This window comes from Salmo salar, chromosome ssa20 (assembly GCF_905237065.1).
Source record: "Salmo salar chromosome ssa20, Ssal_v3.1, whole genome shotgun sequence".
Classification (NCBI taxonomy): Eukaryota; Metazoa; Chordata; class Actinopteri; order Salmoniformes; family Salmonidae; genus Salmo; species Salmo salar.
Genome location: NC_059461.1, coordinates 75502423 through 75574511, shown reverse-complemented (window position 1 = coordinate 75574511; position 72089 = coordinate 75502423). Strand labels below are relative to the sequence as shown.

At 43.7% G+C, this 72089-nt stretch overlaps 2 protein-coding genes across 2 annotated transcripts; both read right to left on the bottom strand.

Annotated features, from left to right (window-relative positions):
* Positions 1-27070: 27070 nt before the first annotated feature.
* LOC106592201 (coatomer subunit beta') lies at positions 27071-45669 on the bottom strand. The gene is made up of 22 exons (XM_045703939.1): positions 45445-45669; positions 44449-44586; positions 44204-44290; positions 43957-44083; positions 43613-43761; positions 43227-43373; positions 41065-41164; positions 40687-40829; positions 40168-40367; positions 37803-37913; positions 37609-37697; positions 37377-37483; positions 36391-36534; positions 36124-36254; positions 33485-33692; positions 33243-33353; positions 32742-32956; positions 32390-32482; positions 31787-31967; positions 29993-30064; positions 28430-29839; positions 27071-28224 (listed from the first exon to the last, which is right to left on the bottom strand). Exons 1-22 carry the CDS (start codon positions 45445-45447, stop codon positions 28138-28140), a joined length of 4053 nt encoding a protein of 1350 aa, XP_045559895.1. The 5' UTR covers positions 45448-45669; the 3' UTR covers positions 27071-28137.
* A 3349-nt stretch (positions 45670-49018) lies between these two features.
* Positions 49019-57934, bottom strand: ret2 (Retinol-binding protein II, cellular). Its single transcript, NM_001146482.1, has 4 exons — positions 57813-57934; positions 51085-51263; positions 50196-50297; positions 49019-49508 (listed from the first exon to the last, which is right to left on the bottom strand). The coding sequence occupies exons 1-4, from the start codon at positions 57883-57885 to the stop codon at positions 49455-49457; spliced, it is 408 nt and encodes a 135-aa protein (NP_001139954.1). The 5' UTR covers positions 57886-57934; the 3' UTR covers positions 49019-49454.
* Positions 57935-72089: the final 14155 nt, after the last annotated feature.

The window sequence follows — 72089 nt, the reverse complement described above, 5'->3', positions numbered from 1 at the left end:
GTTGTGTGTGTGGTGGGGGGAGGAATAGGGGAGTAGGGGAACAGGTTGTGTGTGTGGTGGGGGGAGGAATAGGGGAGTAGGGGAACAGGTTGTGTGTGTGGTGGGGGGAGGAATAGGGGAGTAGGGGAACAGGTTGTGTGTGTGGTGGGGGAGGAATAGGGGAGTAGGGGAACAGGTTGTGTGTGTGGTGGGGGGAGGAATAAGGGAGTAGGGGAACAGGTTGTGTGTGGTGGGGGAATAGGGGAGTAGGGGAACAGGTTGTGTGTGGTGGGGGAATAGGGGAGTAGGGGAACAGGTTGTGTGTGTGGGGAGTAGGATAACAGGTTGTGTGTGGGGGGAATAGGGGAGTAGGGGAACAGGTTGTGTGTGTGGGGGAGTAGGATAACAGGTTGTGTGTGGGGGAATAGGGGAGTAGGGGAACAGGTTGTGTGTGGGGGAATAGGGGAGTAGGGGAACAGGTTGTGTGTGGTGGGGGAATAGGGGAGTAGGGGAACAGGTTGTGTGTGTGGGGGGAATAGGGAAGTAGGGGAACAGGTTGTGTGTGTGGGGGAGTAGGATAACAGGTTGTGTGTGGGGGGAATAGGGGAGTAGGGGAACAGGTTGTGTGTGGGGGAATAGGGGAGTAGGGGAACAGGTTGTGTGTGTGGGGGGAATAGGGGAGTAGGGGAACAGGTTGTGTGTGGGGGGAGTAGGATAACAGGTTGTGTGTGTGGGGGAATAGGGGAGTAGGGGAACAGGTTGTGTGTGGTGGGGGAATAGGGGAGTACAGGAACAGGTTGTGTGTGTGGGGAATAGGGGAGTAGGGGAACAGGTTGTGTGTGGTGGGGGAATAGGGGAGTAGGGGAACAAGTTGTGTGTGTGGGGGGAATAGGGAAGTAGGGGAACAGGTTGTGTGTGTGGGGAGTAGGATAACAGGTTGTGTGTGGGGGAATAGGGGAGTAGGGGGAACAGGTTGTGTGTGGGAGGAATAGGGGAGTAGGGGAACAGGTTGTGTGTGTGGGGGAATAGGGGAGTAGGGGAACAGGTTATGTGTGTGGGGAATAGGATAACAGGTTGTGTGTGGGGGGAATAGGGGAGTAGGGGAACAGGTTGTGTGTGGGAGGAATAGGGGAGTAGGGGAACCGGTTGTGTGTGGGGGAATAGGGGAGTAGGGGAACAGGTTGTGTGTGTGGGGGAATAGGGAAGTAGGGGAACAGGTTGTGTGTGGGGGAATAGGGAAGTAGGGGAACAGGTTGTGTGTGTGGGGGAGTAGGATAACAGGTTGTGTGTGTGGGGGGTATAGGGGAGTAGGGGAACAGGTTGTGTGTGGGAGGAATAGGGGAGTAGGGGAACCGGGTGTGTGTGGGGGAATAGGGGAGTAGGGGAACAGGTTGTGTGTGTGGGGGAATAGGGAAGTAGGGGAACAGGTTGTGTGTGGGGGAATAGGGAAGTAGGGGAACAGGTTGTGTGTGTGGGGGAGTAGGATAACAGGTTGTGTGTGTGGGGGTATAGGGGAGTAGGGGAACAGGTTGTGTGTGGGGGGAATAGGGGAGTAGGGGAACAGATTGTGTGTGGGGGGAATAGGGGAGTACAGGAACAGGTTGTGTGTGTGGGGGAATAGGGGAGTAGGGGAAAGGTTGTGTGTGGGGGGAATAGGGGAGTAGGGGAACAGGTTGTGTGTGGGGGGAGTAGGATAACAGGTTGTGTGTGTGGGGGAATAGGGGAGTAGGGGAACAGGTTGTGTGTGGTGGGGGAATAGGGGAGTACAGGAACAGGCTGTGTGTGTGGGGAATAGGGGAGTAGGGGAACAGGTTGTGTGTGGGGGAATAGGGGAGTAGGGGAACAGGTTGTGTGTGGGGGAATAGGGGAGTAGGGGAACAGGTTGTGTGTGGGGGGAATAGGGGAGTAGGGGAACAGGTTGTGTGTGTGGGGGAGTAGGATAACAGGTTGTGTGTGGTGGGGGGAATAGGGGAGTAGGGGAACAGATTGTGTGTGTGGGGAATAGGGGAGTAGGGGAACAGGTTGTGTGTGTGGGGGGGAATAGGGAAGTAGGGGAACAGGTTGTGTATGTGGGGGAGTAGGATAACAGGTTGTGTGTGTGTGGGGGAATAGGGGAGTAGGGGAACAGGTTATGTGTGTGGGGGAATAGGATAACAGGTTGTGTGTGGGGGGAATAGGGGAGTAGGGGAGCAGGTTGTGTGTGTGGGAGGATTAGGGGAGTAGGGGAACAGGTTGTGTGTGTGTGGAATAGGGTAGTAGGGGAACAGGTTGTGTGTGGGGGACAGGGTGTAGTGGAGGCTTCTGAGTGCTGGAGCAGATCAGTAGCTGGATCCCGTGGGACTTCCTGTTCCTGTGGGACACTGGCTCTGATTACTGTCACTGACCAGAGAGTGCGTTCCCTCCCATCTTTTGTTCGCTTTCTTCTAGTCCCTCAAAAGTCGAGGTTGATGTGGTACGCAATGAGGCCCGGGCCCAGTGTAGCTCCCTACTCAGAAGCACCTTTCATACCTCTTTTTACTCAACCCCTACTGAGAAGCACCTTTCATACCTCTTTTTACTCAACCCCTACTGAGAAGCACCTTTCATACCTATTTTTACTCAACCCCTACTGAGAAGCACCCCCCCCCACACACAGTTTCCCCAGCTTGACCTCTGACCTCCTCAGAGCCTGGTTATTAGCTTCTTTATCAGTGCCACACTCCCCCCCCCCCCTTCTCACAGGCCTTCTCGTGTTGCATGTAAACCAAGACAGGCTTTAGTTGGAAACAAATGCAGTCGAAATGCCTTTCGAACAGTGGAGGTGCAGCAGTGTGTGGTGGCTAGTTGGTTCTAGTTTCATTTGGAGGGGGAGTTTGGGGGTAGTCTGTGTGATTGGTGTGATGATGAGTGTGTACGTGTGTGAGTGTGTGAGTGTGTGTGTGTGTGTGTGTGTGTGTGTGTGTGTGTGTGTGTGTGTGTGTGTGTGTGTGTGTGTGTGTGTGTGTGTGTGTGTGTGTGTGTGTGTGTGAGAGAGAGAAGGGAGACAGTAAGGGGTGAAGTTGGGGTGAAAAGCATAAGAAAGGTTGGGAGGCATATAGCTTAGTGCATGGCATGGGGCTAGTCTGGGCTTGACTAGAAACCAGTGAGCATGAACAGATGTAGGCAGGTCAAGGGAGGTCAGAGGGTGCAGGTGAACTATCCCTCTAGGAATGATCTCTTTCTCTCTCTCTCTCTCTCTCTCTGATTCCATGATGGTTGGAGGCACTAGCTTCACTCGGTAATAATCATACAAAGCTGCAGGTTGTACTTGTGGAGGAACCCATCGCTATGTCACTGTGCCCTTCTCTCTTCCTCCCTCTCCTCAATCTCTCCCTCACTCCTATCTGTCTTCTCTGTCCTCCTATCTCCTTCTCTCCCATTCTCACTCCTCTTCGTTCAAAGACGAGGAGGAGAGGAGGAGCTGCTGTCCTTGAGACTGAAGCCACAGAGATGCCCCTGTTTTTCAGCTGACACATACACACACACACACAAACATTTTACATGTATCTAACCCTTAATTTTTGGCATTAAACAGTCTCCATATATACTTCCGTAGATTTTTTAAATTGGTACCGTGGCCTTCAGACGAGTCTTGTGAGGCCTGTAGGCGTCCTAGACCAAATCAACTGACATGTACAGTACGTGTTCGTTAGAGTCTCACCTTTCCACAGAGGGGTGTAGCCCAAACTGTTCAGACACTACAGATAGAAGTTGACAGATTGGCTGTACTGACTTCAGACGAGTCACAAGACATTTGTTGGGGTTGTAGAGCAAAACAAAGAACACCGTAGTGTTCGTGAGAGTCTCATCTTTCATAACAGTTTGTCGGCTAAACCAATTGGACACTACAGACTATTTTGTGAGAAGACCATTTACCGCAGATGCAGAAGTGCGACATAGGGGCACGGACATGGACCTTAGGGGGTTTAGAACACTTATTTCAGAAGCATTTGAGAGTTTTCTTCTTTCTACGTCAGGGTCAATAAATGCTGTTCTACTAAAAGTCATTGACATTACAATTCACTCTGAATTAAACATTATTTTAACTATACAGCATTGGTAGTATTTATTTTCTCACATTTTGGTCATATAGTTTTTCAAGAAGGACCGTCCTCCTTCATAGTAACAAACCTTTCGGTTTCACCTCTGAATCCGTTCTCCTCTGTAAAGCCTCCTCTGAACCCGTTCTCCTCTGTCCACCCTCCTCTGAACCCGTTCTCCTCTGTAAAGCCTCCTCTGAACCCGTTCTCCTCTGTAAAGCCTCCTCTGAACCCGTTCTCCTCTGTAAAGCCTCCTCTGAACCTGTTCTCCTCTGTCCACCCTCCTCTGAATCCGTTCTCCTCTGTCCACCCTCCTCTGAACCCGTTCTCCTCTGTAAAGCCTCCTCTGAACCTGTTCTCCTCTGTCCACCCTCCTCTGAACCCGTTCTCCTCTGTCCACCCTCCTCTGAACCCGTTCTCCTCTGTCCACCCTCCTCTGAACCCGTTCTCCTCTGTCCACCCTCCTCTGAACCCGTTCTCCTCTGTCCACCCTCCTCTGAACCCGTTCTCCTCTGTCCACCCTCCTCTGAACCCGTTCTCCTCTGTCCACCCTCTGAACCCGTTCTCCTCTGTCCACCCTCCTCTGAACCCATTCTCCTCTGTCCACCGTGCAGAAAGTCAAATAAACATAGACTGACTCGCTCCCTGAGTGCCCCCCTCACCGCCCGCCATAGCAGCCCCTCTATCAGAGAGCCCCTCCACTCAGGTTTCACTTCTCTGAGCTTCCTGCTGCGCCCAGTCACGCTGACACACACCCTTACACTCAACCAGTCCAATATTGAATGCGTGGGTGTGAGAAAATATGTAGGCCTACATGTGTGTCTAGGTATTTCAGGTTTGTGGTCAATCCCATGTCAATTTAGGTAGTGAATTGGAATTCAAGAGCTGAAAAACACCCTAACTGCACTTTCCATTTCTTGAATAGAAATGTTTATGAACCTCCTGCTGGATTACCTGCATCTAAATGTAATTGACCCTAACCCAGATGTAAATATAAAACATAGACACTTGCATTAGGAAACGTAATGTAACAAAATGTAGAAAAAGTCAAGGGGTCTGATTACTTTCCGAATGCACTGTATGTGTGTGTGTTGAGCTTGATCCTGACTCATCATGGTTGTCACCAAGCTTCCTGTTTGTATTAAACAATCTCTGTCCAGAGAGATAAAGGAGGGGGAGGGTCAACAGATATGTAGAAAGAGAGACAGATTTCTTCTCCCTACTCTCCCTCTATCTTACAGAAAAATAAAGACAACATAGAGGACAATTAGAAATCCCTCTCAGAGCACTCCCTCTCAGAGCACTCCCTCTCAGAGCACTCCCTCTCAGAGCACTCCCTCTCAGAGCACTCAGATGTGGGTAGCAGGATTAGGGCTGTCAGCAGCGCGACAGCTGCGTACATCTGGAGCTGTTGGCCCCTTACAGCTCAATCCTCACATCGTTACATACAGCTAGCTACAGCTACCCCACTGTCTGCCCTGCTTTACTCTGCTGTGCTACACATCACGTCATTACTGACAAACACACACCTTTACCCTGCTCTATCTTACATCCCCATCTCTTGTCTAGCCCTTCCCTGGGGGAAGGATTTATGTGTGACACATGCTGTTTTTCATGATGACGTACAGGTAGGTATCTCTGGTTACGTGACTGTATAATATGCTGGTGGCTTGTGAGTGTGTGTGTGTGCCGTGGGCTCACTGTGAGAGATAGCCACCTGGTCTTTCATAATCCCTCTCTAGAAGATTTAAGCAGTGATCACTCCTACATGTTACCTGGGACGACCAGAGAATGTCTGCCAAAGCCAGGCAATTTTTTCTCAATGAATAGATATTCAACAGTCCAAAAACAGTCTCCTTGGTTTCGCTCTCCTTTTATTGTGGAATACACTATAGTGCACAATGACAATTCAATTGCCTACCATTTTAGAACTTTCCAATCAGTTGCTGACTTATGGGTCAGAATGAATAATTATCTAACAAAATGTTTGTGACTTCCTTAAAGTTTTCATACAAAAATATTGCCCTAGAATCTATCCCACGACCATTTATTATTAAGAATGTTTCAAAAATACTTGGAGACATTTTTTACAGACCAAATCATAAGGTGTTTGACAGTAAATATGTGCTAAAGTGCAACGTTACGTGTCTATGTTTTTGTAGATGTCTACATTTTGTTTTGTATGGCTGCATGAGAAAGTGTGTGTGTGTGTGTTCCCTATCATCCAGACAGATTTCATAGCTATCTATCAGACAGTGCAGGAACACATTGTAACGATGGTGTAGGAATGTCTAGTACTCTGACTCAAAGCTTTGCCTCAAGGATAGGCAGACATCACATAGCAGTGCAGAAAAACAACCAAATGGCCAAATATAGGAATAGCTGAATTCTTACATCAGACACAGTTATACCATGCAGAAAGAAGGAAAGATAATTGCTGTTTTTTAAGCATGGGTGCCCAAAGAGCATGGCACTCCAACATGTTGACACCCATGGCATCTAAATTTAATCTATTTATTTATTTTTGTAATGAGAAAAGACTGTCTGTATTGGTAAGACAAACATAATACATGTGTATGGTACTTACAATTTGAGGACAATACTAAATTCCTAATTCCAATCTAGGACTACATGTCACAGTTTCATGAGCATCACCACTGTAACCATGAACGACTTGCAAGTGGACACAGAACAAATGATCAATTAGCGCCATCTTGCGAACATCCTTTATAAAACACTCACACAATCGAAAGACACCATCTCCCATGATTCCCCCATTTCTACGTCGTATGTAAAGGTCACGTCAGTGTGCGCGATAAGGTAACTACAAACATGGCAGCGCTTTTTGCAATAAGATGCTTATGTAGAAGCAATTCTCGGGTCAGAAATGTCGATGAAAACGCACGAGTACTTGTCAGATGTAGCAGAAGGATGCTGTGCAGTGCACCGTCTTACAGCAGTAAGTCGTTTATTTTGTCGCCACACAGAGAAATGGGAGTTCTACCGCTGACCTTGTAGCATGTGCAGCTATTGTTGTCTAACGTTAGTTGCCTATGCTAGCTAGCGTTCAATTTTCAGTATTTTAACGGTACTAGTAGCTATACTCGAAGCGATTTACACAAATGTAGACAACGTACATTTTTGCCGCGTTCAAAACTGGCAACTCAAATCTCCGATTTCAGTGCGTTCAAGACAACTTAGAATTCGGAAAAAACGAGCTCCGACTGGAAAAATCGAACCGTCATCCAACTAGGATTTCTTAGTCGGAAACTCCGGCCTCTTTCTAGAGCTCCGACCTGAAGAGAGATCACTGGCATCGTGATTTGACCTTGTTTTTTCCCAGTTCTCAGTAGACTTGAAGGCACCATTAGCATTTCTTTCAGCATAAACTACTGGTGGTTTCAAGACAACTGGGAACTCAGGGAAAAAAAAGAAACGTCAGTGATATTCTGCTCGGAAAGTCGGAGCTCTTGGAAGTTCCCAGAGTTCTCGACATTTCCCGATTTGGATGAAGATTTAAAAGATTTTTCCCAGTCGGAGTTTTTTTTTTTTTATCCCAGTTGTATTGAACAATCGGAAGTCGGAGATTTCCCGAGGTCTGAGTTCCCATTTGTTTTGAACGTGACAGCAGTCAGACTTAGCGCATCACATGCATATTATCTGGCTACCATTGAGCTAATTTAAAGGGAAAATCCACCCCAAATAACTCATTCCTTTAATTTACAGTGTTAAGTAACTATGTGAGAACAATATTTTATGTGAATAAATAAGGCTGGTAGCAACGTGGAAATCTGTTGCAGCTGAAGTCTACTACAAAACCGACAATGCAATGCTCTCTCCATGGGCTGGCTAGGTAGCTAGATAAAAAGCAAACGTAGTTAAACACATTATAGCTAACTATCAATTTAGGAGTCCACAATCTCGCCATGTTCAACCTGCAGAGTGGAGTCTGACATTCGCAACGGCACTATGCAATGCACCCTGGACTGAAGAGGCAGACATATGAGAATTGTGGAGGACCCTCTTGTTAAATTACACATTACTCAAGGTAGGAATATTGCAAAAATATGAAAAATGGCTCATTTGAGAGAAGACAACGTCCTGCGTTATGACTTCGGCCCTTATTGAAATCTGACGTATGATAGACGTTTTTGCGATCTAAAAGTCATATTCCTATTAACTTCCAGTGTAGTGAGTGGCTTTATTACAATGCTACGTCATAATGGCCAAATTTCTGCCTGCTTGAACGGCAATAGCGCAGATACACATGAACAGGGGGGCAACTTTAGTTTTAGAAGTGGGTGGGGGGGGACATAACCTGGCGGTGATTCTGGGGGTCCTCCCTCAGAATTGTTTTAGGCATCTAAAGCTATTTTCCTGCATTTCTACTGGGGCTGTCCCTGACACACAAATAAACAAATTGTTGGTCGACCAAGAGTCTTTTTTTTCTTTTTTTTTTTTTCTTCAACCAATCGATTGGTCAAAAATGTGAAACGGGAAGAGTGCGCTTGTTTCATATGGAAAAGCGTTGCGGTAGCTTTGATAAAGAACATTGAGATGAAGCAGCTGCTTTATAAGTGGGATGCACTGAGTGCTACATCCTGAGGGGTTCGTGCTGATTGTACGGAGATTGTGACAGATGGTTAAATGGCAACCCTTGAGAAGGCATGAACAAGATGTATGTCAGGAGAACTGCAGTATTATCATAAGGAGAAGTGTACTTGGAATACGGAGTAGGAATGGAGGAAAAAAGAGAGGCAGAGGAGCTCTGAGGGTGCGCTTTAGTCGGTTAAAAATGGTGGAAAAAAGGGAGCTGGTTTGTTAAAGAAGAATGGTAGAAAGTGTAAGCAGGGTGAGCTGAAGACAGGAGGCGAAATGGAAGTGAATGAAGGTGAAGTATCAGCGGTGGTAGGTGTGGTGATGTTCTCGTAGCCCGAGACATGCACCGAGGTTCAGGATAAAGATGAGTCTTTAGTTTTTGGGAAAAGTGGGCCGTTGGCTTTTGGCTGATCCATTTGTGGTTTCAGGGTGGGTGAAAACAAATTATTGAAAGGAGGGATTACTGGGGTAGTGGTAAAACATGACATTGTTGGCTGATACCGAAATCAAATATTTTCCTTGTCAAAAAACCCAATACTGACATTTAAAGTTTTAGTCCTTTTAAGCATTCTAGTACAGTAAAATATTTGAAACAAACACTGACCAAAAAGTTATTTTGTCGACATTTACATATGTCCCCATTACCAGTGAAACATAATCAAAACCTATTTCTTTCGCTTACTTGCAGTGCTGTTTCCTTGTTCATTCGTTTCATTCTCAACCAGGATTTCAAGCAGTGAAGTTTCAGCTCTGTCTGTCCGTGGCCTCTCTTCCTCGGTGCGCACTGCCACTGTGTCCGTTTCCATCTTGTCCAGCTGTGTCTGTAACATTTCAAGCGTTCAATTAGCGGTCCTTGTACCTAGCATCGTGCATGGCGGCGATACAGTAAAGAGGCTCACAGAGAATGCCACCGAATCACTTGCTCACACCCTCTTTTAAAGTACTTTTGCAAGTTTTAACCCCACTGTCTGTGTCGGCAGTTATGTTGAGCAGGCGTTTCAATGCCATGACAGAGGGTATCACGTCTGCTGCAGACGCAGTTGATGAGCTTATTTCTCAAGTCAGTTGTTCAAATGGAGCTAGGAGTATGTTCATGTTTTAAAATGCCATGGAAATGGCAGCAGCGGTATGAGAACCAGCATATTATTGAGCATGCAATACGGCTTTCCTCAGTACGAAATCCCCGTCTACCCATGTTCATGGGGCTGACATCGCTGGTCCAAATGTCAGTCGTGAAGCTAATAGCAAGTAGCTCATGGATGTGCGTTTCAACAATACTGTGTAACACCGTTAGAGCAAGATCTGAAAAAGAACGCCTACTTGGTAGTGTGTACCGGGGCTCGTCCAGTCGGCGAAAGCCAACATCATCCACGACAGAGAACAGTTGATTGTCAAGGGCAATGAATACCATTATCTTGGCGTTTAATGGATTTGGCATTAGTTGTCTCGCTGAAATGTTCTTACTCTTTCAAATGACTGCTCCGCTTGTTGACTGCTCGATCCACACAGCAGACATTGTGGGCTAGGTTAGGAATGCTGTGTTGCACGTGTAGCGCTATATTTTTGAGGCGTCATTACGTCATCTACCTAGGCTATATGGGTATGGGCCGATGTTGGCATTTTTAGGTAATATCGGCCGCTTACCGATATATCGTGCATCCCTAGTTATGAACTGTACTGCAGGGATGGAATGTAAGTCGCAGAAAATGGACATTGTGGTGGCAGCTGCAGAGAAGTATTTGGCTGTGAGTAACTTGACGTCAGTTACAGGGTTTGTTAAGTGGTGTCGTCCCATCCTTTCAAGCTGTTGGCATGAGGTAGAACTAAATAGATTTAAATAGTGGAGTATGGTGGTGTTTACTGATAAAAAAAATGATGTATTGTTAGATGGTAGGGTATGTTAATTATTCTATATTTTTTTCAAACAAAGTATAAGGGAGTTTTTCTCTAGTCTAGTAGGTGGTGGTAATGCAACATTTATTGGATGCCAACCGCCGTTAAACCTCATGGAAGAAGGAGAGAGCCTAACCTGGGAAAAAAACTGACAAAACCTGTTCCTGAACCCCCCTGCTGCTGGCCTTGGCAGATTCTCACATAATGCCCCAGAAGTTTCTGGTAATAGGCTACACCAGCGGTCGGAAACCTTTTCCATTTGGAGTGCCAAGTTATCCTACCATTTCTACCAATCTGAGTTCCAGTTATTATTTTCATATGCACATTTTCGTGGAACAGTTTAATTTCATGTTTAATAGTCTAAAAATCATTATCTGGTTAATTGCAAGGGTTAAGAAGTAATCAGGTATTTTATGACGTTGCCACTGGATCAGAGCATTATATTTTCCCTTTCATGTAGAGTGGTTATTGAAAGGACAGAGCTGGAAATATTGTTCAATAGTCTAAAAATAGATTTCATTTAGTTGCTGTTTGAGGTGAAGAAAGATTACTTTGAAGATCCACAGGTCATTAGTGGTGGTCAGTTAAGACAATCAGAAATACTATCAGACATCCCCAAATGGGCAGATTTGTAGGCCTACAAGTCCTACTTCTGTATGAATAATCAGGTGCGCGTCATTGCTCAACATTGACAGGAGCGTTTCAAACGAAAGACAATTAATAAATTAACAAGACTCATAAATGGAATGAAATAAACTTGTTTCTCACAAGTGTAGCATAGGTTGAGTTTTGCATGACACATGTCCACTCCGAGAATGAGAAATGTAAATGACTGATAGTAATAATACAGGGCCTACAATCAACACCTGCCAAATGTGGGTAGATTTTGGCGTTGGCGGGTAAGATGTCCATTTCACCAGCGACATTGTCAGGTGGTCAGGGCTCCACATTGCAAGCATTTCACTCCCATTTGGGAATGAAAATAGACAAGTATGATCATGTTGTAGTAATTGTTTTCAAAAGTATTTCTGCCGTTTTGTTTCATAGTTGGTAAATTAATCACACAAAGTCTAAAAATTACAAATCCTATGGCCTATCCCACCTCGAGGTGCAACACTGCCTGGCTAGGGGCTGTGTGCACGCAACACTGCCTGGCTAGGGGCTGTGTGCACGCAACACTGCCTGGCTAGGGGCTGTGTGCACGCAACACTGCCTGGCTAGGGGCTGTGTGCACGCAACACTGCCTGGCTAGGGGCTGTGTGCACGCAACACTGCCTGGCTAGGGGCTGTGTGCACGCAACACTGCCTGGCTAGGGGCTGTGTGCACGCAACACTGCCTGGCTAGGGGCTGTGTGCACGCAACACTGCCTGGCTAGGGGCTGTGTGCACGCAACACTGCCTGGCTAGGGGCTGTGTGCACGCAACACTGCCTGGCTAGGGGCTGTGTGCACGCAACACTGCCTGGCTAGGGGCTGTGTGCACGCAACACTGCCTGGCTAGGGGCTGTGTGCACGCAACACTGCCTGGCTAGGGGCTGTGTGCACGCAACACTGCCTGGCTAGGGGCTGTGTGCACGCAACACTGCCTGGCTAGGGGCTGTGTGCACGCAACACTGCCTGGCTAGGGGCTGTGTGCACGCAACACTGCCTGGCTAGGGGCTGTGTGCACGCAACACTGCCTGGCTAGGGGCTGTGTGCACGTGAAGAGTTGAGTGAAAGATTTGTTTTTAGATTTGCTGTGCACAGGCATAAGTTTATCTGAAAGGAATGTCTACTGAAGTGAGACTGCCCTTTTGTTCCTTGGCTATTTACGTTTTGTTTACAAGCTAGGTTGTTTTTCAATAGTTAAGTTTCAACTGCTAGGGAAGAGAAGATAACACAGCTATTAGTCATACACAGTCTCACAGGCACATCAATCTCGAGTCACGTTACCATGGTAACCTCCCACCCTTAAAGGTGGTCGGTGAATTTCTTTTCTTCTCTTTTGTGATATTTAGGTTAAAAGGTTCAGGTCACCAAAAATCTGAAATTAAACAATATACCACAATACGTCTTACCAGTAATACATGTCGTTTTAGAAACAAGTCCCATGTGTCTCAGTTGGTAGAGCATGGTGCTTGCAACAACAGGGTTGTGGGTTCGATTCCCACGGAGGACCAGTACATAAGTGTGAATGTATGCACTCACTACTGTAAGTCGCTCTGGATAAGAATGTCTGCAAAATGACAAATGTAACAATGTAACATTTTAAATGTAAACATTACAAAGCATGTTCATTTTGTTTTTGTTTTGTGATGTAATTTTTGCCGGGAAAAATTTATTTTGTCTGTTAAAAAGTCTGAGTGACTGGTACATTTTTTATTTTTTGTCTACTTGACACGGTGGCTGCTGAACCAACAACTACATTTTAGGCCAGGGGTGGGCAAACTTTTTGGTTGAGGACCACATCGGGATTTAGAATTTCAACGGAGGGCTGCATTTTTTGGGGGGACCAATTGTTTGTTAAATTCAATTTGTGGGGGCGTCCCGAGTGGCGCAGCGGTCTAAGGCACTGCATCGCACTACAGACCCAGGTTCGATCCTAGGCTCTGTCACAGCTGGCCGTGACTGGGAGACCCATGAGGCAGAGCACAATTGGCCCAGCGTCGACCGGGTTTTTTATTTTTTCACCTTTATTTAACCAGGTAGGCTAGTTCAGAACAAGTTCTCATTTACAACTGCGACCTGGCCAAAATAAAGCAAAGCAGTGCGACACAAACAACAACACAGAGTTACACATGGAATAAACAAACATACAGTCAATTATACAATAGAAAAAGTCTATATACAGTGTGTGCAAATTAGGTAGTAGAAAGGCCATAGTGGTGAAATAATTACAATATAGCAATTAAACACTGGAGTGATGTGCAGGAAATGAATGTGCAAGTAGAGATACTGGGGAGCAAAATAAATAACAATATGGGGATGAGGTAGTTGGATGGGCTATTTACAGATGGACTATGTACAGATGCAGTAATCTGTGAGCGGCTCCGACAGCTGGTGTTTAAAGTTAGTGAGGGAATTATGAGTCTCCAGCTTCAGAGAATTTTTTTAAAATTTTTTTAATTTTATATATATATTTTTTTATTTGTTGTTTTTTTTTGTTGGTTTTTTTGCAGTTCGTTCCAGTCATTGGCAGTAGAGAATTGGAAGGAAAGGAGGCCAAAGGACGAATTAGCTTTGGGGGTGACCAGTGAAATATACCTGCTGGATCGCGTGCTACGGGTGGGTGCTGCTATGGTGATCAGTGAGCTGAGATAAGGCGGGTCTTCACCGAGCAAAGACTTATAGATGACCTGGAGCCAGTGGGTTTGGTGACGAATATGAAGCAAGGGCCAGCCAGCAAGAGCATACAAGTCTCAGTGGTGGGTAGTATATGGGACTTTGGTGACAAAACGGATGGCACTGTGATAGACTGCATCCAATTTGCTGAGTAGAGTGTTGGAGGCTATTTTGTAAATGACATCGCCAAAGTCAAGGATTGGTAAGATACCATCGTAAAACTATGTTTGGCAGCATGAGTGAAGGATGCTTTGTTGCAAAATAGGAAGCCGATTCTAGATGTAATTTTGGATTGGAGATGCTTAATGTGAGTCTGGAAGGAGAGTTTACAGTCTAACCAGACACCGAGGTATTTGTAGTTGTCCACACATTCTAAGTCCGAACCGTCCAGAGTAGTGATGCTGGACGGGCGGCAGGTGTGGGCAGCGATCGGTTGAAGAGCATGCATTTAGTTTTACTTGCATTTAAGAGCAGTTGGAGGCCACAGAAGGAGAGTTGTATGGCATTGAAGCTCGTCTGGAGGTTAGTTAACACAGTGTCCAAAGAAGGGCCAGAAGTATACAGAATGGTGTCGTCTGCGTAGAGGTGGATCAGAGAATCACCAGCAGCAAGAGCGACATCGTTGATATACAGAGAAGAGTGCCGGCCCAAGAATTGAACCCTGTGGCACCCCCATAGAGACTGCCAGAGGTCCGGACAACAGGCCCTCCGATTTGACACACTGAACTCTATCTGACAAGTAGTTGGTGAACCAGGCGAGGCAGTCATTTGCGAAACCAAGGCTGTTGAGTCTGCTGATAAGAATGTGGTGATTGACAGAGTTGAAAGCCTTGGCCAGGTTGATGAATACAGCTGCACAGCATTGTCTCTTATCGATGGCGGTTATATCGTTTAGGACCTTGAGCGTGGCTGAGGTGCACCCACGACCAGCTCGGAAACCAGATTGCATAGAGGAGAAGGTACGGTGGGATTCGAAATAGTCAGTGATCTGTTTGTTAACTTGGCTTTCGAAGACATAGGTCTGTAGCAGTTTGGGTCTAGAGTGTCTCCCCCGTTTGAAGAGGGGGATGACCGCTGGCAGCTTTCCTATCTTTGGGGATCTCAGACGATACGAAAGAGGTTGAACAGGCTAGTAATAGGGGTTGCAACAATTTAGCCGGATAATTTTTGAGAGGGTCCAGATTGTCACGCCTGGCTGATTTGTAAGGGTCCACATTTTGCAGCTCTTTCAGAACATCAGCTATCTGGATTTGGGTGAAGGAAAAATGGGGGAGGCTTGGGCAAGTTGCTGTGGGGGGTGCAGGGCTGTTGACCAGGGTAGGGGTAGCCAGGTGGAAAGCATGGCCAGCCGTAGAAAAATGCTTATTGAAGTTCTCAATTTCCATGGATTTATCGGTGGTGACAGTGTTTCCTAGCCTCAGTGCAGTGGGCAGCTGGGAAGAGGTGTTCTTATTCTCCATGGACTTTACAGTGTCCCAGAACTTTGGGGATTTTGTGCTACAGGATGCACATTTCTGTTTGAAAAAGCTAGCCTTTGCTTTCCTAACTGCCTGTGTATATTGGTTCCTAACTTCCCTGAAAAGTTTCATATCGCGGGGGCTATTTGATGCTAATGCAGTACGCCACAGGATGTTTTTGTGCTGGTCAAGGGCAGTCATGTCTGGAGTGAACCAAGGGCTGTTTCTGTTCCTGGTTCTACATTTTTTTTGAATGGGACATACTTGTTTAAGATGGTGAGGAAAGCACTTTTAAAGAATAACCAGGCATCCTCTACTGACGGAATGAGGTCAATATCCTTCCAGGATACTCGGGCCAGGTCGATTAGAAAGGCTTGCTCGCTGATGTGTTTTTAGGGAGCGTTTGACAGTGATGAGGGGTGGTCATTTGACCGCAGACCCATTACAGATGCAGGCAATGATCGCTGAGATTCTGATTGAAGACAGCAGAGGTGTATTTGGAGGGCAGGTTGGTTAGGATGATATCTGTGAGGGTGCCCGTGTTTACGGATTTGGGGTACATGGTAGGTTCATTGATAATTTGTGGGAGATTGAGGCCATCAAGCTTAGATTGTAGGATGGCCGGGGTGTTAAGCATGTCCCAGTTTAGGTTACCAAACAGCACGAGCTCTGAAGATAGATGGGGGGGCAATCAATTCACATATGGTGTCCAGGGCACAGCTAGGGGCAGAAGGTGGTCTATAGCAAGCGGCAACAGTGAGAGACTTGTTTCTGAAAATGTGCATTTTTAAAAGTAGAAGCTCAAATAGTTTGGGCACAGACCTGGATAGTAAGACATAACTCTGCAGGCTATCTCTGCAGTAGATTGCAACTCCGCCCCCTTTGGCAGTTCTGGGTTGTCGGAAAATGTTATAGTTAGGGATGGAAATTTCAGGGTTTTTGGTGGTCTTCCTAAGCCAGGATTCAGACATGGCTTGGACATCCGGGTTGGCAGAGTGTGCTAAAGCAGTGAATGAAACAAACTTGGGGAGGAGGCTTCTAATGTTAACATGCATGAAACCAAGGCTTTTACGGTTACAGAAGTCAACAAATGAGAGTGCCTGTGGAATGGGAGTGGAGCTAGGCACTGCAGGGCCTGGATTAACTATCACCAGAGGAACAGAGGAGGAGTAGGCTAAGGGTAGGGCTAAAGGCTATAAGAACTGGTCGTCTAGTACGTTTGGAACAGAGAAAGGAGCAGGTTTCTGGGTACGGTAGAATAGATTCAAGGCATAATGTACAGACAAAGGTATGGTAGGATGTGAGTACAATGGAGGTAAACCTATGTATTGAGTGACGAGAGAGATATTGTCTCTAGAAACATCATTTAACTTCTATGGGCTAGGTGGGACGCTACCTGATATTTCACTGACGCAGCCAGTGAAATATCAGGGCGGCAAATTCAAAAACAACAAAATGTCATAATTCAACTTTCTCAAACATACAACTATTTTACACCATTTTAAAGATACACTTCTCCTTGTTGTAACCACATTGTCCGATTTCAAAAAGGCTTACAGTGAAAGCAAAACATTAGATTATGTTAGGAGAGTACATAGACAAAAAATAATCACAGCCATTTTCCAAGCAAGGACATGTGTCAATAAAACCCAAAACACAGCCAAATGAAGCACTAACCTTTGACGATCTTCATAAGATGACACTCCTCGGACACTGTTACGCAATACATGTATGTTTTGTTTGATAAAGTTCATATTTATATCCAAAAACAGCATTTTACATTGGCGCGTGATGTTCAGAAAATGTATTCCCACCAAAACGTCCGGTGAATGTGCACATCAATTTACAAAAATACTCATCATAAACGTTGACAAAATATATAACAATTATTTAAAGAATTATAGATATACTACCCCGCTGTGTCAGATTTTAAAATAGCTTTACGGAGAAAGCACATTTTTCAATATTCTGAGTACATAGCTCAGCCATCACGGTGAGCTATACAGACACCTGCCAAGTTCGGGGCAACCTAAACTCAGAATTAGTATTAGAAATATTCTCTTACCTTAGCTGATCTTCGTCAGAATGCACTTCCAGGACTGCTACTTCCACAAGAAATTTTGTTTTTGTTCCAAATAATCCATATTTATTTCCAAATACCTCCGTTTTGTTCGTGCGTAGAGATCACTTATCCAAAGGCATAACGTGCGAGCGCGGAACCAGAGACGAAAAGTAAAAATGTTCCATTACCGTACTTAGAAGCATGTCAAACGCTGTTCAAAATCAATCTTTAAGGTATTTTTTACGTAAAATTACTATAATATTCCAACCGGACAATGGCATATTCATTCAAGGAGAAAAAGAAGGAACTGCGTGCTCGCGTGACCGCGCATATCCAATCCCTTTGTTGCCAGGCAGACCACTCAGAAACTGAGCTCCTATACTCTGCCCGGTGACAGGAGAATGCTCAAACCACTTTCTGAAGGCTTTAGACAGCCAATGGAAGCCTTAGGAAGTGCAACGTAACCCCACGGATACTGTAGTTTCGAAAGGGACTAGAAAGAAGAAATACAATTCTCAGATCCTCCACTTCCTGGTTGACTTTCTCAGGTTTTTGCCTGCCATATGAGTTCTGTTATACTCACAGACACCATTCAAACAGTTTTAGAAACTTTATGGTGTTTTCTATCCAAATCTACCAATAATATGCATATTGTAGTTTCTGGGCCAGAGTAGTAACCTGTTTTAAATTGGGTACGTTTTTTCATCCGGCTGTGAAAATACTGCCCCCTAGCCCAGACAGGTTAAACCAGGTGAGGTCACTGCATTATTGGGAGGTGTAACTAAAGGATTAGCTAAGGCTTATTGAGCAGGGCTAGAGGTTCTACAGTGAAATAAGGCAATAATCACCAACCAAAACAGCAATGGACAAGGCATATTGACATTAGGGAGAGGCATGCGTAGCCAAGTGATCATAGGGGGTCCAGTGAGTAGCTAGGCGGGCTGGAGACGAGGCGATTGACAGCTAGCGGGCCGGGGCTAGCAAGCTAGCAGAAGGGTCTTAGAGAGACGTCGCGACGGAAGAAGTATGTTGAAGCCCCTCGTGCGGTTACGTCGGTAGACCAGTCGCGATGGACAGAGCAGGGCTCTGTATAGTAAAAGGGTCCAGGCCAATTGGCAAAATAGGTATAGTGGCCCAAGAAATTGGCCGATGGGCCTCTTCAGCTAACAGTCCGATATGCTCTAGACAGCTAGCGGGCCGCGGCTAGCAGATGGGCATTCGGAGGATGTCGCGACGGAGGAGCCAGTTGATAAACCCCCTCGGGCAGATTACGTCGGTAGTCCAGTCGTGATGGAACGGCGGGGCTCCGTATCGGCAGTAAAAGGGGTCAAGGGCAATTGGCAAAATAGGTATTGTAGCCCAAGGAGTGGCTGATGGACCTCTTCAGCTAGCCGGGAGATGGGCCTAGCATAGGCTAGCTCCAGGCTAATTGGTGCTTGCTTCGGGACAGAGACGTTAGCCAGGAGTGGCCATTTGGATAGCAGCTAGCTAGCTGCAATGATCAAGAATGAAAAGGTTCAGAGCTTGCGGTAGGAATCTGGAGATATGGAGAAAAATAAGTCCGATATGCTCTGGTTTGAATCGCGCTGTGCAGACTGGCAAGAGTTGTCCGGGCTAAAGGTTAGCTGATGACCGCTAGCAGTGGCTAGCTGACTACTAGCTAGTAGCTAGTTAGCTGGCTAGCTTATGTTGGGAGTTCCGGTTCTAGAGTAAAGAAAATAGCAGATCTATACCACATTGGGTGAGGTGAATTGCAGGAGAGTATGTTGAGGTTAAGAAAAAATGTAAAAAATCTAAAATATATGCGAAGAAAAAGATGTATACACGACAAGATGAAGACGTCGGACTGCCACGCCATCTTGGATTAGGAGAGGGTTTAGGTTAGGCGAGGGTTTGGCAGGCCTAGATTTCCTTGTCCCGTCGTGCTCTAGCGACTCGTGTGGCAGGCCGGGCGCATGCACGCTGACACGGTTGCCAGGTGTATGGTGTTTCCTTCTGACACATTTGTCCGGCTGACTTCCGGGTTAAGCGGGCATTGTGTCAAGAAGCAGTGCGGTTTGCCTGGGTCGTGTTTCGGAGGACGCACGGCTCTTGATCTTCAACAGCCAGTGTAATCCCGTGGCGCGTTATTCAAATTCCTCAAATGCTAAAACTTCAATTTTTCAAACATATGACTATTTTACACCATTTTAAAGATAAGACTCTCGTTAATCTAACCACACTGTCCGATTTCAAAAAGGCTTTACAACGAAAGCAAAACATTAGATTATGTCAGCAGAGTACCCAGCCAGAAATAATCAGACACCCATTTTTCAAGCTAGCATATAATGTCACATAAACCCAAACCACAGCTAAATGTGGCACTAACCTTTGATCTTCATCAGATGACAACCCTGGGACATTATGTTATACAATACATGCATGTTTTGTTCAATCAAGTTCATATTTATACCAAAACCCGCTTTTTACATTAGCATGTGACTAGCATGTGACTAGCATTCCCACCGAACACTGCCGGTGAATTTACTAAATTACTCACGATAAACGTTCACAAAAAGCATAACAATTATTTTAAGAATTATAGATACAGAACTCCTCTATACACTCGATATGTCCGATTTTAAAATAGCTTTTCGGTGAAAGCACATTTTGCAATATTCTCAGTAGATAGCCCGGCATCACAGGGCTAGCTATTTAGACACCCAGCAAGTTTAGCACTCATCAAAGTCAGATTTACTATAAGAAAAATGTTATTACCTTTGCTGTCTTCGTCAGAATGCACTCCCAGGACTTCTACTTCAATAACAAATGTTGGTTTGGTTCAAAATAATCCATAGTTATATCCAAACAGCGGCGTTTTGTTCGTGCGTTCAAGACACTATCCGAAAGGGTAAATAAGGGTGACGAGCATGGCGCAATTCGTGAGAAAAAAATTCTAAATATTCCATTACCGTACTTCGAAGCATGTCAACCGCTGTTTAAAATAAATTTTTATGCCATTTTTCTCATAAAGCGATAATATTCAGACCGGGAATCTGCGTTTAGGTAAACAGACGAAAGAAAATAAAGCATTCGGTCGACTCGGGCACGGGCCTAAGCCCATAGTACTCTGATTGGCCACTTGCCAAAAGCGATAAAGTGTTTCAGCCAGAGCCTGCCTCGATATCGTTCAACTTTTTCCCGCGCTCTGAGAGCCTATGGGAGCCGTAGGAAGTGTCACGTTATTGCAAAGATCCTCAGTCTTCAATAAAAAGAGCCAAGATGAAACACAATTTGTCAGACAGGCCACTTCCTGCATGGAATCTTCTTAGGTTTTGGCCTGCCATATGAGTTCTGTTATACTCACAGACACCATTCAAACAGTTTTAGAAACTTTGGGTGTTTTCTATCCAAAGCCAATAATTATATGCATATTCTAGTTACTGGGCAGGAGTAGTAACCAGATTAAATCGGGTACGTGTTTTATCCGGCTGTGTCAATACTGCCCCCTAGCCCTAACATGTTAACAGCTTTTCCAATTAACCCTAATTTGAAGAGGGAGTGGTTAAAATTGATTGGACACACCTAGTAAGCAATACTATACACACTTTAAAGTGAAATACTGTAGCTATGTTATCATAAAAATTTTACTCCAAGCTAGAAGTATCAGAACACTTAAAGGTAGTTCTAACCTTAAATATGGCTGGGAGAAGTGTCAAGAATAAGAAAGCAATATATTCCATAGTACACTAGAACACAGCAAAACATGAACAACAAGAGTCTAAACATAGCTGAGGGCAATTGAGCAAAATGTCCACTAGATGACAGCAAATGGACCCATCACAACCCTACAGGAAGGGTGAGAAATCCATATCTTCATTTAAACCCGGGTATTTAGTGGCCTGTAGTTTGTATCCATCATCAATAGTATCTCTCTGGTCTTCCTCACATTTTTGTTTGACATGTTTTGTGTAATCGGGGAAAAAGCCTCTATCAACCTTTCAATATCGTTTGGAAATCAACTTAAGGTTCATCATACAGACAAACTATTTTAAATCTTTGAAGCTTCTGGCTTGTCCGGTGTTTGATGCACTGAGAGAATAATGTATCTGCAAAAGGTCACCTTAGCAGGGTCATGCAACCAGAGAAGCACTGAGACCCCTGTCACCATCTGATCCTGCTCAGATGAGGCATGACAAAGAATTTCATTGGTGTACATTTATACATTATCCAAGAATATAATTAATGGTTCAATAATTGAATTGACCATTTTTCCTAGATCCCAGACTAGCTTACCCATCAACTCAAGATTGAACTTTGTATCCATTCACTGATTGTTATAATATATACCTGAGCTCCGTAGACTAGTCTTCGCTGGCTGTCTGACCCTGCAGGGACACCTGTCACCATCTGATCCTGCTAAGACCTGATGAGCATAATGTTGTGTACTGATTGTGCACCATGACAGTGAAGCTGTTTATACCATGTCAGTGTGAAAAGTAGGGAATTAGCTTGGGGAACTGACAGATCAATTACATTGCTATACTGATTAAAATAAAAACTCACATTGCGCTGAAAAAACGTCAGAATATCGGTCTTCAATCGTTTGGCCGCTGGTTTCATCGTTTGATTCAGGTCTAGTGTGATTGAGGCAAAAATAATTGCTGAAGATAGTGAGGTAGCTAGCTAAAAATACAATTTTAAAGTTTGGGGGGCTCATGTCCCCACCATCCCCAGTGAAAGTTGCGCCCCGCACATGAAAACATGAAATGACCCTGGGAATCGATAAAAAATCGCTCTGCTGCACAAAAACAATATTAACCTCTCTAGGGTATGTGGGACGAAATCGTCCCACCTAGTCAACAGCCAGTGGAATCGAGTGGCGCGATATTCAAATACCTATTACTTCAATTTCTCAAACATATGACTATTTTACACCATTTTAAAGACAAGACTCTCGTTAATCTAACCACATTGTCCGATTTCAAAAAGGCTTTACAACGAAAGCAAAACATTAGATTATGTCAGGAGAGTACCCAGCCAGAAATAATCACACACCGATTTCAAGCTAGCATATAATGTCACAAAAACCAAAACCACAGCTAAATGCAGCACTAACCTTTGATCTTCATCAGATGACACTCCTAGGACATTATGTTATACAATGCATGCATGTTTTGTTCAATCAAGTTCATATTTATATCAAAACCCAGCTTTTTACATTAGCATGTGACGTTCAGAACCAGCAAACATACCGAAAACTTCTGGTGAATTTACTAATTTACTCACGATAAACGTTCACAAAAAACATAATTATTTTAAGAATTATAGATACAGAACTCCTTTATGCAATCGCGGTGTCAGATTTTAAAATAGCTTTTCGGCAAAAGCACATTTTGCAATATTCTGAGTAGATAGCTCGCCATCACGGGCTAGCTAATTTGACACCCACCAAGTTTGGCGTTCACTAAACTCAGAATTACTATAAGAAAAATTGGATTACCTTTGCTGTTCTTCATCAGAATGCACTCCCAGGACTTCTACTTCATTCACACATGTTGTTTTGGTTCAAAATAATCCATAGTTATGTTCAAATATCCTCTGTTTTGTTCTTGCGTTCAAGACACTATCCGAACGGTGACGCGCGGACGCGTATCGTGACAAAAGATGTCAAAATATTCCATTACCGTACTTCGAAGCATGTCAAACGCTGTTTAAAATCAATTTTTATGCGATTTCTCTCGTAAAATAGCGATAATATTCCGACCGGGAGATGTCTTTTTCGTTCAAAGACTGAAAATGTAAAATGGGCTCTTCACGTGCACGCATGCGCCCGTCTCATTGTTCTCAGATCGACCACTATCCAAATGCGCTACTGTTTTTCAGGCAGGGGCTGCAAAGTCATCATTCAACGTTCTGTCGCCTTCTGAGAGCCTATGGGAGCCTTAGAAAGTGTCACGTTACAGCAGAGATCCTCTGTTTTCGATAAAGAGAGTATAGAAGGCCAAGAAATGGTCAGAGAGGGCACTTCCTGTAAAGAATCTTCTCAGGTTTTGGCCTGCCAAATGAGTTCTGTTATACTCACAGACACCATTCAAACAGTTTTAGAAACTTTAGGGTGTTTTCTATCCAAATCAAACAATTATATGCATATTCTAGTTTCTGAGCAGTAGTAATAACCAGATTAAATCGGGTACGTTTTTTATCCGGATGGGAAAATACTGCCCCCTACCCTAGAGAGGTTAACATTCAAAATGGGTCAATCTTTCCTTTAAGTTACTAGCTAGCTCGGGTCCATCGCGACAACAATGACGCAGAACCCAAACCGGCTGCACGCATGTGCCATCGTGCATAAATGTATTTTGTCCCCCTACACCAAACGCGATTACGACACGCAGGTTAAAATATCAAAACAAACTCTGAACCAATTACATTTAATTTGGAAACAGGTCAAAAAGCATTAAACATTTATGGCAATTTAGCTAGTTAGCTTGCACTTGCTAGCTAATTTGTCCTATTTAGCTAGCTTGCTGTTGCTAGCTAATTTGTCTTGGGATATAAACATTGAGTTGTTATTTTACCTGAAATGCACAAGGTCCTCTACTCCGACCATTAATCCACACATAAAACGGTCAACCGAATTGTTTCTAGTCATCTCTCCTCCTGCCAGGCTTTTTCATCTTTGAATTTATATGGTGATTGGCATCTAAACTTTCATACTACACTGACCGGCAACACAGTTCGTCTTTCAATCACCCAATGAGGAGATGGCACATGGGTACCTCCTGCTATAAACCAATGAGGAGATGGGAGAGGCAGGACTTGCAGCGCGATCTGCGTCAGAAATAGTAAGGAGTTCTATTTTAGCCCTTGGCAACGCAGACGCTCGTTGGCGCGTGCAATAATTGAATAACATAGATTCCTACATTTATTTTGCAACGTTCGCGCACACGACGCGAGCGGTGTGGTCAGCCTATTAGTTGCACTCCGCCAGTTTCCATGTGTTCTTTGTTTAGTGGCTGGCTTCAATATAGCTACTTTCGTAACTATCAAAAAATGCTGGGATACACTTTTTCCCAAAATCATAATCCCACTGGGCCAGAATTACCTCAGGCATGATCATTGGAGCAAGGCTCGAAAGACCTGTCGCTGCAGCTACTCCATCCCATCTATTCTTTAAGTACCCAGTCCACCTTAAGATTCTCTGGAGAACATGTAACAATGATGTAACAGTCATTCCAGTGGTTGACGATTGAAAAGTATCTAGAAAGCTTGTATTCAAAAGGTTTGTACATACCATCTTTGGTTTGTACTTGGCGCCATTCTTCCTGTTTCGCAGCATCAGTGAGATCACTTCCTATGTCAATATGCGGAATGTGACTAGCTCTGATGCAGGTCGTCCCTGCAGACCCGAGACCAGAGCTAGCTTCATCCATCTCTGAAGTCATTAATTTGTTTCTAGGTTCTCCAGATGCCCATGTGAGGCATCTGCAGAGGTGCAGGACATCCTAACCAGAATCACAGGCTTGGACCTGGAGAAGGTGTTCAGACCCATCAAACAGGAGCTGAAGCCCCCCACATACAAACTTATGACAGATGCACAGTTGAAGGAGGTATGGACACACACATACACATGGTAGGGCAGATAGTTTGTCTGTCATGCGGAACATTTCATTTGGCAGATTACATCCCTGTAGTGTCAGTCTTGTTAATGTGTTCCTGTTTGTGTTGTAGGCAACCCAGAGTGCAAGGGAGCAGGCCCAGAGGCTGCTGAAGATGCCTCCAGTGCTGCCGGAGAGGAAGCCCATCAACGATGTCCTGTCTGAGGACAAGATCCTGGAGGGCATGGACACAGCCAGAAACGTCTTCACTGACATCACCTTCAACATACCACACAGGGTAGGAGATCGAGGAAGTGTGTTTGTTTGTGTCCACCAACGTTACATTCAACATACAGTACACCACAGGCAAAGTGTGTAATGGTTTGTGCCCATCAACATAACCAATATTTACAATGCCTCAAACAATTAGTGCTCTTTTGTCATGTTTTGTTCTCTCTTCCATGGTCACCTGGTGTTTCCAGGAGCGGTTCATAGTGATCCGGGAACCCACCGGGACACTGAGGAAGGCATCGTGGGAGGAGAGAGACAGGATCCTGCAGGTCTACTTCCCTAAAGAGGGCCGCAGGCTCACAGCACCCCCTGTCTTCAAGGAGGAGAACCTGAAGATGGTGTTTGGCCAGGATCGTCATGAGGATGTGTTGGATCGGTGCCAGGTCCAGTTTGAACCTGACTCCTCAGAATACATCAGGGTAAAAGACCACTGCCTTTACACTCCTCAACAGGCTGTCCAGATGTATGCTTCAGTTATTATTACCCATTAGCAGTTAGTAAAACCCTCTCCCTATTGGCTGTGCTCTGTTGTCCAGGGCATGCAGCCACCTATGAGGATCTTGAGAAGATGGGGAAGTATGATCTGCTGCGTTCCACCAGACATATTGAAGGCCTGGTCTGGTACCTGGTCAATGCCAGGAGGGTGGATGGACTCATCATAGACATGCTGCAGAAAGACCTGTGAGTCTGTGTGTTAGACCAGTGGCTCCCAACCTTTTTCGGTTACTGTAGCACCCACTGAATTTAGCTCTGCCCGGAGTACCCCTGAAGTATCCCCTCGTGAATTTTACAAGTAAGCATATAGTCGCATGAATCTCCTGGTACCCCCTGTGGATAGACCAAGTACCCCTTGTTGGGAACACTGTGTTAAGAGGCTTGTTTTTCTTCTACATGACACCCCATGCCATCTGTTTATGACTCCAAATGTTATAAGTGTTTTGTAGGCATTGGGACAAGTAATGATTTAATAACACCATAACTGTCATTGTTAGCCCAGAGTAACATCTCTTAACACTGGTTGTGTTGTTCTAGATGGCAGGATGCAGTGAGTCTGGTGGGTCCGTTCAACAAGGTCCATCCACACAGTGAGACAGCCCAGGAGGCCTCCAGCCAACAGGCCTCTGGACTGGACCTGCTCAACGTGAGGCCCTACCAGCAGACACTAGTGTATCTCAGAACCGGATTTATAGGTTGCACTAGTCACCATATTGGTAGACGTGATACACAGTAACCCTTTGTTTAACCTCTTGTGTCTGTTCCCCACCAGATCTACGCGAAGCGGGAGTCCCAGAGGGCAGGATACGTAGTGCTGGCCCTGCAGGCCTACGAACAGACTTCCGCAGAGAGCTCCGTCTGACCGTCATGCATCACCACACCTAACCACTGGAGAGCTCTGTCACATCACAGCATAGCTCCATCTAACCGTCCCATACATTTCACACCCACAACAATAAACCAACGGAGCAGTGACATTCTCCCCAATGGCCTGCCTATCCATGACCCAATCTTTAATCAACTGGACAATTACGGTAAACAGAGAATTACTTAGTCCTGGAACTATGGAGCTCATATGAACCACTTGCAAGCCAAGTGTCCATAGCCATTGAATGGCATCAAAATGTGCACATCATTGGGATGCACCAAGCTTGTCTTCTATCGACACAGTGCAGATATTCACTTCTGCATTTCAACCTTGTCATTTGTCCATAACCTTAATCATACTGTATCTCAACATTGGAACTGACTGTAAGCTGTTTAATTATCATGATGCATGTACATACAAAATACATTTTTTTATATACATTTATTGAATCTGAATTATTCCTATGGCCTGATTCAGACAAACACTTGTCATCTTTATTGACTTGATAACAGTTAATTACACAACATTTTCTAGACCAGTCATACATAAGGCACTTGGGTTCACATCTGTAACAATGAAATAGGTTCCTTATTAAAAACAGCAGATGCAGCATGCTTGCCAAGACATGTAGAGGTATACTGAAGACAAGCTCATGACCTGTGGAGAGGACCTAACCTAACTAATGAAAGATGGATCAAAGCCTGGTTAGCTAGCGGTAAGAGGTACAGTAGTAAACTATTCCTATGTGAGAGGATAAGGTGAACATGTCAACACTATCATTCTTTACTGTAGGTCAATGTGAAAGTTGGATGAAGTACTAAACAAAAGATTTCAAAACCATTTTTTTACCTTTACTTAACTAGGCAAGTCAGTTAAGAACAAATTCTTATTTACAATGATGGACTAGGAACAGTGGTTTAACTGCCTTGTTCAGGGGCAGAACGACAGATTTGTACCTTGTCAGCTCGGGGATTCGATCTTGCAACCTTTCGGTTGCTAGTCCAACACTCGAACCACTAGGCTATGCTGCCGCCCCATTAGTTGGATTCCATTGCTAAATGTTTGCAATGGAAAAAGTTTACTCTAGGAACCAACCTGAATTTGTGCAATAGAAACTTGTTTTCTATTTGGAGTAAACAGTTTCTATTGCAAAATATTTAGCAATGAAATACGACTAATGAATACAACCCCGGGTTGTGTTCAGCATGTGCGAAACCAGAGAAATTGATTTGACACAGTACATTTGACCTGTTCAATAAGAAGGCAAATTTGTTTCCCGTTTCAAAACATTTCCGTTTGTTCCAAATTAATGAACCCAGTCCACCCCATTATCACCCAAAGCATTATCCCACGGTGTTTCACAGTTAATGTGTAAAGATGGAAAGACATGAACTCATCCACCCCACCTTTCACCAGTTTCACTGTAAAGGTAAAAACACCCCTGTCCCCCCCACACACACACACTCCCATTCACTAGGAGTATGAACAACACTGTGTTCTTTGGTCACTTTAAGGACATTTCTCCACCAAGACTTTCAGTCGTCTAAGAAGTCATCGTCCAGATTGACGTCTGTGATGTCGATGTCATCATCCAGATCAAACAGGTCCAGGTCGTCAAGGCCCTGGAGGAATAAGTCATGTATGTGAGTCAGTGGAAAACTGTAGGCGAGGGTGAACTACCTTGCTGGTACATTGTTGTCCCGTAACATTTATATAGAGTACATCATTGTTCAATATCAATACAAATCAAAAGATGATTTCCAATATAGATTAGCATTCTAAATACTGTGTAAGTCATGACAGGATGTATAGACTGGTTAGGTTTACCTCATCATGCAGGTCCATGGATGCTGTTGCTACTGCTAGAGGGGCTGTCTCCTCCATTCCTTTACCCTCTAAGAGGGCAGCTAGACGGGCTGCCTCCTCCACACCTTTACCCTCTAAGAGGGCAGCTAGAGGGGCTGCAGGGGCTGGCTCTGCGCCTGGTGGAACCACCTGGGTGAGGGCTGGTAGGGGCTCTACTGCTGGGGCTGCTGCAGCCTCGTCCTCTACAGCTGGGTTTGTAGCTGGATCTATGGCTGGGGCTAGGTCTATGAGTGGTGCTTGGGCTAGGTCTATGAGTGGTGCTGGGGCTAGCTCTATGAGTGGTGCTGGGGCTAGGTCTATGGCTGGGGCTAGGTCTATGAGTGGTGCTGGGGCCAGGTCTATGGCTGGGGCTAGGTCTATGAGTGGTGCTGGGGCCAGGTCTATGGCTGGGGCTAGGTCTATGAGTGGTGCTGGGGCTAGGTCTATGGCTGGGGCTAGGTCTATGAGTGGTGCTGGGGCTAGGTCTATGGCTGGGGCTAGGTCTATGGCTGAGGCTAGGTCTCTGGCTGGGCCTAGGCATATGAGTGGTGCTAGGGCTAGGTCTATGGCTGGGGCGAGGTCTATGAGTGGTGCTGGGGAAGGTTCATTCTCTTCTACAATGACTGGAGCTTTTTCAGATGCTGCTATGGGTTCTGCTACTGCCTCAGTAAAGGGTGCTTCTGCTGCCACTGCCACTTCTATGGTAACAGGTGCTTGTTCTGTTGCTATGGGTTCTGTTACTTCCTCTGTAACCATGGGTTCTGTTGCTATGACTTCTAGTACTGCTGCGGCAAAGGGTGCTTCAGCTTCCACCTCCGCTTCTATGGTAACAGGTTCTGGTTCTGTTGCTATAGGCACTGGCGCTTCCTCGGCAACTGGTGCTTCTGTTACAATGGGTTCTGTGACCGACTCTGTAACAGGTGCATCTGTTGCTATGGACTTCATTGTTGCAGGTCCTTCCTCAACAGGCTCCTCTGGTGTTGCTATGACTTCTTCCTCTGGGGTGGACTGTGCTACCTCTGGCACCAAGAGGGGTGCTTCTGTGTCATTTTCTATGGTGACAAGAACCTCTATCTTAGTGATGGTATCTTCCACTAATGTTGCCTCCTTTGGCTTGGGAGCTTCCACTTCAACAATAATGGGTTCCTCCTCTGCCAGCTCAATGGATTCTCCCACTGCAGCCATAGTTGGTTCCACTACTGTCACTGGGATAGATTCTTCTACTGCTGGGGTAAACTCCACTACTGCAGCTGCAACAGATTCTACCTCTTCCATGACAATGGACTCTTCCACTACTGGAGCTTCTGGAGCTGCAGCCTCCACCACTGCTGCCATTACAGGGGTTTCTACCACTGCTTCCAATACAGGGGTTTCATCCATGCTCCCAGCAACCTAGAACAGTGACAGTAATGTAGTTTAATTAAGATTGACAAGTTGACAAATCACACTGAATGGTTGTCTAAACTAGGTCTTATGTAAGGAGTACTACATATCACAGCTGTGATATGTCCAGTATTCCAGTAGGTGTGAGATTTCAGACTTTACCTCTGGTTCAGCAGGCACTACTTTTGGCACATAGTCTGCAGATTCCCCCAGGACATTCCTATTCTCATTGGACTGAAGAGTAGAGAGGTAGAACAGTGAGCGGAGAGGTAGAACAGTGAGCGGAGAGGTAGAACAGTGAGCGGAGAGGTAGAACAGTGAGCGGAGAGGTAGAACAGTGAGCGGTGAGGTAGAACAGTGAGCGGTGAGGTAGAACAGGGAGCGGCGAGGTAGAACAGGGAGCGGCGAGGCAGAGCAGGGAGCGGCGAGGCAGAGCAGGGAGCGGCGAGGCAGAGCAGGGAGCGGCGAGGCAGAGCAGGGAGCGGCGAGGCAGAGCAGGGAGCGGCGAGGCATTATTACGACAGTACTATTACAAGTACTGTACAAGACTTATACTATAATAACAAGCATTATTATAATATGATTTATTTGACCAGAAAACAAGGGCAGAGGTACAAAGGTGTTATGGTAACTGTAAAGGTCAAATCATTGACCTGTATTTTACTGGTGGCCGCATACATTGTGTCTTCATCAGTGCATCACATTAATCTATAATGCTCGGCTAGTATTGCACCACTAGGTGTTGCTAACACACTACATAACATAACTAACATAACTATACTGAACAAAATATAAACACAACATGCAACAATTTCAAAGATTTTACTGAGTTACAGTTCATATAAGGAAATCAGTGAATTGAAATAAATTCATTAGGCCCTAATCTATGGATTTCACATGACTGGCAATACAGTTGGTCATAGATACCTTTTAAAAAAAAAAGTAGGGACATGGATCAGAAAACCAGTCAGAATCTGGTGTGACCACCATTTGCCTCATGCTTTGCAACACATCTCCTTTGCATAGAGTTGATCAGGCTGTTGATTGTGGCCTGTGGAATGTTGTCCTACTCCTCTTCAATGGCTATGCGAAGTTACTGGATATTGGCGGGAACTGGAACACGCTGTCATACCCGTCGATCCAGAGCATCCCACACATGCTCATGTCTGGTGAGTACTAGGACATTTTCAGGAATTGTGTACAGATCCTTACGACATGGTGCCGTGCATTATCATGCTGAAACATGAGGTGATGGCGGAAGATGAATGGCATGACAATGGGTGCATTCAAATTGCGATAAAATGCAATTGTGTTTGTTGTTCGTAGCTTATGCCTGCCCATACCATAACCCCACCACCACCTCTGTTCACAATGTTGACATCAGCAAACCGCTCGCCCACACAACGCCATACACGTGGTCTGCAGTTGTTAGGCCGGTCAGACGTACTACCAAATTCTCTATAACGATGTAGCGGCTTATGGTAGAGAAATTAGCAACAGCTCTGGTAGACATTCCTGCAGTCAGCATGCCAACTGCAGGCTCCTTCAAAACTTGAAACATCTGTAGCATTGTGTTGTGTGACAAAACTGCACATTTTAGAGTGGCATTTTATTGTCCCCAGCACAACATGCACCTGTGTAACGATCATGCTGTTTAATCAGCTTCTTGATATGCCACACCTGTCAGGTGGATGGATTATCTTGGCAAAAGTGAAATGCTCACTAACAGGGATGTAAACATACATTTTTTTTTGTGCACATGGAACATTTCTGGGATCTTTTATTTCAGCTCATGAAACAGGGGACTTTACATGTGTTTATATTTTTGTTCAGTGTAAGATGGAAAGAACATGTTCAATCAGGGTTGTGTTAAATAGGTATGAAACAGAAGAAAATGATCCAAAACGGCTGCAAAAGTTTTGCCACAATGTGCCCAAGATGTGTGTATCTACTCACGGTGATGAGAGGGTACTCTGCGGCAGGTCTCAGCCTGACGTTGGTCTCCTTGAGGTAGTCTTCAGCCAGGAAGGCCTCCTGTAGGCCGGGGAACAGGTTGCTGTAGTCTGTAGGGTCGGCCAACGCATCAGCTGCCTTCTGGTTCACCTTCCCCAGGCTCTCCTTCCACAGCTTCACCACTCTGGAGGTACAGGGAGGTCAGAACACATGTATACGCACGAACGCACACACTCACACACACACATAGACACACACAAACACACATAGACACACACACGCACGCACACACACATAGACACACACAGACACACATAGACAAACACACATAGACACGCACGCACGCACGCACACACAGACACACACACAGCTGTGCAGGTTAGCGTTTTTCTGAATCATGTGCTGGAGGTAGCTCTGCAGAGTGGTCACTAGTCATAAATTCAGATTTTAACAATACTGCTAACCCGAACGCTTAACCCTAACCTTAAATTAAGATCAAAAAGCTAGATTTTGTTTTCATGCATTTTTTTAAATATAGCCAATTTAGCCAAGTTGTGTCTCCAGGGCAAGATTGAGATAATCAAGGTCAACCTGCCAGTGCTGTACCTAGACACATGGCTGGGCAGGTATGTTCTGGCCAGGAATGCAGCCTCTGGCAGCCGGTTGGTTTTAATGAGGAGCTCCAGACATTTGTCCAGTCTAGAAGGAAAAAACAGAAATATGGAAATACAATGACTAATGATGAAACCAAGGACATTGACATTTCCAGATCATAAACATAAAGAACACCAAGATCCAATAATGAATTATAAATGATGAAACGATAAGAACAATTTATTGAGAGATGATGATGTACATTTGATGTACATTTAAAAGTTAAACACCAACCAGTACTCTCTGCTCACTCCTCCTCACCTCCCTCTGTAACATCTACCCTTCTCTCCCTAAACACACTTACTTCCCCTGGAGGAAATAGGTGAGGAAAGCCACGTTGGTCTTGCCGTCTCTCTCTGCCCCCTCTGCCAGCTTGCCCACCATGTTGGCGTTACCCGAGGCTGTGGCCAACAGCAGTAGCCCCCCATAGTCCTGGGCATGGTGCAGACACTCCTGGGCCAGGACAAACTGGCACTTAGTGGTGGCCAGCTCTGCCAACTGCTTCCACTTCTGCTCCGACTGCAGGGCACCGTGCCAGGGAGAGAGGATGTGGAGAGGGAGAGAAAGGGACGGGGGGAAGAGAAAGAGGGAACAGGTATGTCATGTTAGAAAGACATTCATCACAAACACAAAACAGAAGCCCTATTCACTCTGCTTTCGATTAGTTAAAAATATGATAAGATATACCCTTTAGGTATATATATCCTGTAGGTCTCCAAATATGTCTGCAAATATCCACATTTGGCCCTACATTTCTCAATACTTCCCTTGCATTCCAAGACTTTCTCTTTATGTGTTGTCTCACCTCTGCCTCCACAGCCACCTGGTAGGCGATCTTCAGTTCTCCTAGCTGCAGAGCCAACTCAAACCTGTGTTCTGGGTCTGTGGACACAGCCAGGGCCTGCTGAATGAAACCCTGCAGAGAGATGGAGAGAGGAGAAAGGGTTACACAAAAGATACACATAGACACTGGAGAGGACACACACAGAAATGGTGTGCGTTAAGACACACAAAAATGTAAAAATACACCCACCCTCCCAGTCTCACCTGTTTCTCTAAAAAGTGGGCGACCCTGGTCCTCATCTCTTTAGGGATGGTGGGTAGGACCCTGTCGGCCATCCCAAAGTCCCTCCTCATTACAGCAGTCTGGTACTCCAGCACCGACACCAGCAGAGAGTAAGTGACGATGTTCAGCTCCTTATCACCCAGATACAGACGGTCATCCTTAGGGATGTAGCCCAACAGGTACATCGTTCTATAGCAGATAGACAGGGAGTCAATACAACACCAGTATTTTAGACAGACAGGTACAGTACATAGTTCTATAGCAGACAGACAGGGAGTCAATACAACACCAGTATTTTAGACAGACAGGTACAGTACATAGTTCTATAGCAGACAGACAGGGAGTCAATACAACACCAGTATTTTAGACAGACAGGTACAGTACATAGTTCTATAGCAGACAGACAGGGAGTCAATACAACACCAGTATTTTACACCGACAGGTACAGTACATAGTTCTATAGCAGACAGACAGGGAGTCAATACAACACCAGTATTTTAGACAGACAGGTACATAGTTCTATAGCAGACAGACAGAGAGTCAATACAAAACCAGTATTTTAGACAGACAGGTACAGTACATAGTTCTATAGCAGACAGACAGGGAGTCAATACAACACCAGTATTTTAGACAGACAGGTACAGTACATAGTTCTATAGCAGACAGACAGGGAGACAATACACACCAGTATTTTAGACAGACAGGTACATAGTTCTATAGCAGACAGACAGGGAGTCAATACAACACCAGTATTTTAGACAGACAGGTACATAGTTCTATAGCAGACAGACAGGGAGTCAATACAACACCAGTATTTTAGACAGGTACAGTACATACAGTTGAAGTCGGAAATTTACATACACTTAGGTTGGAGTCATTAAAACTCGTTTTTCAACCACTCTACAAATTTCTTGTTAACAGACTATAGTTTAGGCAAGCCGGTTAAGACATCTACTTTGTGCATGGCACAATATATTTTTCCAACAATTGTTTATTGACAGATTATTTCACTTATAATTCACTGTATCACAATTCCAGTGAGTCAGAAGTTTACATACACTAAGTTGACTGTGCCTTTAAACAGCTTGGAAAATTCCAGAAAATGATGTCATGGTTTTAGAAGCTTCTGATAGGCTAATTGACATCATTTGAGTCATACCTGTGGATGTATTTCAAGGCCTACCTTCAAATGCAGCGCCTCTTTGATTGACATCATGGGAAAATCAAAAGAAATCAGCCAAGACCTCAGAAATAAAATTGTAGACCTCCACAAGTCTGGTTCATCCATGGGAGCAATTTCCAAATGCCTGAAGGTACCACGTTCATCTGTACAAACAATAGTACGCAAGTATAAACACCATGGGACCACGTAGCCGTCATACCGCTCAGGAAGGAGACACGTTCTGTCTCCTAGAGATGAACGTACTTTGGTGCGAAAAGTGCAAATCAATCCCAGAACAACAGCAAAGGACCTTGTGAAGATGCTGGAGGAAACAGGTACAAAAGTATCTACATCCACAGTAAAACGAGTCCTATATCGACATAACCTGAAAGGCCGCTCAGCAAGGAAGAAGCCACTGCTGCAAAACCACAAAAAAAAGCCAGACTACGGTTTGCAACTGCACATGGGGAAAAAGGTCGTACTTTTTGGAGAAATGTCCTCTGGTCTGATTAAACAAAAATAGAACTGTTTGGCCATAATGACCATCGTTATGTTTGGAGGAGAAAGGGAGAGTCTTGCAAACCGAAGAACACCATCCCAACTGTGAAGCATGGGGGTGGCAGCATCATGTTGTGGTGGTGCTTTGCTGCAGGAGGGACTGGTGCACTTCACAAAATAGATGGCATCATGAGGAAGGAAAATTGTGGATATATTGAAACAACATCTCAAGACATCAGTCAGGAAGTTAAAGCTTGGTTGCAAATGGGTCTTCCAAATGGACAATGACCCCAAGCATACTTCCAAAGTTGTGGCAAAATGGCTGAAGGACAATAACGTCAAGTTATTGGAGTGACCATCACAAAGCCCTGACCTCAATCCTATAGAACATTTGTGGGCAGAACTCAAAAAGTGTGTGTGAGCAAGGAGGCCTTCAAACCTGACTCAGTTACACCAGCTCTGTCAGGAGGAATGCTCTAAAATTCACCCAACTTATTGTGGGAATCTTGTGGAAGGCTACCTGAAACATTTTACTACTATTATTCTGACATTTCACATTCTTAAAATAAAGTGGTGACTCTAACTGACCTAAGACAGGCAATTTTTACTAGGATTAAATGTCAAGAATTGTGAAAAACTTAGTTTAAATGCATTTGGCTAAGGTGTATGTAAACTTCTGACTTCAACTGTAGTTCTATAGCAGACAGACAGGGGAGTCAATACAACACCAGTATTAAGGTGAGCACATAGCTTGAATGAAAGGAAACATGACACACAATGACTTAAGGAAATGACATTCTGACATAACATTTTGTAAGGCATGAATCCTTTATGTTTTAGGCCCTAGGGAACTGTAAGAGTTGAGCGAGATTTGAAATACTGAAACACATGCATAACAGGTCATTTGAGGTGAACAGGTCAATGGTTTGTAGCAGTTTCAGCAGGTAGGTATAGTCTTACCTGTCCAGGTGGGCGATGGTGACAATCTCTCCTCCTACGTAGTAATTGAGTCTGTTGACTGAGCTGGTGTAGATGAAACAGTCTCCCACCCACAGACCTGTCTTCACCACCTCCTGAATCTCACCCAACACCTAGAGAAAGTGGGGTGAGGGGGGAGAGAGAGACCGAGAGTGGGAGAGATATAGGTATAGAAGAAAATGTTAGAGTAGAAATACAAAATAAATTGTCCTGTCCAGAATCTAATCACTAGATGTCGCGTAGTCTCACCTCGAAGGCATCCTCTATCCCATCCTCGGTGACTCCCTCCTTAGTCTCCTGTGCTGTTGCCACTTTCTCAGCCAGGTAGCGCAGCACAAAGAAAGACTCCTCCGTGGCGATACACACCAGCTCCCCAGACTCTGACCAGAAGACCTGAGGAAAGAAGAGGTGGTTACAGGAGGGTTGGGTCACTGTGGAGAGGAGGTCAGAAGAGGGTTGGGTCGCTGTGGAGAGGAGGTCAGAGGAGGGTTGGGTCGCTGTGGAGAGGAGGGTTGGGTCGCTGTGGAGACTAGGTTAGAGGAGGGTTGGGTCGCTGTGGAGAGGAGGTCAGAGGAGGGTTGGGTCGCTGTGGAGACTAGGTTAGAGGAGGGTTGGGTCGCTGTGGAGAGGGGGTAAGAGAAGGGTTGGGTTGCTGTGGAGACTAGGTTAGAGGAGGGTTGGGTCGCTGTGGAGAGGGGGTAAGAGAAGGGTTGGGTCGCTGTGGAGACTAGGTTAGAGGAGGGTTTGGTCGCTGTGGAGAGGGGGTAAGAGAAGGGTTGGGTCGCTGTGGAGACTAGGTTAGAGGAGGGTTTGGTCGCTGTGGAGAGGGGGTAAGAGAAGGGTTGGGTCGCTGTGGAGACTAGGTTAGAGGAGGGTTTGGTCGCTGTGGAGAGGGGGTTAGAAGGGTTGGGTCGCTGTGGAGAGGGGGTTAGAGAAGGGTTGGGTCGCTGTGGAGAGGTTAGAAGAGGGTTTGGTAGCTGTGAAGTGGGGGTTGGATCGATGTGGGGAGGAAGTTAGAGGAGGGTTGGATCGCTGTGGGGAGGAAGTTAGAGGAGGGTTGGATCGTTGTGGGGAGGAAGTTAGAGGAGGGTTGGGCGCTGTAGGTGGCTTTTCACCCTCTTGACCTGAGCTAGGTGCTGCCTGGACCTGCTATAATCTGTAAATCGTCATGTGTCTGAAAGTTGATACAGATCACCTGTGGATTAATAACAGTTTAACTACTGTAGCCGACTCACGTGTTTAGGCTGGATCTCAATGCGGCGGACCAGTTCTGTGTTCTCCCAATCGTAGAAGGCCAGACCACTCACTGACCTCACGCCCAGCAAGAACCCACCATGGATACCTGCAGGGGATGATACACACATATCGTTTGGTATAACATGTCAGCAGATCATCTGCATGCACACACACACACCCACACATAGGGAGTCAGTTCATGCTGGATCAAATATGATATGTTTGTCTTACCTTCTGCCCCAAAGTCTGGTTTAAAAGACTTATTTTCCTTGAAGTTCTTGAAGATTTTGACCATACTGGTGCTCTCCCGAGTAGCATACCTGCCATAGAAACAACAGTGGTTAAGTCAGCCTGACCATACTAGACCGTGGATGGTCCATAGATGACTGTGTATGAGTGGTCAGTGTGCGGTTGACTTGATTTACTCTGAGGAGTCGTGGCCCCAGACAAACTCCTGTGCTGAACCGAAGCTCTTGTTCCTCAGGGCCATTGCAGTGTAGATGATGTACTCTCCATCCCCACACACCACCACAAACCTGTAACACACATACACACAGACACACGACACTAGTTAGTGTGTGATCATACACCAGTGGAGGCTGCTGAGGGGAGGACGACTCATAGTAATGGATGAAATGGAGTCAATGGAATGATATCAACCACATATAAACCACGTTTGATGCCATTCCATTTACTCCCTTCAAGCCATTATTATGAGCCATCCTCCCATCAGCAGCCTCCACTGACACACACACACACACACACACACACACATATACTGTCCATTTATGGTCCTGTAAGGCTCAGTTGGTAGAGCATGGTGCTTGCAACACTAAGATTGTGGGTTCGATTCCCGGGGCGCACCAGTACATACAAATGCATGCTCGCATGACTGTAAGTCACTTTGGATAAAAGCATCTGCTAAATAGCATATATACAGTACCAGTCAAAAGTTTGGACACACCAACTCATTCCAGGGTTTTTCTTCATTTTTTACTATTTTCTACATTGTAGAATAATAGCGAAGACATCAAAACTATAAAATAACACATGGAATCATGTAGTAACCAAAAAAGTGTTAAACAAATCAAAATATATTTGAGATTCTTCAAAGTAGCCACCCTTTGCCTTGATGACAGCTCTGCACACTCTTGGCATTCTCTCAACCAGCTTCATGAGGTAGTCACCTGGAATGCATTTCAATTAACAGGTGTGCCTTGTTAAAAGTACATTTCTGGAATTTCTTTACTTCTTAATGTGTTTGAGCCAATCAGTTGCGTTGTGACAAGGTACAGTAGGGGTGGTATACAGAAGATAGCCCTATTTGGTAAAAGACCAAGTCCCTCCGGCCGTGTATCACATCCGGCCGTGATTGGGAGACCCATAAAGCGGCGCACAATTGGCCCAGCGTCGTCTGGGTTTGGCTGGGGTAGGCCGTCATTGTAAATAAGAGTCGGTTCTTAACTGACTTGAATAATTAAATAAAGGTTACATATTATGGCAAGAACAGCTCAAATAAGCAAAGAGAAACGACAGTCCATCATTAATTTAAGACATGAAGGTCAGTCAATGCGGAAAATTTCAAGAACTTTGAAAGTTTCTTCAAATGCAGTCGCAAAAACCATCAAGCGCTATGATGAACCTGGCTCTCATGAGGACCGCCACCGGAAAGGAAGACCCATAGTTACCTCTGCTGCAGAGGATAATTTCCTTAGAGTTACCAGCCTCAGAAATTGCAGCTCAAATAAATGCACATCTCATCCTCAACTGTTCAGAGGAGACCGCAGTCTTCATGGTCGAATTGCTGCAAAGAAACCATTACTGCTGCAAAGAAACCATTACTGCTGCAAAGAAACCATTACTGCTGCAAAGAAACCATTACTAAAGGACACCAATAAGAAGAGACTTGCTTGGGCCAAGAAACACGAGCAATTGACATTAGACCGGTGGAAATATGTCCTTTGGTCTGATGAGTCCAAATTTGAGATTTTTGGTTCTAACCACCGTGTCTTTGTGAGACACAGAGAAGGTGAACGGATGATCTCTGCATGTGTGGTTCCCACTGTAAAGCATGGAGGAGGAGGTGTGATGGTGCTTTGCTTGCGACACTGTGTGATATATTTAGAATTCAAGGCACACTTAACCAGCATGGCTACCACAGCATTCTGCAGCGATACGCCATCCCATCTGGTCTGCGCTTAGTGGGACTATTATTTGTTTTCCACAGGACAATGACCCAACACACCTCCAGGCTGTGTAAGGGCTATTTGACCAAGAAGGAGAGTGATGGAGAGTGATGGAGAGTGATGGAGTGCTGCATCAGATGACCTGGCCTCCACCACCCGACCTCAACCCAATTGAGATGGTTTGGGATGAGCTGGACTGCAGAGTGAAGGAAAATCAGCCAATGAGTGCTCAGCATATGTGAGAACTCCTTCAAGATTGTTGGAAAAGCATTCCAGGTAAAGCTGGATGAGAGACTGCCAAGAGTGTGCAAAACTATCATCAAGGCAAAGGGTGGCTACTTTGAAGAATCTCAAATATAACATATATTTTGATTTGTTTAACAAATCAATCATGTAATAACTACATGATTGCATATGTGTTATTTCATAGTTTTGATATCTTCACTATTATTCTACAATGTAGAAAATAGTAAAAAATGAAGAAAAACTCTGGAATGAGTTGGTGTGTCCAAACTTTTGACTGGTACTGTATATATATTTTTACATTTGATGAGCAACTAGTACACACATGCACACAAACATGGTAACACACACACACACTGACCTGCCATTGGGGTTGTGCTGGATGGTCTGGGGATAGATTTCACAGCTGCCCATGTCTTTGACGGCCAGGGACAGCCTCTCTCCATCCTGTATATCAGCCTCTCCCATGGCCTTCAGGTTGGCCTGCTGCACCTCAGAGTGCTTGGCCCACATGATCTTACCGTTAGAGTCCATAGACATGGCTGGTTCCTCACGGCCCAACTGAGGGAGGGACGGGGGGATGAGGAGAGAGAGGGGGGAGAGAGAGGGAGAAGAGCAGGAAGAGAGAGGGAGAAGAGGGGGAGAGAGTGAAGAAGATGAAACAGAGGAAGAGAAGGAGTGATGTTCAAATCATAATATTTCAACTCCAGCTGAACATACAACTTGGACATACATGGGTGATATGTCGGCCTACAGAATCGAACTGGCCCCGTTTGAAAACAATGCAAGCATTCTATATGATTACCAACAATACTAATAATCTGATCACTGACCCCACATCATTCTTGATGTGTAGTTTAGAGTTTCCTTAAGTTGGTACCTTGATGATGATGCTGCCTTCATCATATCCCAGCGCCACACTGTTGGCGCCTCGCTGGCCACACACACACCACACACGTTCCATCCCATAGTTCAGTGTGTTTTCCAGGCGGTACGTGCTGGAATGCCAGACTCTCACTGTGCCTGTATGTCCATAAGAAGATGGAAGAAGGGAGGAGAGAAAGAGATTTACATGTGAGAGGGTGGTCAAACATAGATAACGGATCCAGGGAAGACTAGAACTAGTCAACATGACAAGAAAACACCATGTTATTACCACGGTACAATGTTACAACTTTAAAATGTTACTATGTTATAACATAGGTAAACACCTTGTTATTCCATTCCAAAGGGATAAGGTAAACACTACACTACCCACCGTCCTCGGAGCCTGTGAGGATGATTGGCAGCTCAGGGTGAAAGCTGACACAGGACACATTCTGGGTATGGCCCTCTAGAGTCTGCACACACGTCTTATTCTGGAGGTAGAGGAGAGGACGAGAGTAGAATCAGTCAACTCAATATATATCATCAGTAGACAGACGCGTAGTACTTCAAGTGTGTGTATTTTCTGATCTGAAAAGTGTGTGTTGTGCATATTCATATGTGTTCCATTCTTCGTTTGAGAGTGTGAAAAACTGTGTGTACGTGTGCATATAAACTGTGTGTACATGTGCATATAAACTGTGTGTACGTGTGCATATAAACTGTGTGTACGTGTGCATATAAACTGTGTGTACGTGTGCATATAAACTGTGTGTACATGTGCATATTAACTGTGTGTGCATATTAACTGTGTGTGCATATAAACTGTGTGTACGTGTGCATATTAACTGTGTGTACGTGTGCATATAAACTGTGTGTACGTGTGCATATTAACTGTGTGTGCATATTAACTGTGTGTACGTGTGCATATTAACTGTGTGTACATGTGTACAGTCGTGGCCAGAAGTTTTGAGAATGACACAAATATTAATTTCCACAAAGTTTGCTGCTTCAGTGTCTTTAGATATTTTTGTCAGATGTTACTATGGAATACTGAAGTATAATAACAAGCATTTCATAACTGTCAAAGGCTTTTACTGACAATTACATGAAGTTGATGCAGAGTCAATATTTGCAGTGTTGACCCTTCTTGTTCAAGACCTCTGCAATACATCCTGGCATGCTGTCAATTAACTTCTGGGCCACATCCTGACTGATGGCAGCCCATTCTTGCATAATCAACACTTGGAGTTTGTCAGAATTTGTGGGTTTTTGTTTGTCCACCCGCCTCTTGAGGATTGACCACAAGTTATCAATGGGATTAAGGTCTGGGGAGTTTCCTGGCCATGGACCCAAAATATCAATGTTTTGTTCTCCGAGCCACTTAGTTATCACTTTTGCCTTATGGCAAGGTGCTCCATCATGCTGGAAAAGGCATTGTTCATCACCAAACTGTTCCTGGATGGTGGGGAGAAGTTGCTCTCGGAGGATGTGTTGGTACCATTCTTTATTCATGGCTGTGTTCTTAGGCAAAATTGTGAGTGAGCCCACTCCCTTGGCTGAGAAGCAACCCCACACATGAATGGTCTCAGGATGCTTTACTTTTGGCATGACACAGGACTGATGGTAGCGCTCACCTTGTCTTCTCCGGACAAGCTTTTTTCCGGATGCCCCAAACAATCGGAAAAGGGATTCATCAGAGAAAATGACTTTACCCCAGTCCTCAGCAGTCCAATCCCTGTACCTTTTGCAGAATATCAGTCTGTCCCTGATGTTTTTTATGGAGAGAAGTGGCTTCTTTGCTGCCCTTCTTGACACCAGGCCATCCTCCAAAAGTCTTCACCTCACTGTGCGTGCAGATGCACTCACACCTGCCTGCTGCCATTCCTGAGCAAAGCTCTGTACTGGTGGTGCCCCGATCCCGCAGCTGAATCAACTTTAGGAGACGGTCCTGGCGCTTGCTGGACTTTCTTGGGCACCCTGAAGCCTTCTTCACAACAATTGAACCGCTCTCCTTGAAGTTCTTGATGATACGATAAATGGTTGATTTAGGTGCAATCTTACTGGCAGCAATATCCTTGCCTGTGAAGCCCTTTTTTTGCAAAGCAATGATGACGGCACGTGTTTCCTTGCAGGTAACCATGTTTGACAGAGGAAGAACAATGATTCCAAGCACCACCCTCCTTTTGAAGCTTCCAGTCTGTTATTCAAACTCAATCAGCATGACAGAGGGATCTCCAGCCTTGTCCTCGTCAACACTCACACCTGTGTTAACGAGAGAATCACTGGCATGATGTCAGCTGGTCCTTTTGTGGCAGGGCTGAAATGCAGTGGACATGTTTTTTGGGGGATTCAGTTCATTTGCATGGCAAAGAGGGACTTTGCAATTAATTGCAATTCATCTGATCACTCTTAATAACATTCTGGAGTATATGCAAATTGCCATCATACAAACTGAGGCAGCAGACTTTGTGAAAATTAATATTTGTGTCATTCTCAAAACTTTTGGCCACGACTGTACATAAACTGTGTTTCCATGTTTATTTCCATGTGTACCTGGTAGTCCCAGATCTTGACCAGGCGGTCGTCAGCTCCTGATATAAGATAGGGCTTGTCCCCTCCGCTGTAGTAGTCGATACAGTTGACTCCTTTCTCATGGCCCTCCAGAGTGAAGTTAGGGGCGGAAGATCCCAGCTGCCACACCTGCAACAGCCAAGGGCCAAATAATACTTCAATGTATTACTGAAATGTAGTGGTAATAATTTACAACAACTGTATAGAATTCATGAAACATTACACATCTATAAGCAGTTCAACATAACAATAATCAAACCAACAACTGTAGTGCTACAAACACAAAGATTAGTGTGTGTGTGTGTGTGTGTGTGTGTGTGTGTGTGTGTGTGTGTGTGTGTGTGTGTGTGTGTGTATAATGTATGTACCTTAATGGCCCTGTCCAGGGAGGCGCTGGCGAACTGGTTGTTGTCTTTAGGGTTGATGACGATCTGCATGACATAGTGGGTGTGGCCCTCAAACACCTGACCACACACCCACTTCCTGTCCCAGTCCCAAAGCTTGATCAGCATGTCATCTGGACACACAAACAAACACACACACACACACACACACACACACACACACACACACACACACACACACACACACACACACACACACGATCATGTTCACAATATTCAATGGTTGATGTTTGTAATTTATGTATATATAGAGAGAGAAAGAGAGAAAGAGAAAGAGAGAAAGAAAGAAAGAGAAAAACACAACATACCACTGCTGGTAAGGATGTAAGGTTGTGTTGGGTGGACTGCGATGCAGCGGATGTAGTCAGAGTGGGCCTCAAACATGTGAGCTCTCTCCAGAGTGTTGTAGTTAAACACACGGATCTGCATGTCATCCTGGGGAGGACCAGAGAAGAGCAAGAGAGAGGAGGGAGAAGGTGAAGGGAGAGAGGGTGGAACTCTGAATAGGACAGATAGATGCATTATAAGCAGTTATAAGGGTGTTATAACACTTACTGCTCCAGCAATGACCCAGTGCTTCCTCGCCACAAACTTAGCCACTCTCACAGGCAGGTCACACACCTCGAATGTCTTCACCAGGGTCTACACAGATTCAAAAGAAGCACCAGCATCATGCTCATCATCATCCAAGAGAAACAATCCATTCATATATCATTCAAGAACATAATGTGCAGCAAGGTCTACAATGAATGGATGAATGAATGAGGCCTGAATCCTAAATGAGAATGAATGTTGTTTACCTGTGTCTCGTGGTTCCAGACACAGACACTGCCATTGTACAGGCTGGCAACCATCCATGGTTCAGTTGGGTGCAGGTCCACACTCTTCACACGGTTCGACCGAGCGGTCAGCTTCCGCTTGATGTCCAACCGGAGAGGCTGAGAGGGACAGAGGGAGAGAGAGAACCCAATATATTAAGTCATATTCTACCTCTGACTCCTAACTTAACCAATACTAGACACAGTATCTTATTTTGATACTAACCAGATTACTCTTCACTCCTATGTATATGCAGATCAGTTGAATGGAAACAATAAATAAAACATCTGATTTGACAGAGACCAGATCTGAGTGGTTTTATGGAGACAGGTCGGATACACTTCCCTTTTTCTCTCTTTTTTTTATATGTATTCAAATTAGTCTGATTACGCTTATCAATAAAACTATAAGTGTATCCAAACCATAACAGCTATACACTTGTAGGCCTACAGTAGATACAAAGTTTCACAAAGTGGCACCAAGTCAACTGTTAAGCTTGTGGGGAGGGTTAATATGGGGGCGTGTCTGTTTACTGAAGCTCATTCCACCACATTTGAGGTGCATGAATGATTCTCTCTGGTCTGGAAATTCCCAGGCATTAGCCATTTGCGATAAAGTAGTTTAGGAAAAAAATCGTTATATAAAGTTGCATATTGAAGTACTAGCATATTTAGTAACTGACCAATCGATCAGAGACTTCATGAGTCTTTTGAATACCATGTTGTTACATTATTGCCATTTCTAGAGTTTCTGAAATATCTTCAAAAACTCGATCATTCACAACTAGCCAGGCATAGGTTAATTCATTGGATGTGGTCTAAATTTGTTTTCAATCAGGTAGCAATCGTAAAAAAAGCTATTCACATTTTTTTTTAAAGCCTAAAACGACTGGCCTGAGCGGCAGCGGGTCTTTATCAATACTTTCACTCTAAATCTATGTTGCACTTCATTCAAAATCTATGTTTTCATTTCCTTACCATGTTTCTACGTCTGCGGGTAGTGTTTGGTCAAAGTGCCCGACCACCCTGAGAAATGAGTCGGGCTGGTAGACTAGTTTGGAGCAGAGAGTCTTCTTGGCGACGTGGATTCTATGGAGCTTCCTGGCTGCACTTCGCAAGATCCGGTGGAGCAATAGTACAGTCTGTACCTAACATGACCATACTATGCGGTGTGTATGTAAGTTACAGAGAAATGTAGGGACGTTCGACTACAGGCAAAATGTAGCCTACCCACTTTCCCCTCCAAAAAAGATATACATAAATAAAAACGAATAAATGAATGAATTATAAAGATAATCATTCATTTGAACATCTTAAACATTGCCTAATGTCCTATTTGTACAAATGATCTCCCTATTTCTAATGTGTATAAATATGCTAACTTGATGAGTGAACAATCTTTCAGATGTTTATCAGGCTTAAACTACAGTACCTAGGCTTACCCAATATAGTCCATGCAGTGTTCAAATCAAATGAAACTTTATTTGTCACATGCGCCGAATGCAACAAGTGTAGACTTTACCGTGAAATGCTTACTTACAAGCACTTAACCAACAGTGCAGTTCAAGAAGACTTAGGAAAATATTGACCAAGTACACTAAAATAAAAAGTAATATTAAAAAGTAACACAATAAGAATAACATTAACGAGGCTATATACAGGGGGCACAGGTACCGAGTCAGTGTGCGGGGATACAGGTTAGTTGAGGTAATTTGTACATGTAGGTACATGCTGGAGGAAACAGGTACAAAAGTATCTATATCCACAGTAAAACGAGTCCTATATCGACATAACGTGAAAGGCCGCTCAGCAAGGAAGAAGCCACTGCTCCAAAACCACCATAAAAAAACAGACTACGGTTTGCAACTGCACATGGGGACAAAGATCTTACTTTTTGGAGAAATGTCCTCTGGTCTGATGAAACAAAAATAGAACTGTTTGGCCATAATGACCATCATTATGTTTGGAGGAAAAAGGGGGAGGCTTGCAAGCCGAAGAACACCATCCCAACCATGAAGCACGGGGGTGGCAGCACCATGTTGTGGGGGTGCTTTGCTGCAGGAGGGACTGGTGCACTTCACAAAATAGATGGCATCATGAGGGAGGAAAATGTTGTGGATATATTGAAACAACATCTCAAGTCATCAGTCAGGAAGTTAAAGCTTGGTTGCAAATGGGTCTTCCAAATGGACAATGACCCCAAGCATACTGGCTTAAGTAGCTTAAGTACAACAAAGTCAAGGTATTGGAGTGGCCATCTCAAAGCCCTGACCTCAATTCTATAGAAAATTTGTGCGCAGAACTGAAAAAGCGTGTGCGAGCAAGGAGGCCTACAAACCTGACTTACAAACCAGCTCTGTCAGGAGGAATGGGCCAAAATTCACCCAACTTATTGTGGGAAGCTTGTGGAAAGCTACCCGAAACGTTTGACCAAAGTTAAACAATTTAAAGGCAATGCTACCAAATACTAATTGAGTGTATGTAAACTGACCCACTGGGAATGTGATGAAAGAAATAAAAGCTGAAATAAATCATTCTCTCTACTATTATTCTGACGTTTCACATTCTTAAAATAAAGTGGTGATCCTAACCGACCTAAGACAGGGAATTCTTACTAGAATGAAATGTCAGGAATTGTGAAAAACTGAGTTTAAATGTATTTGGTTAAGGTATATGTAAACTTCCGACTTCAACTGTAGGTCCTGAATGGCAGGAAGCTTGGCCCCAGTGATGTACTGGGCCGTTCGCACTACCCTCTGTAAATGCTGAGATGCCGAGCAGTTGCCATACCAGGTGGTGATGCAACCGGTCAGGATGCTCTCGATGGTGCAGCTGTAGAAACTTTTGAGGATCTGGGGACCCATGCCAAATCTTTTCAGTCTCCTGAGGGGGAAAAGGTTTTGTCGTACCCTCTTCACGACTGTGTTGGTATGTTTTGGACCATGATAGTTTGTTGGTGATGTGGACACCAAGGAACTTGAAACTCTCGACCCGCTCCACTACAGCCCCGTCGATGTTAATGGGGGCCTGTTCGGCCCGTCTTTTCCTGTACTCCACGATCAGCTCCTTTGTCTTGCTTACATTGAGGGAGAGGTTGTTGTCCTGGCACCTCATTGCCAGTTCTCTGACCTCCTCCCTATAGACTGTCTCCTCGTTGTTGGTGATCAGGCCTACCACTGTTGTGTCTTCAGCAAACTTAATGATGGTGTTGGAGTCGTGTTTGGCCACGCAGTCTTAGGTGAGCAGGGAATACAGAAGGGGACAAAGTACACACCCCTGAGGGGCCTCTGTGTTAAGGATCAGCGTGGTAGATGTGTTGTTGCCTACTCTTACCACCTGGGGGCAGCCTGTCAGAATGTCCAGAATCCAGTTACAGAGGGAGGTGTTTAGTCCCAAAGTCCTTAGCTTAGTGATGAGCTTTGTGGGCACTATGGTGTTGAACGCTGAGCTGTAGTCAATGAAAAGCATTCTCACATAGGTGTTCCTTTTGTCCAGGTGAGAAAGGGCAGTGTGGAGTGCGATTGAGATTGCTTCATCTGTGGATCTGTTGGGGAGGTATGCGAATTGGAGTGGGTCTAGGGTGTCCGGGAGGATGCTGTTGATGTGAGCCATGAGCCATGACCAGCCTTTCAATGCACTTCATGGCTACCGACGTGAGTGCCACGGGGCAGTAATCATTTAGGAAGGTTACCTTCACTTCCATGGGCACAGGGACTATGGTGGTCTGCTTGAAACATGTTGGTATTACAGACTCGGTCAGGGAGAGGTTGAAAATATCAGTGAAGACACTTGACAGTTTGTACGTGCATGCTTTGAGTACACGTCCTGGTAATCCGTCTGGCCCAGGGGCTTTGTGAATATTGACCTGTTTAAAGGTTTTGTTCACATCGGCTACCGAGAGCGTTATCACACAGTCATCCAGTACAGCTGGTTCAGACCAGAGTTCAAACCATGCTGGTCTTGCAAGAAGCACGTTCCAAACAACTAAGCAATCACATACTTGTGTCATAACAATTAGAATGTTATACGCTCCCAGCTCTATGCCTACGATGCTTTATGGTTGAAGTGTTCTACTTTAAATCGTTTAACTGCACCCTTTGTTGAGGTTTTCAAATCTGTCAGGTCTTGATAAGAAAGCCTGGGTGGTGTGAGGAATACTCTCCCAATCTTGTATTCAAAGTCCACACCTCCTCACTGTTGCATGTTGAAAGGTTCCGTAGACCTGGTGTTCTGTCATTGATAATCACTTAGATCTGTCCCTGTGAAGTAGTAGATAAGGTCGCAGGCCTTCACAACCCAACTGAACATCATATACTGTACGCTATTCATATATGTCTTCTTCTGGTCATCTACTGTACAGTGTACAATGTATTCGATTGATTTGCCAATTTACACATAGTTCTGTTCTCTCACAATGACGCACTAATTTGAGAAGCTATGTTATGTTTTTAAAAGTTCATACTGTTGTTTTTATTTGCAAGTACTGTCAACTCTGGTCAATATACACCCATATAAATATTAATTTAACTTAAAGTCAATGCATCCCATCTGCTTGGGTTGAATTAAGTATTTATTATTAAGTACAATCACATCATAAATACATAACATAATTATGCAGGCAGAAACACATGTATGTAATGTTCTTCTTGCTCTTTTGCACCCCAGTATCTCTACCTGTACATTATCATCTGCACATCTATCACTCCAGTATTAATGCTAAAATGTCATTTTTTCACCTCCATGGCTTATTTATTGCCTTACCTCCCTAATCTTCTACATTTGCACACACTGTACATTGATTTTTCTATTGTGTTATTGACTATATGTTTGTTTATGTGTAACTCTGTGTTGTTGTATTTGACACACTGCTCTGCTTTATCTTGGCCAGGTCACAGTTGTAAATGAGAACTTGTTCTCAACTGGCCTACCTGGTTAAATAAAGGTGAAATAATAAAAAAAAATATACAAAAATTACAACAAATACGGTTTTAGGGTTTCTTCTTGAACACTTGTTTGCAGACTTTGTCTTCAACATAGATGTCCTGAAAGAAAAAGAGACGGAGAGAAAGACAATGAGACAATCACATAACATGTAGTCTGCATCCGAACCGGCACCTTATTCCCTATACCAGGGATGTAAAGTCATTCCATGGAGGGCTGAGTGTCTGAGGGTTTTAGTTTTTTCCTTTCTATTAATACCTATACAACCAGGTGAGGGGAGTTCCTTACTAATTAGTGACCTTAATTCATCATTACAAGGGTGGAGCGAAAACCCGCAGACACTTGGCCCTCAATAAAATGGGTTTGACATATGTGCCCTATATAGTCCACTTCTGGTAAGAAGTAGGGCCCTATAAAGGGAATAGGGTGCCATTTGGCATGAAGCTCTATAGGGATTATAGTATTCCTTCTCTTTCTCAGAGCTGGAAATCAAGATTGACTTTACAACTTCCACTGTACTGATTGACATACGGAAGTACACCTTCTCACTTTATTATCATGAAAAGTCCAGAGTGTAAATCTGAATGAGGATATGTATAAAAACTGAAGGATTGATAGCTGTCTGTCTCTTTATCTCTCTTCTCAGAAATGTACTAAATGTATAGAGCTTCTGTTGTCTTAGGTATGAAGAATCTGTAACGTTCTGTATGTTCAGGTTGAAGTCTAGGACATTTCTTTCTCTCTCTTTTCTGTGTCTAAACCCCTCCCCCCATCTGTCTTGCTCTCACCAGGTGTAGCAGGTCTCCTTCTATCCATTGCTTCCAGCCACGATTGGCCTTCTCTCCCTTCTGCACAGCCACCAACTTATCTCCATCCCAGGTAACCAGTGTCTGAAGAACACACACACACACACACACACACACACACACACACACACACACACACACACACACACAGTTAGCTTACCATGGACAAGCATTTACCCAAATGTCCCACAGCTAAGATATCAGGCTGGTATCATAGAGGTAACATAGTAAACGAAAATACGTGAAACTCAAATTTGTATATATTACATTTGGTATGGTTGCATAAGACAGAAGGTTACTTAAGGCAAAAACAAAAGTGGGGTAGTTGGTCAGGGTGGATGACGTGAACATCTAGCAACCCAAAAGTTGTGTGTTCTAATTGTAATTGGTAACATATCATACACATTTTAATTCAGAACATATCATACTAAGTGGATGATGTATATCCACAAATTAAAACATACCATACCAAATGTAACATATCATACTAATTTGGGTATCCCGTATTTTCGTTTACTATGTTACATCTAACCCTGAGTCCAGGCTGAAGATATGTGTTTATGTTTCCATAAAGCCAGGGTCAACAACCCACAGCAGTGCTTATGGCTGTCTCTTGAATTCTAATCTGAGAGAGACTGGACCAAACCTTTTAAGATGCTTGGATTGTGGGCTATGTGACCATACAGTATGCATTAACAAACTGAGAGTCAAGGGAAAGCAGGAGATGAAAACCTATAAGAAATGTAAATAAAAAATGGTGGAATAGAATAAAAGGAGAGAACATGATGGAGAGGGTAAAGGTTAGGGTTTGGAACCGGTTAGGACGGAGTGCAGTAACACTCTGACGTGGTCATAGTGGTTGTGGTCCTACCTGGATTGTCCTGTTGTCCAGTCCCTTAGTGACCTCCTCAAACTCCTCCCCGACGGTGAAGTTGACCTCGTAGTTCCTGAAGGTGCTCAAGGTCTTGGTCTCAAACTTGTCTCCGTTCTGGACGATCACCTTGGTCTGGGTCAGGTGGGCAGCGATCTTACGGGTTGCAAAGTCAATATCTGGAGGAAACACAATGAAACAACAATGTCAATGTTTAAAGATGCTCTGCACTTTCCAAGACATAGACTGACCAGGTGAATCCAATCCCTTGTTGATGTCACTTGTTTCATCCACTTCAATCAATGTAGATGAAGTGGAGGAGACAGGTTAAAACAGGATTTGTAAGTCTTGAGACAAATGAGACATGGATTGTGTATGTGTGCCATTCAGAGGGTGAATGAGCATGACAAAATATTTAAGTGCCTTTGAACGGGGTATGGTAGTAGGTGCCAGGCGCACTGATTTGAGTGTGTCAAAAACTGCAACGCTGCTGGGTTTTTCAGAATGGTCCACCACCTGAAAGACATCCAGACAACTTGACACAACTGTGGGAAGCATTGGAGTCAACATGGGCCAGCATCCCTGTGGAATGCTTTCAACACCTTGTAGAGTCCATGCCTGAAAAATTGAGGCTGTTCTGAGGGCAAAATGGGGTGCAACTCAATATTAAGGTGTTCCTAATGTTTAGTACACTCAGTGTATACTGTAAACAGGATAAGTATGAAGTATGAACTTCTTAGGGCTAGGCGTCCCGCTAGCGGGACAACTTCCGGTGAAACAGTAGCTATTACAGTGAAAGCATGCCAAGTGATTGTTTGAGGACGGCGCCCCACATCAAAATATTTTTCCATCGGCCCAGGTTTCATAAATTCACAAATAGCGATTAAATATTCACTTACTTTTTGAAAATCTTCCTCTGATTTGTCATCCAAAGGGTCCCAGCTATAACATGTAGTGTCGATTTGTTAGATAAAATCCTTATTTATATCCCAAAAAGTCAGTTTAGTTGGCGCCATTGATTTGAGTAATCCACTCGTTCAACATGCAGAGAAAGGAATCTGAAAATCTACCCCTCAACTTTGTTTCAACAAGTCAAAAAACGTTTCTATTTACTCCTCAGATACCCTAAAATGTCATCAAACTATAATATTTCTTACGGAAAGAAGTATGTTCAATAGGAAACCGATTTTACAGGTGGGTCTTGTCTTCATGGCGCGCGCAAACACGAATTTCCAAGACTGTGTCCCTGTACTAAAACTGATATTTGCTATTCGTTTTGGAAGTTACAAGCCTGAAACCTTGATAATAGATTGCTGACACCCTGTGGAATCCATAGGAATTGCCTCCTGGGAGCTAGACTTGAGTATGCCCTTATACTTGCCATTGTAAGAGCATGGTCTCTCTCAAAAACAAAATTCCGGATGGTTTTTCTTTGGATTTTCTTCTACCATATCTATTGTGTTATATTCTCCTACATTATTTGAATGTTTCTACAAACTTTAAAGTTTTTTTATTTTATATGCATACACTGGCTTCAGGGCCTAAGCAACAGGCAGTTTACTTTGGGCATGTCATTCAGGCGGAAATTGAGAAAAAAGGGGCCGTGCCCTAATTAAGCAATAGGGCCCGAGGGGGTGTGGTATATGGCCAATATACCACAGCTAAGGGCTGTTCTTATGCACAACACAACTATTGCTATTATAAACTGGGTGGTTCGAGCCCTGAATGCAGATTGGCTGACAGACCGTATATCAGACCTTATAGCACGGGTATGACAAAACATTTATTTTTACTGCTCAAATTAAGTTGGTAACCAGTTTACAAAAGCAATAAGGCACCTCGGGGGGTTGTGGTATATGGCCAATATACCATGGCTAAGGGCTGTTCTGTATCCTTAAGAACAGCCCTTAGCCGTGGTACAGGTGAAGTCAGAAGTTTACATACACCTTAGCCAAATACATTTAAACTCAGTTTTTCACAATTCCTGACATTTAATCAGAGTAAAAATGTCTTAAGCCATTTAGGATCATCACTTTATTTTAAGAATGTGAAATGTCAGAATAATAGTAGAGAGAATGATTTATTTCAGCTTTTATTTCTTTCATCACATTCCCAGTGGGTCAGAAGTTTACATACACTCAATTAGTATTTGGTAGCCTTGCCCTTAAATTGTATAACTTGGGTCAAACGTTTCGGGTAGCCTTCCATAAGCTTCCCACAATAAGTTGGGTGAATTCTGGCCCATTCCTCCTGACAGAGCTGATGTAACTGAGTCAGGGTTGTAGGCCTCCTTGCTCGCACAAGCTTTTTCAGTTCTGCCCACACATTTTCTATAGGATTGAGGTCAGGGCTTTGTGATGGCCACTCCAATACCTTGACTTTGTTTTCCTTAAGCCATTTTGTGACAACTTTGGAAGTATGCTTGAGGTCATTGTCCATTTGGAAGACCCATTTGCGACCAAGCTTTAACTTCCTGACTGATGTCTTGAGATGTTGCTTCAATATATCCACATAATATTCCTGCCTCATGATGCCATCTATTTTGTGAAGTGCACCAGTCCCTCCTGCAGCAAAGCACCCCCACAACATGATGCTGCCACCCCCGCGCTTAACCGTTGGGATGGTGTTCTTTGGCTTGCAAGCCTCCCCCTTTTTCCTCCAAACATAACGATGGTCATTATGGCCAAACAGTTCTATTTTTGTTTCATCAGACCAGAGGACATTTCTCCAAAAAGTACCATCTTTTTCCCCATGTGCAGTTGCAAACCGTAGTCTGGCTTTTTTATGGTGTTTTGGAGCAGTGGCTTCTTCCTTGCTGAGCGGCCTTTCAGGTTATGTCGATATAGGACTCGTTTTACTGTGGATATAGATACTTTTGTACCTGTTTCCTCCAGCATCTTCACAAGGTCCTTTGCTGTTGTTCTGGGATTGATTTGCACTTTTCGCACCAAAGTACGTTCATCTCTAGGAGACAGAACGCGTCTCCTTCCTGAGTGGTATGACGGCTGCATGGTCCCATGCTGTTTATACTTGTGTACTATAGTTTGTACAGATGAAAGTGGTACCTTCAGGTGTTTGGAAATTGCTCCCATGGATGAACCAGACTTGTGGAGGTCTACAATTGTTTTTCTGAGGACTTGGCTGATTTGTTTGATTTGAAGGTAGGCCTTGAAATACATCCACAGGTTCACCTCTAATTGACTCAAATTATGTCAATTAGCCTATCAGTTGCTTCTAAAGCCATGACATAATTGTCTGGAATTTTCTAAGCTGTTTAAAGGCACAGTCAACTTAGTGTATGTAAACTTCTGAACCACTGGAATTGTGAAATAATCTGTCTGTAAACAAATGTTGGAAAAATGACTTGTATCATGCACAAAGTAGATGTCCTAACTGACTTGCCAAAACTATAGTTTGTTAACAAGAAATTTGTGGAGTGGTTGAAAAATGAGTTTTAATGACTCCAACCTAAGTGTATGTAAACTTCTGACTTCAACTGTATATTAGCCATGTACCACAACCCTCGGGCCTTATTGCTTTATTATAAACTGGTTACCAATGTAATTGGAGGAGTTGAAAGTAATATTTTGTCATACCCGTGCTATACGTTCTGATATACCACGGCTTTCAGCCAATCAGCATTCAGGGCTCAAACCACCAACCAATTTCATATAGACTCTCTTCACCTTGGTTGGACAGTGAGGTGTGTATAGTATTCTGTTTTATTGTGTTCCCTTGTGCATTAGCCACCAGTCCCACTCTTCAGTTATGAGACTGGAGCTCAAGTTCTAGAATTACTATTCCACTCAGACCAGCTCTGTTGACCATCTCATTTACCCTTTTTAAAATGGCCTTGTACCAGAAATAGAGCTGAATAAGTTCAACTGTGAGCCTGCACTGCATTGCATTGGCCACAAAGTGTAAATTCAATTCCTACCCATCTCTCTTTTTGATGAAGCTCTTTTATTTACCCATCCAAATATGTTCTCCCTCCCTCTGTTTCCATATGGCTCTAATTATCGATCTGTTCATGGAAATGAGAGAGCGCCACGGAATGAGACGCCTTGGATTTGGGATTTTGGGGATTTGTTGGGTTGAGCGGGAGGGAGTTATAACACGGAGGGAGTTATGACACGGAGGGAGTTATAACACGGAGGGAGTTATGACACGGAGGGAGTTATAACACGGAGGGAGTTATGACACGGAAGGAGTTATAACACGGAGGGAGTTATGACACGGAGGGAGTTATAACACGGAGGGAGTTATGACACGGAAGGAGTTATAACACGGAGGGAGTTATGAGACGGAGGGAGTTACAACACGGAGGGAGTTACAACACGGAGGGAGTTACGACACGGAGGGAGTTATGACACGGAGGGAGTTATAACACGGAGGGAGTTATAACATGGAGGGAGTTATAACACGGAGGGAGTTATAACACGGAGGGAGTTATGACACGGAGGGAGTTATGACACGGAGGGAGTTATAACACGGAGGGAGTTATAACACGGAGGGAGTTATAACACGGAGGGAGTTATGACACGGAGGGAGTTATGACACGGAGGGAGTTATAACACGGAGGGAGTTATGACACGGAGGGAGTTATGACACGGAGGGAGTTATAACACGGAGGGAGTTATAACACGGAGGGAGTTATGACACAGAGGGAGTTATGACACGGAGGGAGTTATAACACGGAGGGAGATATGACACGGAGGGAGTTATGACACGGAGGGAGTTATGACACGGAGGGAGTTATAACACGGATGGAGTTATAACACGGAGGGAGTTATAACACGGAGGGAGTTATAACACGGAGGGAGTTATAACACGGAGGGAGTTATAAATTGCAGATAAAGTCATGAATAATAAAAGACTTGTGGTTTATCAACGCCATGCTGAGTGGATGGATGAGGGCCTTCGCTTTCCAGCGACATGCCGACGCCTCTTGGCAGAGCTTGGGATGGGATTTTCTATTCTCTTGAATGGGGACGATAAAAATGCTTAAAAGAGTAAATCAATATTTGTTCGACGTGGTAACAAGCGGGAGCCATTCACACAAACATTGGAGGTTAAGTCGCCATGACAGAAGCTCAATAAGTAACTGAAGCAGCACCACATCATCCTTTCACTCTCTCACAATCTCACTCACTAACACTCTCAAATAAAGTATTTAAACTAACATTGTCTCTGACATCCCCCTCTCTATCAGACACACTCGTGCACACACACATAGACATATGCACACACACACACACACACATACACACACACAACACACTCTTTCTCTGTCAATTCCCTCTCTCCTCTCCACTCCTTCCTTCCCTCCCTTCCTCCCTCTCCACCATCTTGCTCTGCATATCTAGTATCTCTCTCTGCATATCTAGTATCTCTCTGCATATCTAGTATCTCTCTCTGCATATCTAGTATCTCTCTGCATATCTAGTATCTCTCTCTGCATATCTAGTATCTCTGTCTGCATATCTAGTATCTCTCTCTGCATATCTAGTATCTCTGTCTGCATATCTAGTATCTCTCTGCATATCTAGTATCTCTCTCTGCATATCTAGTATCTCTCTCTGCATATCTAGTATCTCTCTGCATATCTAGTATCTCTCTCTGCATATCTAGTATCTCTCTGCATATCTAGTATGTCTCTCTGCATATCTAGTATCTCTCTCTGCATATCTAGTATCTCTCTGCATATCTAGTATCTCTCTCTGCATATCTAGTATCTCTCTGCATATCTAGTATCTCTGCATATCTAGTATCTCTGTCTGCATATCTAGTATCTCTCTGCATATCTAGTATCTCTCTCTGCATATCTAGTATCGCTCTCTGCATAACTAGTATCTCTCTGCATATCTAGTATCTCTCTCTGCATATCTAGTATCTCTCTGCATATCTCGTATCTCTCTCTGCATATCTAGTATCACTGTCTGCATATCTAGTATCTCTCTGCATATCTAGTATCTCTCTCTGCATATCTAGTATCGCTCTCTGCATAACTAGTATCTCTCTGCATATCTAGTATCTCTCTCTGCATATCTAGTATCTCTCTGCATATCTCGTATCTCTCTCTGCATATCTAGTATCTCTGTCTGCATATCTAGTATCTCTCTGCATATCTAGTATCGCTCTCTGCATAACTAGTATCTCGCTCTGCATATCTAGTATCGCTCTCTGCATATCTAGTATCTCTCTGCATATCTAGTATCTCTCTCTGCATAACTAGTATCTCTCTCTGCATAACTAGTATCTCTCTGCATATCTAGTATCTCTCTCTGCATAACTAGTATCTCTCTGCATATCTAGTATCTCTCTCTGCATAACTAGTATCTCTCTGCATATCTAATCTCTCTCTCTGCATATCTAGTATCTCTCTCTGCATATCTAGTATCTCTCCCTGCATATCTAGTATCTCTCTCTGTATATCTAGTATCTCTCTCTGCATATCTAGTATCTCTCTCTGCATATCTAGTATCTCTCTCTGCATATCTAGTATCTCTCGCTGCATATCTAGTATCTCTCTCTGTATATCTAGTATCTCTCTCTGCATATCTAGTATCTCTCTCTGCATATCTAGTATCTCTCTCTGCATATCTAGTATCTCTCTCTGCATATCTAGTATCTCTCTCTGTATATCTAGTATCTCTCTCTGCATATCTAGTATCTCTCTCTGTATCGCATGTCCCTATTTTCCAACAGACATTAGAACAACAGCTTACCAATGGCCTTCATGATATCCTCAAAGTTCTCGTTGGTGACCATCACCCATTGTCCATTGAAGTCTGCAGGCATCTTGGCACCGGCCGGGTTTGTGTTACTGTATATGCCCTGTATCTGTCTGTGGGGAATTTGCTCACACACACACACACTGCAAGAGGTAGTCAGATTCTATGGTACCAACCCTTTATATACAGCCTGTTTACGTGTGGAACTAAGGGGCAGGGTTCGCCTGATAACACTCTCTATATTTCTTAGAGAAGGGGCAGGTGTGTGTGACTGTATGTGTGTTTTACGTGTGTTTGTCCGTCTGTGTGTGTGTGTGTGTGTGTGTGTGTGTGTGTGTGTGTGTGTGTGTGTGTGTGTGTGTGTGTGTGTGTGTGTGTGTGTGTGTGTGTGTGTGTGTGTGTGTGTGTGTGTGTGTGTGTGTGTGTGTGTGTGTGTGTGTGTGTCAAGTGTGGAGGCACTTAGCGTCAGCTAACCCACTGCCTCTTAACAGGCTAGCCGGATCCCTTGTTCATTGTAATGATGCAGAAAGGAAACAAGATGGAGAGCACCAGCTAGAGCAATGAGAGCTAGTTCCCCTGTCACCTGTCAACGCAGACACTAAAAAGCAATGCTGAGGAGAAGGTCAGAAGGTCGTTTCTCTCTTCTGAAACAAGAATAAATATAGACTAGGTTTCCAGTTGAAACACAGAATATACTGAGTGTACATTTTACTATTTTCTTCATGTTAAGACAGAAAAATAATGGGAGTCAAAGCAACAAACTGGCATTTGCATTTTCTATCCTGGTTGCTAGATGTGTAGGTGCTTTAGCCAACTCCTATGCTTTAGCCCAGGGAAACTGGCTAAAGTATTACAGATCTGGCAACCAGGCTCGATACAATCTGCAGGGAAAGTAAAAAAAACTTCCTGTACATTTTCCCAGATTGTGATTGCATATTTGCCAATTAACTCTATATCTGTAAGTGGTTTGTGGTTATATTTGCCTTGACTTTAATTCTTCCTAATGAATTACAATAACCTACCGTATTTCTGACTTGAAATCCCTTCTCATAATCAATGTTGATTAGTGTATTTGTGTGTGTGTGAGAGCGAGAGAGAGAAAGAAAGAGATAATGAGCTGATTACTTTGTTATCTGCCACATATGGCTGATATCTCTAGGATGGTCCCATAATCTGCTGCATGAAATCTATCATATCAGCAAAGGAAGGGGGGGACAGAGAGGAACACCGGAGGGACAGAGAAAGAGAGAAAAAGAGAGAGAGGGACACAGAGAGAGAGAGGGACTAAGAGAGTGAGAAAGGGAGAGAGAGGCAGAGAGAGAGAAAGGGACAGAGAGCGGGACAGAGGGAGATGTAGAGAGAGAGAAAGTGAAGAACAAACACCACTGTAAATATAACCCATATTTATGTTTATTTATTTTCCGATTTGCACATGATATGACATTTGAAATGTATATATTATTTTGGAAGTTTTGTGAGTGTAATGTTTACTGTAATTAGTTATTTTTTATTTATTTCACTTTTGAAACATACATTTCCCATGCCAATAATGTCCCTTAAATTGAAATTGAATTGATAGAGGGGGGGTAGGAGCAGAGAGAGAGACGCATCGAGAGAGAGAGGAAGTGAACATGAGAGGGGGTATACAGAGTTCAACCTAGGGCAGACCTCTCTCAAGGTCTAAAACATAGAGAAAATAATAAAATGCCTTTATCTTTCAAGCATAATGCATATGGTATGTTTACAGTAATGTGCATGATGTTTCTGCTATGGTATGTTTACAGTAATGTGTATGGTGTGTATACAGTAATGTACATGATGTTTCTGGCATGGTATATTTACAGCAATGTGAATGATATTTCTGCCATGGTATGTTTACAGTAATTTGCATGGTACTGTATGTTCACAGTAATGTGCATAATGTGCATCATTTAGTATTCCTATTGTGACCTTGAGTTCATAAACACTGCATTAAGGACATAGATCATGCATGAGCTTGGTGTAGGTTGAACCCAGTGTTATTAATTTATCAGGATTGAGTTCACTGTTACCCTAAACCAAAATCCTAATCCATAAATACATGCAACCAACAACAGCTGAACAACGGCTCTGCATATATTGTGTTGTATGTACTCCTGACTACACAATTAATTTACCTGCGGGGACAATCAAGTTGTAATTTAATTCAAATTGAAACGGGGCAGTATTTCACACGATTATTGCATTTGCATCACATCAAAATAACAGTTTGACAGTTTGACTGTGATGTGAATTGAACTCTTGAGTTGCTTTGAAGGGGTGAAAGGTCGATGTCTGAAATGTTTTATCACCCCTCTGATAAGATCAAAATAGCACTATTATCATCGGAACTTTCACCCCGTCATTGCCACGAAACTGAGTAAAGTCTCACGGAACGGAAATGTTGTCATGCACCTGAGTAAGTGTTTCTTAAAACTAGTGCTGGCTGAGTAGCCTTGCTCTTCCTTCATAATGTAAAAGCCTACAGAATGCAGAATCCAATTACTTAACCCTCTAGAAAACCTTTTTGCCCCCGATTTTCCATGGTGTTTTACTACCCTAATGGCACAGCATTGCCCTGAGGCAACCCATAAAGATTCTGTGTGTGGGGGGTAAAAGTGTTTTATATTATTGAAGATTGTTTTATATTATTGATACATTATCAGAAAGACAAAATATTCCCAAAAAATAGTATAATCCAAAATGAGTGCAGTAGAGGGCTGATATTACAGTTTTTCTCAATTGCTAAAACACAATTTCTGAAACCTTGCTCCATTTCCTGAAAACATTAAACACAAAACCTCATCTTCAAGCACTATTTATATAACCTCTGACTCCTTTCGCAAAATGAAACATTCGCCTCAAAACAGTTTTACCTGTGTTCAAAATCAAACACTGCTCTCAAATCATAAACAAAGTGATCAAAATGATATACACTCTCAAGCAGTCAGTAAACAATACACCGCAAAAATAGAAAACACATTGTTCAAAACATACAATTCTCAGGGAGAAGTAAATTATTTATCTAAAAAAATATTCATATTTTTCCGTCATTGTCTTTTGATGAACGAAAACATGTTCTATCATAGTAGCTCAAAATTGATCAGAAATGACTACTCTGCTTTGCTCTTTGCAATTTTGTTTTTTGTTCTTCCTCCTCCTTGTACCCCTATTTTTACAGTACTGTACCCTGCATCTCACAAACTTGTCCTTTGTCTCTGTGATACTGTAATTTTTGTTCTTTGTTGATATGAACCTGCAACCAGTCAAAATCTATTGAGCAGTCAGTACTGTTAATAAATGGAAAGCACAATGTTCAGGGCCATACAATTTGTCAATTGTACAGTATACAGCCTACAATGCACTGTACTACAGTATACAATACTAAAAGAGACAAAAATCAAAGGAGTAAACGTGATCAATGTGCTTCTTCTTGTCTTTGGGCTGGGTCAGGCCAGAGCACTTCGTCGACATCACAAGCAATATTGTCCCTCCTGAGGCAACGGGGGAAGAAGCCTCTTGTGTGCCATATCCAGCCCTGACATGATTCCTCACCTATATCACCACAGGCTAAATCCATGGCTTGCAGCAGATTTACTCTGGTGTAGGGTTGTCTATCATACACTTTCCATCTCCAAGAGGAGAAAAACTCCTCAATCGGATTCAGGAAAGGTGAGTATGGAGGGAGGTACAAGTTCATAAACTGCCCATTGATTTTAAACCATTCCCTTACCTGAGCAGCTCGGTGGAAACTGACATTGTCCCACACTATTACATAGGTGGGAATGGGATTCTCATTTAGCTCTTGACCCTGCTGCTCTTGAACCTGCTGCTCAAATAAAATATCTCTTAGATTGGCAATAAATCTTAGAAGGTGCCGGGTGTTATATGGCCCGATTGTAACATGGTGATGTAGAACACCATGGTTGCTGATAGCAGCACAGATTGTGACATTGCCACCACGTTGACCAGGGACTTCAACAATGGCCAGCTGTCCAATCATGTTTTGGCCTCTCCTTCTCCTCTTTGTTAGATTGAAGCCTGCTTCATCGACAAAGATGAACTCATGGGGTCTGTCCAAGGATTCCAAGTCAAATATTGTCTGTGTAGAAATACAATATACTGTATGTAGGATTTTGTAAGTCGTACAGAGACAGTGCTATACTGAAGAGTACAATTAGGCCTACTGTATGCACTTCTGATTCACATACATAGTATGTACTGAAGAGTAATGTCATTCACATAGTATGTGTTGGTACTGTAGACAATCTGGATTACAGTAAATGTTTCTGAATGTACACTTACTTGCACATACTGAGCTCGCAGTTCTTTCACCCTTGGTGAGTTGCGCTCAAAAGGTACTCTGTATACTTGTTTCATTCGCATCCTGTTACAATGGAGGACACGGTCAATTGTGGAAATGCTCACACTGTCGATTCCCTGGAAGTGTGTGTTGTCTTGTATCACTCGTTCCTGGATTTCTCTGAGTCGTATTGCATTATCTTGAAGGACCATGCCAACTATAACGGCCTCTTGCTCCCGAGTGAATATAGCTGTCCTTGCACCTGCATGTGGCAGCCTTGCAATTCTACAAAAAGTAGTTATGCAGTTACAAAACATATTCATGCAGTACAATACATACAGTGATTAACTTTACAAATGTCTATTGAAACAGCTGCATATAGTGTAGTACAGTAAATTTGCAATTACAAAAATACAGTAGTATACTGTACCTGTTCTCTTCTCTCAGTGTCCTTACTATGGTGGACACAGAAAATCGGCTCAAATTGGGTTGCACTCTAAGTCCTGCTTCCCTCATTGTCAGTCCATGGACAAGAACATGGTCTATAACTGTTGCTCAAATTTCATCAGATATTTCCACTCTTTGTCTACCTCTTCCTCTTTGTCCTCCTCTTCCTCTTTCTTGCCCTCCTCCTCCTCTTCCTCCTCGTCGCCCACCTCGCATACGCACTCGTCCTCGTCCTCTCACATTGTTTCTTCTATCCATTCTCAGACTTTCTCCTTCCCACCTTCAACAACCTGTTTGCTCTCTGAACTGGCTTATATTGGTTGTGTCGCATCATTTGAAACAGGTTAAATCCATTTTGAGTGGTTGTGTTCAATCAATGACATGTGTTCTCTATTTGTATTTGATTGTTGCCACTTGTGTTTACCAGTATGGATGACATGTGCATTAGAGTGCAGAATGTGTTTTGAGAATGAGAATGTGTTTAGAGTTTTGCTGAAAAGTCTAAGTGAGATCTGCAAATTGTGTTTTACCATGTGAAATGGTTTAAGGTATTGACAACAGACTGCATAATTAGCTAAATGAGTCCAGGCAGCTGAGAACTTTGTTCAGCCAATGGGTTTTAGTGTTTTAGCAATTGAGAAAAACTGTAATTACAGTGCCTTGCAAAGGTATTCATCCCCCTTGGCGTTTTTCCTATTTTGTTGCATTACAACCTGTAATTTAAATTGATTTTTATTTGGATTTCATGTAATGGACATACACAAAATAGTCAAAATTGGCTTAGTGAAATGGAAAAAAAGACGTGTTTCAATTTTAAACGTGGCAGGGGGTATTTGTTTTATATGGTTTGGTGTGTGTGTGTGTATGTAGAGGGGTGTTTGATTTATTTATTCCGGGGTTTTGGTCATTGTTCTATGTTTGTATATTTCTATGTTTGTTCTAGGGTGTTTAGATCTGGGTTTAGGTAATTGGGATTGGGGCCTTCAATTGGAGGCAGCTGTCTATCGTTGCCTCTGATTGAAGGTCCTATAATTAGGAATGTGTTTGTCATGGGAATTGTGGGAGGTTGTTCTTTGTACTGCTGTGTGAGCCGACAAGACTGTTCGTTCATTTATTGTTTTGTTTAATAGTTGTGTTCACAATAAAAGTTAAGATGAGCACTCAACTCGCTGCGCCTTGATCCAATTACTATGACGACCGTTACAAAAGTGCTGCGTGCATATGTATTCACCCCTTTTGCTATGAAGCCCCTAAATAAGATCAAGTGCAATCAATTACCTTCAGAAGTCACATAATTAGTTAAATAAAGTCCACCTGTGTGCAATTTAAGTGTCACATGATCTGTCACATGATCTCAGTCTATATATACACCTGTTCTGAAAGGCCCCAGAGTCTCCAACACCACTAAGCAAGGGGCACCACCAAGCAAGCGGCACCATGAAGACCAAGGAGCTCTCCAAACAGGCCAGGGACAAAGTTGTGGAGAAGAACAGATCAGGGTTGGGTTATAAAAAAATATTAGAAACTTTGAACATCCTACAGAGCACTATTAAATCCATTATTTAAAAAAATGGAAAGAATATGACACCACAACAAACCTGCCAAGAGAGGGCTGCCCACCAAAACTGACGGACCAGGCAAGGAGGGCTTAATCAGAGAGGCAACAAAGAGACCAAAGATAACCCTGAAGGAGCTGCAAAGCTCCACAGCGGAGATTAGAGTATCTGTCCATAGGACCACTTTAAGCCGTACACTCCAAAGAGCTGGGTTTTACAGAAGAGTGGCCAGAAAAAAGCCATTGCTTAAAGTGTTCACCAGAAGGCATGTGGGAGACTTCCCAAATGTATGGAAGAAGGTACTCTGGTCAGATGAGACTAAAATTGAGTTTTTTGGCCATCAAGATAAACGCTATGTCTGGCCAAATCCAAAACCCCTCATCACCCCGAGAATACCATCCCCACAGTGAAGCATGGTGGTGGCAGCATCATGCTTTGGGGATGTTTGTCATCGGCAGGGACTGGGAAACTGGTTAAAATTGCAGGAATGATGGATGGCGCCAAATACAGGGAAATTCTTGAGGGAATTCAGTCTTCCAGAGATTTGAGACTGGGATGGTTCAACTTCCAGCAGGACAATGATCGTAAGCATACTGCTAAAGCAACACTCGAGTGATTTATGGGGAAACATTTAAATGTCTTGGAATGACCTAGTCAAAGCCCAGACCTCAATCCAATTGAGAATCTGTGGTATGACTTAAAGATTGCTGTACACCAGCGGAACCCATCCAACTTGAAGGAGCTGGAGCAGTTTTGCCTTGAAGAATGGGCAAAAATCCCAGTGGCTAGATGTGCCAAGCTTATACAGACATACGCCAAGAGACTTGCAGCTGTAATTGCTGCAAAAGGTGGTTCTACAAAGTATTGACTTCAATAGTTATGCACGCTCAAGTTTTTTTCAAAATATTTTGCATCTTCAAAGTGGTAGGCATGTTGTGTAAATGAAATGATACAACCCCCCCCAAAAACAAATTTAATTCCAAGTTGTAAGGCAACAAAATAGGAAAAATCCCAAGGGGGGTGAATACTTTCGCAAGCCACTGTAGGTGGGTGATTATATTTGCCTATTTCAAAGGTGTTATTTTCAATATCCCAACTCCTTGAGACACCCTTGAAGAGTGGGATCACAGCCAGGGTCTGCCAATGGCAATCATGGGGCAATTAGTGCCTTGCTTAAGGGCACATAGACATATTTTTCACCTTGTTTGCTCGTTGGGGGTCGAATTAGCAACCTGACGGTTACTGCTCCAACTCTCTAACCAGTAGGCTACTCGCTGTCCTGAGAGTATCGTGTGCTATAGCCACCCACTTTTTGTTATAGACTGGGCTCACCAGCAACAACTTCTATGCCAAACATGGATTGTATTGTCTGTTAACCACACGAGGGTAGTATTGTAACATGGAAAACAAGTCATTTTTACTTGTGCATGCTCTTCACATGCTCAGACTCTGCAGCAAACACTGGGCAAGCCAGAAGCTTCAAAGATTTAAACCATTTTAAGGCAGTCTGACAAACCTGTAAAACAAATGTCAAATAAAAATGTGAGGAAGACCTGGGAGACACTATTGATGATGATGAGGTTTATTGCACTGGTCATCCCCAAAGCCAGCACTTCCTTTGGCTGCCTTTCCTTCCAGTTCTCTGCTGCCAATGACTGGAACGAATTGCAAAAATCTCTGAAGCTGGAGTCTTATATCTCCCTCTCTAACTTTAAGCATCAGCTGTCAGAGCAGCTTACCGATCACTGTACCTGTACACAGCCAATATGTAAATAGCACACCCGACTACCTCATCCCAATATTATTACTTACCCTCTTGCTCTTTTGCACCCCAGTATCTCTACTTGAACATCATCATCTGCACATCTATCACTCCAGTGTTAATGCTAAATTGTAATTATTTTCGCCTCTAAGGCCTATTTATTGCCTTACCTCCCTTATCTTCTACATTTGCACACATTGTACATAGATTTTTCTATTTTTCTTTTCTATTGTGTTATTGACTGCACGTTTGTTTATGTGTAACTCTGTGTTGTTGTTTTTGTCGCACTGCTTTGCTTTATCTTGGCCAGGTCTCAATTGTAAATGAGAACTTGTTCTCAACTGGCCTACCTGGTTAAATAAAGGTGAAATAAAAAATAATTTAAAAAATGAATGAATGGATACAGATGTGTTTGAATGCCCAGTCCTGTTCATATAATCTCAAACATAAATTACTGCAGTTTAAGACCATCCATAGAATGTACTATATGAAACTGAATATCATGCATTCGTAAATGTAGTTCCTCTGCTAGAGGTGTAAAACACTAAAGGGGACATATTTGCATATGTTATGCCCTTGTGAAGGCTGGCTGCATTCTGGCAAAGAGTACGTTCTTTTATCTCAGTATGTTTACAGATTAATCCTGTTTTTGTTTGCTTGGAAATGTTGATACTGGAGAATGTTACCAGAAGAAACTGTGTAACCTAGCATTTATAGTGGCTAAGAAATGCATTGCCATTAAAGGTTGGTTATCCACCCACAATGTAACAATGGATGGCAGAGATGTCAAGTTATGTATCACTAGATTTGATTTAATACAAGATTAAGGGTATACTGTGCAACTTTCAAAAGGTCTTGATGCCTTATATGGAATACTGTATTACAGACTTCTTGTCTCAGTCTGTAATACAAACATGTCTCAAGCAGACCACCATAGTCCCTGTGCCCAAGAACACCAAGCTGCCTAAATGACTATCGACCCGTAGCACTCACGTCTGTAGCCATGAAGTGCTTTGAAAGGCCGGTCATGGCTCACATCCACACCATTATCCCAGGAACCCTAGACCCACTTCAATTTGTATACCGTCCCAATAGATCCACAGATGATGCAATCTCTATTGCACTCCACACTGCCCTTTCACACTTGGACAAAAGGAACAACTATGTGAGAATGCTATTCATTGACTACAGCTCAGCGTTCAACACCATAGTGCCCTTAAAGCTCATCACTTAGCTTAGGACCCTAGGACTAAACACCTCCCTCTGCAACTTGATCCTGGACTTCCTGATGGGCCTCCTTCAGGTGGTAAGGGTAGGTAACAACACATCCGACACTCTGATCCTCAACACTGGGGCCCCTCAGGGGTGCATGCTCAGTCCCCTCCTGTACTCCCTGTTTACTCATGACTGCACGGCCAGGCACGACTCCAACACCATCATTAAGTTTGCCAATGACACAACAGTGGTAGGCCTGATCACCGACAACGATGAGACAGCCTATAGGGAGGAGGTCAGAGACCTGGTCGTGTGGTGCCAGGACAACAACCTCTCCCTCAATGTGATCAAGACTAAGAAGATGATTGTGGACTACAGCAAAAGGAGGACCGAGCACGCCCCCATTCTCATCGACGGGGCTGTAGTGGAGCAGGTTGAGAGCTTCAAGTTCCTTGGCGTCCACATCACCAACAAACTAACATGATCCAAGACAGTCACACCAAGACAGTCATGAAGAGGGCACGACAAAACCTATTCCCCCTCAGGAGACTGAAAATATTTGGCATGGGTCCTCAGATCCTCAAAAGGTTCTACAGCTGCACCATCCTGACTGGTTGCGTCACTGCCTGGTATGGCAACTGTGTGGCCTCCGACCGCAAGGCACTACAGAGGGTACGGCCCAGTACATCACTGGGACCAAGCATCCTGCCATCCAGGACCTCTATTCCAGGCGGTGTCAGAGGAATGCCCTATCAATTGTCAAAGACTCCAGCCACCCTAGTCATAGACTGTTCTCTCTGCTACCGCACGGCAAGCAGTACCAGAGCGTCAAGTCTAGGTCCAAGAGGCTTCTAAACAGCTTCTACCCCCAAGCCATAATACTCATGAACAGCTAATCAAATGGCTACCCAGACTATTTGCATTGCCCCCCCCCCATTTTACGCTGCTGCTACTCTCTGTTATTACCTATGCATAAGTCACTTTAATAACTCTACCCACATGTATATACTACCTCAATTACCTCAACTAACCGGTGTCCCCGCACATTGACTCTGTACCGGTCCACCTGTATATAGCCTCGCTATTGTTATTTTACTGCTGCTCTTTAATTATTTCTTACTTTTATTTCTTATATTTTTATCTTTAAAAAATGTGTTGGTATTTTTCTTAAAGAAATAAAGGAGAGCCGCACACTGTAGGAGCTCAGATGCAAAAATATTTATGTCCAACGTTTGGACAGACAAGCTGTCTTCATCAGGGTATAATTGTAACAAAGCCTTTCTATGGAGGGGGGTGTGTGGAATCAGGAGCAGGAGAGCAGAAGGGTTCCAGGAAAATCCACCGTTTATTTTGGCAGATCCGAAAAAACACAACGACACATACAGGGGAGAAACCTCAACTCCGTAATGCCTACAAGCAAAATGTTCACGGTAACACAACTAACAATGCCCGTGGTGCAGGCACACACCCCTTACATGTTGCCTACAGCAAAATAATCCCGCACACAGCCTAACCTGCTGCGGGGAAATATAAAGCAACCGAAATCAACAAAACAAGACACAGGTGTGTAAAACCAGACAGAACTAAATGAAAAGGAAAATGGGATCGGTGGCAGCTAGTAGGCCGGCGACGACGACTGCCGAGCAACGCCCGAACAGGGAGAGGAGCCAATTTCGGTGGAAGTTGTGACAATACTGACAAACACTGCAGGATGACTAATTTATATAGTGTCAAAAGACACACACAGGTGTCTGTAATCATGGCCGGGTGTGGCCTGATATCATTGGTTAATTCTCATATATTAAAATAGCACACAAAAAACATAAATGGATAGCGTTCGACAATAGATACAATTTGGCTACATAAGCCTACAAACATTTACAGTAGCAAAATCACAATGGTATTTTTCTTAAAATGGCATTGTTGGTTAATTAAGTGCTTGCAAGTAAGCATTTCACTGTAATGTCTACACCTGTTGCATTTGACGCATGTTACATATACGATTTGATTTAATTTGAAAAGGAGTCTGTATTGAAAACATGCCCACGTCCTGGCCCTGGAGGTCTGCCGTAATGTTGGTTGTCACTGTGGCTTTGGCCTAACACACCTGAAACCAATAATGAATGTTTCACTAAGATCCTAAAGCTGAGTGGGGTGCGTTGGGTTGGGGCGCTGCAGTTTGGTGGAGACTAGGGGCAGGACAGGGCAATCCAGCTATATTGATTGAAAGTAAAAGAGCTCTACATACTATTAGGCCTATGATATGAATTACAGTGCCCTACGTAATTATTGGGACAGTGAAGCATTTGTTCTTCTTTTGGCTCTGTACTCTAAAAGTTTGGCTTTGAAATCAAACAATGACTATGAAGTTAAATTGCAGACAGTCAGGTTTAATTTTAGGATATTTTAATCGATTTTGGGTGAACCGTTTAGAAATAACGGCACTTTTTGTACATAGTCTCCCCATTTTAGGGGAGCAAAAGTATTTGGACAAATTCACTTGTATGTATATTAAAGTAGTACAAAGTTAAGTATTTGGTACCATATTCATAGCACGGAATGACTGCATCAAGCTTGTGACTCAACACATTTGTTGTATGCATTTGCTATTTCTTTTTGTTGTGTTTCAGATTATTTTGTGCCCAATGGAAATGAATGGTAAATAATGTATTATGTCATTTTGGAGTCACTTTCATTGTAAATAAGGATAGAATATGTTTCTATACACATCTACATCAATGTGGACGCTACCATGATTACAGATAATCCTGAATGAATCATGAATAATGAAAGTTACAGACACACAAATATCATACCCCCAAGACATGCAACCTCTCACCATTAGCTTAACAGGGGAGGTTAGCACTTTCTTACTCATCATTAATCACGATTCATTCAGGATTATCCATAATCATGGTTGCATCCACATTCATGTAGAAGTGTTTAGAAACATATTCTATTCTTATTTACAATAAAATGTACCTCAAATTGGCTTTAGATGCCCCCCAAAAGTTGGAGAGAGGACCCCAGCCCCCTTCTAAAACCAAAGTTGTGCCCCTGAACACAGGAGTCTAGACAACTGATTTCATAACCCATCTAATGGGCTGGCTGCAAATATGACAGCTTGTGTGTGTTTTTTTTTATTTAACTAGGCAAGTCAGTTAAGAACAAATTCTTATTTACAATGACGGCCTAGGAACAGTGGGTTAACTGCCTTGTTCAGGGGTAGAACAACATTTGAAGTACTACTTAAGTATTGTTTTTGGGTATCTGTACTTTAATTTAGTATTTATATTTTGGACAACTTTTACTTTTACTCCACTACATTCCTAAAGAAAATATGCACTTTTTACACCCATACATTTTCCCTTACACCCCAAAATACTCGTTACATGTAGAAGACTTTTTAAATGTTCTTTATGCTCTTAAAGAGCTGTTCTGTGGCCACCCACAGTCTCCTGAATAGAAATCTGTGTGCTCAGGTGTCACAGAGACAATCAAAAGGTTTCCAATATACCAGTACAGTACAATAGAACAACTTTTATTTCATTCTCAGGACTGCAGGAGGCTGTTCCAAAATCACCAGCTTTCAACCACTCTATGCTCCATCAGAAGTCTGACATAGCTGTACAAAGCAAACATTTTCATAGTACTGTACATGCACATGTAGGATCTTAATTTGAGCCAGTTTGCTACAGCAGAAAAATAATCCTGCAGTAACAGGAAATGTGAGTTATTATGTGGATTATAAATCATGGACATTTTCGTAGGGGTTGATACATTTTTCGTAAAGGAAAATCAAGTCTGAAATGTCAAGTGGAATTTACAAACTTCAGAAGCCTTTTTAAACCACAAATACACGACAAGTTTTAAATTTCACCTGCAACAGGTTGATCCAATTAGGATCCTACACCTGTACACGCGCACACACACACACACACACACACACACACACACACACACACACACACACACACACACACACACACACACACACACACACACACACACACACACACACACACACACACACACACACACACACACACACACACACACACACACACACACACACACACACACACACACACACACACACACTTCCAGGCGCCCAGGACAAAAAGGGCCAGGACAAAAATTATTGAATGCCCATTCTGTTCACCACAATCACAGCCTTTCTTACAGGAGGGCACTTGTGGAGACGGTCTTTATTTATTTTCTATGTGAAGCCCAGGTGAGTGGCCTATGTGTGTGTGCATCTACAGATGTAGGATCTTAATTTGAGACAGTTTGCTACAGCAGGAAAATAATTCTGCAGCAGCAGGAAATTTGAATTATTATGTTGATTATAATTCATGGAAAGCCAGTATGAGGGTTTGTGCTCAGACTAGAATGAAATGCAGCCAGTGCGTGGGAGAGAAAATATCTGTAGAGTTCAAAAGGTACTCGCACTCAAAACCATGAAAATGAATAACCTAAAGATGCAGCGATGCAAAAATAATATAAGGAATTTAATCCATCCTCGAAAGAAGTCCTCCCTTCGGCAAATCAGACATCCTTTTTGGTCCTCCCTTCCTATAGGCAGAAACTCAAACAGGAAGTACCCGTGCTAAGGTCTATTCAACGCTGGTCTGACCAATCGGAATCCATGCATCAAGATGTTTTTGATCACATGGACTGGGATATGTTCCGGGTTGCCTCTGAGAATAACATTGACGTAAACACGGACACGGTGACTGAGTTCATCAGGAAGTGTATAGGGGATGTTGTTCCCACTATTACTATTAAAACCTACCCAAACCATAAACCGTGGATAGACGGCAGCATTCCCGCAAAACTGAATGCACGAACCACCGCATTTAACCATGGCAAAGTGACTGGGAATATGGTTGAATACAAACAGTGTAGTTATTCCCTCCGTAAGGCAATCAAACAGGCAAAACGTCAGTACAGAGACAAACGGCTCAGAC

Bases quoted from the DNA above. Each gene is read 5' to 3' on its own strand.
- LOC106592201 (XM_045703939.1), bottom strand. The intron at 37,914-40,167 runs GTCAGTGTGTGT...TGTGTGTTACAG, and splicing joins CAGCACAACCCCAATGGCAG to GTTTGTGGTGGTGTGTGGGG. The intron at 36,255-36,390 runs GTGAGACTACGC...CACTTTCTCTAG, and splicing joins GGATAGAGGATGCCTTCGAG to GTGTTGGGTGAGATTCAGGA.
- ret2 (NM_001146482.1), bottom strand. From the start codon at position 57,885: ATGCCTGCAGACTTCAATGGACAATGGGTGATGGTCACCAACGAGAAC. The intron at 50,298-51,084 runs GTAGGACCACAA...TGTGTTCTTCAG, and splicing joins TGGACAACAGGACAATCCAG to ACACTGGTTACCTGGGATGG. The intron at 49,509-50,195 runs GTGAGAGCAAGA...TTTTTCTTTCAG, and splicing joins AAGGAGACCTGCTACACCTG to GACATCTATGTTGAAGACAA.